The sequence below is a fragment of the Arachis ipaensis genome, chromosome B02 (assembly GCF_000816755.2).
Source record: "Arachis ipaensis cultivar K30076 chromosome B02, Araip1.1, whole genome shotgun sequence".
In the NCBI taxonomy this organism is placed as follows: domain Eukaryota; kingdom Viridiplantae; phylum Streptophyta; class Magnoliopsida; order Fabales; family Fabaceae; genus Arachis; species Arachis ipaensis.
Genome location: NC_029786.2, coordinates 57,171,500 through 57,222,933, shown reverse-complemented (window position 1 = coordinate 57,222,933; position 51,434 = coordinate 57,171,500). Strand labels below are relative to the sequence as shown.

Genomic DNA, 51,434 nt, shown 5'->3' with positions numbered 1-51,434 from the left:
GATGAATCCATCATCCTTGGCAGACCCTTCCTAGCCACAGCAAAAGCTGTGATTGATGTTGACAGAGGAGAATTGATCATTCAAGTGAATGGAGACTCCCATGTGTTTAAAGCTCAAGGATATCCCTCTGTCACCATGGAAAGGAAGCACGAAGAGCTTCTCTCAATACAGAGTCAAACAGAGCCCCACAGTCAAACTCTAAGTTTGGTGTTGGGAGGCCACAACCAAACTCTAAGTTTGGTGTTGAACCCCCACATTCAAACTCTAAGTTTGGTATTGGGAGGTTCCAACATTGCTCTGAACATCTGTGAGGCTCCATGAGAGCCACTGTCAAGCTATTGACATTAAAGAAGCGCTTGTTGGGAGGCAACCCAATCGTTACTATTCTATGATAATTTTCTATTGTTATTTTATGTTTTCTGTAGGTTGATGATCATGTGAAGTCACAAAAACCATTGAAAAAGCAAAAACAAAGTGAAAAACAGAATGAAAAATAGAACACCCTGGAGGAGACAGTTACTGGCGTTTAAACGCCAGTAAAGGTAGCAGAATGGGCGTTAACGCCCAGTCTGGCACCATTCTGGGCGTTTAACGCCAGAAAAGGGCACCAGACTGGCGTTTAACGCCAGGAATGGGCAAGAAGCTGGTGTTAAACGCCAGAAATGGGCAGTAGCCTGGCGTTTAATGCCAGGATTGGCAGAAAGGAGCATTTTGCACGCCACTTGGTGCAGGGATGAGATATCCTTGACACCTCAGGATCTGTGGACCCCACAGGATCCCCACCTACCCCACCACTCTCTCTCTTCTTCACCCATTCACCAATCACCTCAATACCTCTTCCCCAAAAACCCCTCACCTATCAAATCCCACCATTCTCTTCACCACTCACATCCATCCTTTATAAAACCCCACCTACCTCACCATTCAAATTCAAACCACTTTCCCTCCTAAACCCACCCTCTATAGCCGAACCATACACACCCTTCTCACCCCTATATAAACCCATCTTCACTCCTTCATTTTCACACAACCTAAACACCACTTCTCCCCCTTGGCCAAAACACAAGCCCACTCCATCTCCTCTATTTCTTCTTCTTCTACTCTCTTCTTTCTTTTTTTGCTCGAGGACGAGTAACCTTCTAAGTTTGGTGTGGTAAAAGCTAAAGCTTTTTGTTTTTCCATAACCATTTATGGCACTAAAGGCCGGAGAAACCTCTAGAAAGAGGAAAGGGAAGGCAAAAGCTTCCGCCTCCGAGTCATGGGAGATGGAGAGATTCCTCTCAAGGGTGCATCAAGACCACTTCTATGAAGTTGTGGCCAAGAAGAAAGTGATCCCCGAGGTCCCTTTTAAGCTCAAAAAGGGCAAATATCCGGAGATCCGACATGAGATCCGAAGAAGAGGTTGGGAAGTTCTCACCAACCCCATTCAACAAGTCGGAATCTTAATGGTTCAAGAGTTCTATGCCAATGTATGGATCACCAAGAACCATGATCAAAGTGTGAACCCGGACCCTAAGAATTGGCTTACAATGGTTTGGGGGAATTACTTAGATTTTAGTCTAGAAAATGTAAGGTTGGCATTCAACTTGCCTATGATGCAAGGAGATGCACACCCCTACACTAGAAGGGTCAACTTTGATCAAATGTTGGACCAAGTCCTCATGGACATATGTGAAGAGGGCGCTCAATGGAAGAGAGATTCAAGAGGGAAGCCGGTTCAACTAAGAAGGCATGACCTCAAGCCCGTGGCTAGGGGATGGTTGGAGTTCATCCAACGCTCAATCATTCCCACTAACAACCGGTCCGAAGCTACTATAGACCGGGCTATCATGATACATAGCATCATGATTGGAGAGGAAGTGGAAGTTCATGAGGTTATATCCTAAGAACTCTACAAGGTGGTGGACAAGTCCTCCACTGTGGCAAGGTTAGCCTTCCCTCATCTCATTTGTCACCTCTGCAATTCGGCTGGAATTGACATAGAGGAAGACATCCTCATTGATGAGGATAAGCCCATCACTAAGAAAAGGATGGAGCAAACAAGAGATCCCACTCATGTACAAGAGCATGAGGAATTTCCTCATCATGAAATCCCTGAGATACCTCAAGGGATGCATCATCCTCCACAAAACTATTGGGAGCAAATCAACACCTCCCTAGGTGAATTGAGTTCCAACATGGGACAACTAAGGGTGGAGCACCAAGAGCATTCCATCCTCCTCTATGAAATTAGAGAAGATCAAAGAACCATGAGAGAAGAGCAACAAAGGCAAGGAAGAGACATTGAGGAGCTCAAGCACTTCATAAGATCTTCAAGAGGAAGAACAAGCCGCCATCACTAAGGTGGACCCGTTCTTTAATTTCCATGTTCTTTATTTTCTGTTTTTCGAATTTTTATGCTTTATGTTTATCTATGTTTGTGTCTTTATTACATGATCATTAGTGTCTAAGTATCTATGCCTTAAAGCTATGAAAATGAATCCATCACCTTTCTTAAATGAAAAATATTTTTAATTGAAAAAGAAAAAGAAGTGCATGAATTTCAAATTTTAAAACAGTTTAATTATTTTGATGTGGCGGCAATACTATTGTCTTTCTGAATGAATGCTTGAACAGTGCATATTTTTGAATTTGATTGTTTATGAATGTTAAAATTGTTGGCTCTTGAAAGAATGAAAGGAAAAAGAGAAATGTTATCTGATGATCTGAAAAATCATAAGATTGATTCTTGAAGCAAGAAAAAGCAGTAAAAAGCTTACGGAAAAAAAAAAAGAAAGCAAACAGAAAAAGCCAATACCCATTTAAACCAAAAGGCAAGGGTGATAAAAAGGATCCAAGGCTTTGAGCATCAGTGGAAAGGAGGGCTCACAGGAACAAAATCCTGGCCTAAGCGGCTAAACCAAGCTGTCCCTAACCATGTGCTTGTGGCTTGAAGGTGTCAAGTGAAAACTTGAGACTGAGCAGTTAAAGTCGAGGTCCAAAGCAAAAATAAGAGTGTGCTTAAGAACCCTGGACACCTCTAATTGGGGTCTCTAGCAAAGCTGAGTCACAATCTGAAAAGGTTCACCCAGTTATGTGTCTGTGGCATTTATGTATCCGGTGGTAATACTGGAAAACAAAGTGTTTAGGGCCACGGCCAAGACTCATAAAGTAGCTGTGTTCAAGAATCAACATACTTAACTAGGAGAGTCAGTAACACTATCTGGATTTTGAGTTCCTATAGATGCCAATCATTCTGAACTTCAAGGGATAAAGTGAGATGCCAAAACTGTTCAGAGGCAAAAAGCTAAAAGCCCTGCTCATCTAATTAATACTGATCTTCATAGATGTTTTTTGGAATTCATTGTATATTCTCTTCTTTTATATCCTATTTGATTTTCAGTTGCTTGGGGACAAGCAACAATTTAAGTTTGGTGTTGTGATGAGCGGATAATTTATACGCTTTTTGGCATTATTTTTAGTATATTTTAGTTAGTTTTTATTATATTTTTATTAGTTTTTAAATAAAAATCACATTTCTGGACTTTACTATGAGTTTGTGTGTTTTTCTATGATTTCACGTATTTTCTGGCTGAAATTGAGGGACCTGAGCAAAAATCTGATTCAGAGGTTGAAAAAGGACTGCAAATGTTGTTGGATTCTGACCTCCCTGCACTCAAAGTAGATTTTCTGGAGCTACAGAAGCCCAATTGGCACGCTCTCAATTGCGTTGGAAAGTAGACATCCTGGGCTTTCCATCAATATATAATAGTTCATACTTTGCTCGATATTTGATGGCCCAAATAGGCGTTCCATGTCAGCTCAAGAATTCTGACGTTTAACTCCAAAACTGGCACAAAAGCTGGAGTTAAACGCCCAAACTGGCACAAAAGCTGGCGTTTAACTCCAAGAAAAGTCTCTACATATGAAACTATGAAAGCTTCAATGTTCAGCCCAAGCACACACCAAGTGGGCCCAGAAGAAGATTTCTGCATTAATTAATCTAAGATTGGAACCTTCGTGGTATAGGCTAGAATTATTGGCAGCCATTCCTGAGATCCGGAACGTCTAAACCTTGTCTGTGGTATTCTGAGTAGAATCTGGAAAGAGATGACTGTGACGAGCTTCAAACTCGTGATTGTGGGGCGTGTGACAAATGCAAAAGGATCAATGGATCCTATTCCGACATGATCGAGAACCGACAGCTGATTAGCCGATGTTGTGACAAAGCATCAGGACCATTTTCATTGAGAGGATGGGATGTAGCCATTGACAACGGTGATGCCCAACATAAAGCTTGCCATGAAAAGGAGTATGAATGATTGGAAGAAGGCAATAGGAAAGCAGAGGTTCAAGGGGAACAAAGCACCTTCATACGCTTATCTGAAATCCACCAATGAATTACATAAGTATCTTTATCTTTATTTTATGTTTATTTTCATCACCTTAAACTCCATAATCATTTGAATCTGCCTGACTGAGATTTACAAGATGACCATAGCTTGCTTCAAGCCGACAATCTCCGTGGGATCGACCCTTACCCACGTAAGGTTTATTACTTGGACGACCCAGTGCACTTGCTGGTTAGTTGTGCGAAATTGTGACAAAGTGTGATTCACGTTTAAGAGCTCCAAGTCCTTTGGCGCCATTGTTGATGATCACAATTTCGTGCACCACTGGCCTGTCTGTGTCTTTGTCCCAGCAGTAGGAGCATCACTTGAGGCTGGATTAGTCACTGATTTCCCTCCCCTTGCTAACTCAGTAGGTGTCGATGCAGCAACATTTGGTGGAGTAGGAATGCTCCCTACTTCAGATCCACTTGTATTGTTTGTAACTGCTTGTTTATCAGCCATTTCAAGCAACACAATCCTACAAGAAACATCTCACATAATTACATAAATCATATAAACATAGAATAGAACACCAGCATCTCACATAATTCATATAAACAATAACATGAGCAGAATTCTTTAAAAAACACAATAACAATAAGGGAAATTACAACAGGTTATTATTATGTATTGAAAATAAGTCAAAAAATTGAGTCCAAATACAGAACAGAGAAATAGAGCATTTCAATTCAACAGGTTACTCATGAAAATTACCTGAAATCCTGAACACGGTGAAGAGATTAGGGCCTAGGGGTGAGAGATTGGGGGTTTTCCACCAGAGAATCCAAGCAGCTGCTGCTAGTGTTGCTCTGGTTCTTGAGCATCAAGGTTTTCCACCAGAGCTCGCCGTCTTCGATTTTATCCAGATCCAGATCCAACTATCCAAGATTCAACACCATAACAGCCTGCTCAAGGATCTGAACATCTTCGTCAACATTGACGAGAAAACCGACCAGCGCAGGCAGGAACGGCGGGGGTGAACGGCGGGGTGAATGGCGGGGTGAACTACAGAATATTTGTGCGGATCTGCAGATCCGCGGATACAGCACAGAAATCCGCGATCCGATCCTTAACAGGTGCGGATCGGATCCTATCCAATCCGATCAGTCTGCGGATCGGATCATATCCGCAAATATCAGATCGGATGCGGTAAATACCGTGGATCTGCGGATATGATCTGATCCATGGATAGCCCTAAAAACTCCTAATTCAAAACCAAACTAATCACAACCTAAATAATACCAAAACAACATAGAAGTCCATACCCTTCTTCTCCCAACTCAACCATCCATAGTATCCCAATTACACCATTCAACACCATTAAAATCCTTAATCATCAACATCCAAAACCATCATAAACACTCATAATCATCATCAACCAACAACAACATCAACAACCACTACAAATCCTCATCAATTTCAATAACTATTACCAAACAATATCCAACATTAACCAAAACCATCATAATATTTATTCCTTAAATTATCCTCATAAAACTCACGTCCTTCACCAATTGTCATCAAAATCAATATTCATACTCCTCATCAATTAACCTCAATATTAGCAATCATTACCAATATTCATATTACCACAATCAACATACACACTCATCAACATCAACCAACATCACAATATATCATTAACACCAATAACTCTCATACCCCTTATCAACCTCCTACTCATCATCAATATCATCAAACCCTCATCAACAATAATAAATCACAACATTCATCACCCACCTCCATACAACTTATCATCAAACATCAAATTTATATACAATTAAACATACACCTAAACATTCAATCCTATCTTAAGGTCAACTAGCCTAAGTGTCCAGAAACATTACATATTACATAAAGAAAACCAAAACCATACCTTGGCCGACTCTCAATAAGCACAAACACCAAAAGCTTGGCTCCAACAAGCTTCCATCAAGCTTCAAACCACCAAAGCCAAACCAAAAGCCACAACCAACTCCAAAAACAAGTTTCAAACATACAACATAACCATGCATTAACAACTAAAGCTCACACTACACTAAACCACAAGGATATAGAGGTTTCTTACCTTATCCAATGGTAATTGGGGTAAAGCTCGACAATTACCCGCTACTAGAGATCACCTAAATAAGCAAAATCACAAAATCTACTCAAAAATCAAACCTAAAATGCACAAAAACTAGGGCAGGAAACGGGAACTTGAGATGAAATTTATTACCAGATTTTCTTAGATAGAAACGAAGAGCTTGACGAGAGCTTCGCGTGGCCGTAAATGGCTCGTCAATCGGAGCTCCGTAGCTCAAGTTATGGCTCTCGGAAGGTGATGATGAATATTAACATCACCTCTTCTCCTCTCTTCTCTCAAACCGCGCCCCTCTCTCTCTCTCTTTGTGATGGAAAATGAGCTCAAAGCTCATTAGTTAGGGCATATATATGTTGGACTTGGGCCCGGTCCAACCTGCTAAGTGTTTTTGGTCCGTTTGGCCTACTTTGGGCCAAAACCTTTAAGATTAGTGCCTGGTTTTCAATTCTAAATTATTTTTGTTCTTTCAAAACAACAAATCAATTTTCAAAATCTTATTTTACAAAATCTTATTTTCCAAAATATGCGGTACTGGACAGACTAGAGCCGGTACTGGCAGCTTAAGCGCCAATATGCATTTCTTTACAAAAACTTTTCGAAAAATATACATTTTTCAATTCAGAAAAATTCATTGAAATCAAATTTAACCTTTATTTTTTTAAATTAAAACTTCTAAATTTTGAATCTACTCCGGGCACTTAAAAATTATTATTTTTACTAAAGCGATTTTACGTGAAAACTCTGGTTCTTACAACAAGCAAAGCAAAGTACTCACCTCACTTAATCACACAATAAAAACGTGCTGAAAGCAACGAAAAATTTATTCATTAAAATTTATGTAAATGGTCCACCAAAGGTGTTTAAATAGGCCCCTAACAAACTAAAAAAGATGATATAAGATTTTGAAATTTAAATTAGATTTGATCTTTAATGAATTAAATCAGATTTGATTTAAATTTTTAATTTAAAAAAATACTACTAAACAAATCAGAACTAAACAAATCTTCTAACAAACTCTAACAGTAGAACAAACTAAAACAAAGGCCTAAATTTTCGAAATTTAATAATAAATTATGCTTCTCATTGAATTTGAAAAACATTATTAGGCTTCTTGTTGTCCTGTCTTAACCCAATGGGTCTTGCCCATTCTTCTTTGGTTAGAACTTGATGTAACTCCTTATGCGTAAGTGCTGCCAAGTTTCTAAAGCTCTCCTTGAGTTTTTTCGCACGTTCTCTAGTGATAGAGCCTTCTAAAAGTGTAAAATTCTTATTCTGCCCTTTTACTTTAGAATGTCCCAATTATTTTTCTGAGCATGTATCACAAAATCTTTAAAAATCATCACCTCTTGAGCTTGTTATGAAAAAATTATTTCTATCCACTCTTGAATTTACTATAGAAAGATTATCTTAATTCACTACTGAGTTTGTTCAACAAATCCAGAATTTCATATAAGAAACAAAAACAAACTTAAAAAAAAAATCTCCTTTAAAAATGACAAAAATCACAAATAAAAAAAATCATATAAATTTATTATTCTAATAAATTATTAAACTAATTTCATTAAATTTAGTTATTCAAATAATTTGATCACCCAATATTATTAAAAAAGAGAGAGATTAAATTAAAAAATGATCTTCTGGCAAAGCGGAGATTAACAACCAAAATAAACAGTTAACCTGGTATCAATATCAATATCAATATCAATATCCTAATGATTTCTCCAAAATCAATTTAAGATTCCAAATACAAAGGTATGGCTTTTTTGAATTGGTCCCCGATTGCCTTTTCTGCCCCCTTTCGAATTACCCCCACACACACCCGCCCATCCTCATCACCGTTATCAACAACAATTAAACAATTTTTGAATCCCAATTGACAATTGTAAAATAAATCCTAGTTTTAGAAAATAATTAAGGGTTTCTACTCCATCATGATTATCATGAACAACAAGTAACGATTTTTGAGCCCATCACCCTCCAAAATCCCAAAAATGTTCCTAAACAAATTGATTAGGGTTCCAATTTAGGAAAATTGGGGGAAAAAAAAAAGAATTAGGGTTTTTTCTGTTCTTAGCCCAAAACCACCTGAAATACCGTAACAACCACCAAGTGTCGATTTGGAGGCTGTGGAAATGGCGACGAGGGGCACGAGATCCGAGAAGGTTCGGAGAATTTTCCAGCAATTCGACGCGAACAGCGACGGTGGTCTCAATAGGGAGGAAATGGCTTCGCTTGTTGTGGCAGTGAACCCTAGGGTGAAGTTCAGCGACGAACAGATCAACGCCATTCTCGACGAGGTTTTCCGAACCTATGGCGATTTCATTGACGGCGATAAGGGGCTCACCTACGAGGGCCTCCTCCGAACCTACGACGACGGTGCCGGCGACGTGGACAGGGACTTCGACGCACTCGGCCTCGAGCTCAACCTCGAGGAGGCTGCGGCCGCCGCTAAGGGCTCCTCGGCGGCGGCTGCGTCCGAGGCCTCGTCTTCGTCCATTGTAGACGAGAGGATGGCGGTGGAGACGCAGAAGAAGCAACGGACGGCGGCTTGGGCCGTGTCGCCAAACCACGGGATTGTGTTCGACGACACTTGGAAGATTGTGGACGATTTGGAGATTCTAATTAAGAGGCTGAGGACGAAGCAGGCAAAAGATGGAAAATTGAAAGGGGAGAATTTTGATGCGTATTCAGATGCCGGTTGGTCCCGGGAATTGGGGCCTTCCGCAGAGATTTCGGAGAAAAGGGTGTTTTGGGAAGAATCAGGACATGATTATGCTGTGTTTTTGAAGGAATTAGGGGTTTTGAGGGGTAGGGCAGATGCTGCTAGGTCAAGGGAAGAGGCATTTGATGGACACATGGCGATTGGGCGAGTTTTGTATGAGCATCAGTTGTTCAAGGAGGCTTTGGTGAGTTTCAAGAGGGCTTGTGAGTTGCAGCCTGTGGATGTGAGGCCACATTTTAGGGCTGGGAATTGTTTGTATGTTCTTGGCAGGTACAGGGAGGCCAAGGAGGAGTACCTGTTGGCTTTGGAGGCAGCTGAGGCAGGCGGGAATCAGTGGGCCTATTTGCTACCGCAGATTTATGTCAACCTTGGGATTGCGCTGGAAGGTGAAGGTATGGTCTTGAGTGCCTGTGAATATTATAGGGAGGCTGCAATTCTTTGTCCCACTCATTTTAGAGCATTGAAGCTACTAGGTAGTGCACTTTTCGGTGTAGGGGAGTATAGGGCCGCAGTGAAGGCGTTGGAGGAAGCAATTTTCATGAAGCCTGATTATGCTGATGCGCATTGTGACTTGGCTTCGGCTTTGCATGCCATGAATGACGATGAGAGGGCAATTGAGGTGTTTCAGAAAGCTATTGATTTGAAGCCTGGTCATGTAGATGCTCTATACAATTTGGGTGGGCTTTATATGGATCTTGGTAGGTTCCAGAGGGCTTCAGAGATGTACACTCGGGTTTTAGCCGTTTGGCCAAATCATTGGCGAGCACAGCTGAATAAGGCTGTGTCATTGCTGGGAGCTGGGGAGAATGAAGAAGCCAAGAAATCTTTGAAGGAAGCGCTGAAAATGACGAATAGGGTTGAGTTGCACGATGCGATAGCACATCTGAAGCAGCTGCAGAAAAAGAAGACAAAAACTAATGGAGGTTCTTCTGGGGAGTCAACGTATCTTGAAGTTGAACCATCCAAATTCAAGGTTGTTGGAGACAAGACTACTGTGAGGCAGGAATTAGCAACTGCCTTGCAAATCAGAGCACTTCAGAGGGTTTCTAGGTTAAATCGTTGCAGTGTGGAGCTTTTGAAGAAGGAAATGAGTGAACATGATGTGCCAGTGTCGTATTCAGGCAGTGGTGTTCCAGAAAAGTCCATTCGGAAGCCAAACTTGGAAGAAATTCTTCACAGATTACTTAATTTTTTAAAGCCCGAGACTTTTCAAGGAGCAGTAAAAGCCATAAATGAGAGGATACTTTCTGTTTTGGATGAAAGTGGCTCAGGCAGAGTGGATCTGGGAATGTTTTTTGCCATTCTCGCTCCTATTTGTGGCGGTCCTCCGGAAAGACGCAAAAGGGTTGCCTTTGATGCTCTTGTTTGGCGTCCCATGAATGAAGACGGTGCTAGCGTTAGGAAAGTTGATGCTACAACATATATCAAGTTGTTAAGGGCTATTTATGTTCCTTCACAAGGGGTTAGTGAATTAATGGAAGTTCATGGAGAATCGGATACTTCAATGGTGTCTTTCTCCGAGTTTCTTGTTATGTTTGATGATCCAGATTGGGGGTTTGGCATCATGCCTACTCTGGTGAAGCTTGAAGCAGGGGATAGAAATCGACATGGCAACAGCGTGTGTGCTGTTTGTCGCTACCCAATTATCGGTTCCCGGTTCAAGGAGATAAAATCTCATTTTAGTTTGTGTAACCAATGCTACAGTCAGGGAAAGGTTCCTTCCACGTTTAAGCAGGAAGAATACAGATTCAAAGAGTATGCAAGTGAATCTGAAGCTATGAAAGATAAGTGTATGTGCTTTAATTTGCAACCTCGTACTGACCAGTAGATAGATGAATTCAATTTTTTGTCTCCTGATGTTTATTTTTTTCATGGTTCTGCCGCTGTGTATTATCCGTCTTGTTAATTCTAGCTTTTTCAGTGTGGAATATCTTAGCTCATGTGTATAATAATTGTTTCAGGTTGTGCTTTAGTAACTGTTTATATTGTAAAACATTTAACTGAACTTCGAAAATTTGCATTGATCATGTTTCTATGTTCATTATTATTGTTTGTGTATGATTCGGACTTGGTAATGTTACTGTGATTCAAATATTCAGTTATATGCTTATAGTTTGATGCTATATTGTGAAGAAACTAGTTTTGAGAGTTGTTCTTAATGGTGAGTCTCGTGTGGGTTTAAAAACGTGGGAGAAATTTTTTATAGATTAATTTCATATGTAATTTTATATATGGCCTAATCCATGAAACTTCCCTTTTTTGTTTTCACTCCACATCAAACTCTCCCTAAGGATATGTTTAGTTGGAGGGTAGAAGTGGAGGGTAAATTTTACCTGCTGCTAAAGTATACCGAACACAATACATTGTACATTTGTGGATCCCATGTTTTGTGTGTTACAGTGCTACCCATGGTTCTGAAAACCGGACTAGACCGGCTGGTCACCGGTCTGACCGGGAACCGGAAGTCTGCAGTTTGGTCCATCAGGAGATACTGCCATTTCGAAAACCGCATGAAAACTGTTGAACCGGCCAGTTGGACTGAACCGGGACCCGGCTGGTTTAATGAAATGTCGCCGTTTTATGTTTCGTTTAAAACCAAAAAGCAATCTGATCCCTTCCTTGTTCCAGCAGCCCAGTCCCTTTCTCCTTTTCTTTCCTTCACAATTCAGAACCTTGCACTGCCCTCAACCAAAAGAAACCCTAGCCATGTAGCCTCCACCACCACCGCCATCCGTTGCGCACTCAGGAGCTTCCCTCTTAGTGCTTTTGGCGTGCTCCAAGTCTTCGACCTTTGATCGCTCTCACTGATCGCAGCTTCTTCCTCGAGGTCAGCTCGGCGTTCGTCGTCTTCCGTCTGCTAAGCCGCGTTCTTCGTCTTCGTCTTCGTCCTTTTAATCTCTTTGATATGTTCTACCCTAATAGAGCCTTAATTTGACTAATTTGCTTGTGTATGATTAAACCTTGTTACTTTATGAAAGAATGAACTACTTGACATTCTGGAGCCTTAATTTTCTTGTACCAGAGACAATTTTTGATGTATACCCAATATAATTTGCTTTGCTTTTGTGATTTTGTTTTCTTCTATGAATCAATGTTTATTTGAAGGTAGCTTGTTAGGTTCTCTATTTTGTTTGATTGTGATGTATTTTACTTGGTGCTAGTATTTTGTGATGCTATTGAACAGAACAGAATGTGTCAGATTGAGCTGAAAGTAGGGTAATATTTGGAACATAATCATTCATGTTTGGATGTTTGTATTAGAGGCAGCCAAAAATTAATTTTGATTTATTGGTGCCACAGGTTTTGGAGTTATCATGTGCTCTAGCACTTGTGTAATTTGATGATTGCCTGTTATTGCTACATTGAAAGTTTATTTCAGCGTGTGATACTTTTATTTGGGTTTAGGGTTGACATTTGAGTTAGATTTTCTTTTCTTTTTTAAAAACTCAAATGTCACCTTAATATGGGTTCTACTTCTACCTATGATTGCTGGAAATTGTTGAAAATAACTGCTATTGAACTTTGTGTTGAAATGATTATATTATATTGTTTTAAGGTTATTTGTCAAGTGTGGCGATGGTTAACCTTTATGTTTGTGAATTTGAACTTGATGGATGATTATATAATGTACTTCTTGGTAGTAACACTTTTGTTTTATCTAAAGAAATGTCACTGTCTTTTGAACAAAGTTGAACTGATCAGTGATCACTGATTATCTATATTTCACTAATTTAGTATATATTAGTTGAATGAGTCAGTTCATTTGAGAATTTGAGGGAGCTGAAATTTGATAATGATATATCACAAAATAGAATTCATTTGAGAATTTGAGATATAACAATAGCAAAAATTTTGTAGCAGTATCTTTTCATGAGCTTCACAGAAAAATTATTGTTGTATATTGTGCTTTATAAGAATTGTTAGGTTTACTATATGAATACTCATGGAAATCATAGCTAGAGCCCAGAGATTTAGTAATTGTTTATTCGTCATTATCATCATCATATCATGTTCTAATTTTCCCTCCTATGTATGTGTTTATGGTTGCTTCCATAAAACGGGATCACAAAAGTCCCCAAATTTGATATATAAATTTTATTATAAAACGGTTTTTCGGTTAGACTACAGTTGAACCGGTTGGACTATTAAACTAATAAATCAATGACTAGAATAGTTTGATGACTAGTCCGATTTTCAGAACCTTGGTGCTACCATATATTTCTGTATCATTATTTTGGCAGTGTACTATGGCTCGGCGGTTATGTATTATTTTCATTTTGGGTTTCCTGTTGTCACTGTTATGCCATGATCAATACGACTGTTCTTGTAATTGTTTTAAATTATCTTAAAATTTTAATATGGGACGCTTTGTCTATTTAGATTTTAGAATACACAAAAGTTTCTAACAATACAGTTCTTTTCCAATTTGATTTGTTTAATTTGGAATTTTTAAATTTTTTTAGGGATTATTTTAAAATTTTTTAAAATTTGGGTGTTTTAAAATTTGTAGAAGTATTTGATTTTAAAAATTTTAAGGATTGATTTAGATAATTATTTAAAATATTTATACTCATAAAAGTTACCCGTAATAAAGAAATTATCTATGGAAATATCAAAACGCCTATGGATCTACTTATGACCGAAATTAATGGATGATATTTTTCTTGTATGGAGGTCATTCTTTGTTCTTCCAAAATTAACTTCTTTTATGGATAAATTTGTTAGTGTATTGAATTGTTATGGATAAAAATAATAGTTTATTTAAACAGATATATTTATATATGAATCGATAATTCAAATAATTGATTTCTGAAAAATGGTTTATCTTTTTTGTCTCTTGATTCTCTTAAACGTCCTCTAGTTCCTGCATGGGGAAAAAAATTAAATAAATGCTTTTTAAGACTTCAAAATAAACTCTTTTGAGAAGCATATTTAGGAATACTATTGAGATGTTATATTATTATACTTTAAGTTTTATGTATTATTAGTGTGCAAAACTTTGACATTTTTTCATATCTATTGTTCAAAAAGTAATTTAAGTGAATGAGTCTCACTAGTTGGCAGGGCAGTTATTAATATCAAAATTTCATTCATTGTTATACATTCTACATCTGCTGGTTTATGGTGGCCACAAATATGTTCATATATATAAATAGTATAATTTTTGTGAGGGAAATCCAGCTTGGATCCCCAATAATTACCTGAGAATTCGTAATTTCTTCTTTTCTGACCGAATCAAATCAATGACTCAAGATGAATTCTTCTCCCACACCAATATTTTTTCTTCTAAAAGTGTAATTAGTTTGTTTGAAATTTATAGTTGTTTATTTTTTTAAAAAAAGCATGTGAAGAGAAGCTTCTTAAGGGGAAAAAAATGGAATACCTTTACCCCGTAGATTATCAATACAACAAGAGTAATAAGACAAAATAGGTCCCAATGAATTAAGTGACGAATTCATTGGTTTTTTTTTTTTTTCAAATAAAAAGTGGGGTGTTTTCGGAGAAAATTTTTTTATGGGTATCTAGGTATTTAAGAGGAAAAAAAAAAAAAACTCAAATAAGTTTCTAAAGAATTTTAACTTTACGTCATACACTGAGTTAAACTTAGTATATTGAATTCATTTCCTGATTTCCCATTTATAATGTTCTCTTTAGATTCAGGGTGTGGTCCTCGTCGACGTGTGAAACAGCTTCGAATTGTAGATGAAGACTAGATTGAATTCTTACTGTGCAACAAAGTTTTCTAGCTACTGCTGTAAGTGCAAGAAACTCAAAATGGAGCAATAAGGCATTACTACACTCAGTTTCTGCATGCACATTATTGAACTTATTGATCCACCAGTTTATTCTGAGAAATGGGGCTAGAAAATGTAACCCATCAGCTAGTGCCAGCACTCGCAAGTTTTTATTCCACCATTTGTTTTTGGGTCTGAATTTTTATTCCACTTCAAAAAGGTTAAAAACTGTGTTATGTAAAGATTTTTGCTCATATGTATACGCTAACAGACAATATGGAATCGAGCCTAGTGCAGATCTATTTCGGAGGCCAGAGATCAGCCACTAGGCTATGCTTCGAAGTGTATTTTGGTTGAAATTATAGATATCGAACGTGAGTAATAAAATTTAGTTAGGAAGGAAAGTGTCTTAAAGAAATTTTTTGGAAATCTATTTGGCTATATAGTCTTTATTATATATGTTTGTTTTTACTGGTTAGAATATCGTAACAAATATATTTTAATAGATCCAGTAAAGTTTTTCGAAAAACAAAAACAAAATCTAATTATTAGAATTGTTTACAGTAATATTAAGTAATTGATAATAAATATTTTTTATAAAAATAGTCTTGTTTTTATAAAAAAAATCATAAGAAAATATAAATGTAGTAAAGACTTGTTGTCAAAAGCCTTTTCAATTTCTTAAAATTTATTTTATTATTCATTTATTAGAATAGACATTCATCAAGTGCAATGTTTGTTGTACTTGAGTAGGGATGTACATGGTTCGGTCCGACCCGAAGATCCGGCCTCCGAACATTTTAATGGCACCGGGTCTAGAGTTGGTAAGGACCTCAAAAATAGATCCGATCATTATTTATGGTCGGGTGGACAAATTTAAATTCAAATATGGATATCAACTTTTCGATAACAAGTTTCTTTTTTATAAATAAGTGCATCATAAATAAATTTTTTTATAAATAAGTTTCTTTATAAATTATTGTTAAAACTTTATAGGCTTGTTTTCACCCGATTTAGACCCGGTATAATTGTGGCCCAAAAATGTTTAGGTTTCATCGAATCTAGGATCAGGTTAGAGTCTAAAAAATAGACCTAGTGTTTAAGGGCGAGTCTGAGTTAGAAAAATTCGGTTTCACCCGACTAATATATACTCCTATATTTGAGTGCGTATAATTATTTAGGATTGCTTAAATGACTATTTATGTGCTATTTAAAATAAATGTGATCTTGTTGTGGTAGATGTATGCATTGTTTGTATTTGTTGGAGGTATGAAGGATTCAAAGGTAAGGAAAAACGTCAAATTTTAGTGGAAATCCTTGGCTATTAATCTAAGTTATGGCAAAAGCAAGTGTTTACGAAAATCCTCATTTTAGATCCCATTGATGAAGCTTAAACTCGCCACTACGTCTGTCAATCCATAATCCATTAATCTTGAGGCATGCATCATTAAAATGGTCTAATTACTTCCTCATGGATTTTTTTGGGTGCTGGTAACCCTTAGGAAGGTAATCAAGTGTTGTGCTTTGGTCATCCTAGTTTTGAAGTTTGTTAGGAAACGTTTTAAGATGTAGGCAAAACATGATATCGTCCTTTTAGAAAATGAGTTGAACCATTTGATTGCCTGGGCAGACAAGATTATTAGGAAAGTATGACATCAGACGACATCCACTGGAGTCTTGGAGTTTATCTTGGCCTCAAAAATGGTTAAGTGTTCTTGGGGTCTTTAGTCCTGTCATACTTCATATCGGTAAGTTTATCAAAGTGACGTGATAGATGTACTCAGAGAACCTCATCCACAGCTCCCATCACCACAGGTTCTTCCCGCAGACGCTTGATAGTTCCCATGCCTGCTATCCCCATGCCCCTTTTGTATTTATGACTCAGTAAGGATGGATCATCAATCCCTGTGATCCCAAGGAATCATGTTATCAACAAACTATTCTATTTGGAGTGATCCACCACTAATAGGGAAGATCCCTTCCTATTTCAAATGAATTTTATATCGTAATTGTTATCAAGGTTGGAACCTGCATGTATCATTATCAATGCTAGGATGTTAGGTAAAGTTGTGTAACCGGATTTATTTTATACAAAATAATTCATGAAAACCAGTGTAGTAACCCTCCTTTAAAAATTTACATCAAATCACACAATTGATGTAATCTTAAAAATTTGATACTATAACACTAGGCGCATCTAACTTTCACTACAATCTAGTCTCATATAATTCAAAGCTTTGTAGATTGAGTTATGACTCTTAGAAGTTGATTGCCTTGTATTTTAATATAGATTTAGAACCTATTTTATAATCTTTCTTTAAAAAATTTATAATTAAACCAAAAGAGCTTGAAACCTCCTCATTTTTTATGACATTATACTAGACTCAACGTAAGATCCCAAATTTTAGAAATTAAATAATAAATTATTTATTATTTATTTTATTTATTTAAGAATATATTTTTAGAGAATTTTATATTAATTGATTATTTTTTTATTATTGATTTAAAGCTTTAGTGATTGAAAATAATGAGTATTTTATATGCTTCAATTTGAATAATTAGATTTTGAACTTTATTTTATAATTTAAAAAAAATTAATTTGATTACTCTCAAATTATTGAATTAGAGTATTTATTTAAAAATAATTTATAAATTGATAACTTAAATAGTATTTTTATAAATGTTAATGTTGGATTTAGATTGATTTTCAATTACTCTATAACCCCTACTTTTATTAAAATGACCAAAATTACCCTTATACCTAATTTTACCCAAAACAAACCCTAATCCTAATATTACAAACACTCACACTCTCACATCTTTCAACCCCTACACACGCAGCCGCACCCCTTCCCTAACCTTACTTACCCCCGTTCTATTCCTCTATTACTTTCTAAATGCAATAAATAATTTCTTTCCAGAACCCTTGAGATATCAGTTTCTGTTATATTATGCTTATGTTTTGTGATGTTATTGTGATAGGGTTGAGTTTCGGTTATTACGTGTCACGTTTGAAGTTGTAGTTGTTGTTACAGAAGCGGTATGGAGCTGTGGTTACGGCTACAACTGTTGCGGGCCGGGAGAAAAACTAGTTTTTGACACATTTTAGAGTTTCCGAGCTTTGACAATCGAGGTAAGGACGCTTTCCTTAAACTCATTTTATTGTCAAGAATTGTTATAAGTCGATATTGATGCAAAAATATATTTTTAGTGATTATGTGAGTCTTATGGATTGATTGAGTTATTTTGAAAGAATGTAATTGTTTACTTGATTGAATTCTTGATTGATTGAGTTGGCATTGTGATGGTTAATGAAAGCTTGATTTGGAAATCTGATTGGTTTATTTATATTGAGAAATGAGTTGCGTTGAAAATCTAATTTATATACATTTATATTAAGGAATGGTTTGGTTTTGAAACTGTTTGAGAAGGATGAGAATTCTGAGTTATGAATTGATTTTGTTGAAGTTAGTTTGTATTGTGATTGATGAGATTGGTTGCTTGAGTTCTAGACTTTGTTGATCCCTTGAGTTGAGTTGTTATTGTTGTGATAATGGTTTATTGGAAGTGATTTGAATGACTGAGAGATGTTTGGTTGGTTGTTGGGACCTTTGAAGGGTGGCAAAATTCGAATTTTAGAGGATGCTACCGAAGTTTTTATAAAACTCTAAGACTTTGTTTGAAGTGTTATTTAAAAGAAAATCTTATTTAAGAATTATATTATTTGATTTCGATTTATTACGAAAAGAGTCATGTTTTCAGTTCGATTTATTGAGAAAAGAATTATATTTTTATTTTTATTTATTAAGAAAGGAATTATGTTTTGAGTTTGATTTATTGAGAAAAGAGTTATAATTTGAGTTCGACTTATTACGAAAAGGGTTTTGTTTTGAGTTTGACTTATTAAGAAAATAATTATACTATTTTGAGTTTGATTTACTAAGAAAAAAATTATGTTTTGAGTTCGATTTAATATGAAAAGACTTATGTTTTGAGTTTGATTAAAGAATTACATTTTGAGGAGTTTTAGTGAATTTACAAAATTTGAATTTGATCGGTGAAAAGGAATGATTTTTGGATCTTTTAAGAAGTTATTAAACTTGAAAATGAAGTTGAAAGTGAGTTTTACGCAATCGATTCAAATATAAGAGTTATGCTTTTGAAAATTTCAAATGGAATTAAAGAATGGATTAATGAAGTTAATTTGAGACTTTTGATTTAGTGAAAAGGAGTTTTATGAAAGAGGAATGGATTTAACTTACTTTTTAAAAGATATTTTTGAAATTTGAGCTTCCGGGGTAGATACAAAGATTGTGGTTTCGTCCTGCTTGCTCCCGGTCGGTATTTGAGTTTTCGGGATAGATGCAAGGATTGTGATTTTGTCCCACTTGCTCTCGGTTGGTATTTGAGCTTCCTGAGTAGATGCAAGGATTGTGGTTTTGTCCTGCTTGCTCCAGAATGGAATTGAGACTTTGTTGACCCTCCGTCGCAAGATGTGGCCAGGCTCTTATACCTTCTCGGATGATTCCCCAATGGATATTGATCAATGAATATGAATACGAGCTTTGGGGATGCACGCATCGAGGGATTGTCCAGGGTTAGCTACCGGACATGTCGGGTTTGGCTGTATAGCCGACAGATGAGCTCATTGGCCATAGGGCAGGTATGCATCATTCGCATTTGTGTATATTTGTTTGGGTATGCATCTTGTATTTGGCTTGCCTATTTGAATAATTGTATATACATGCTAATTGAATTAATTGCTGTAACTGTTCTCTCTATTTGTATTTTTCTTGTATTGTTTTGTCTATGCTTGAACAACTGAGAGATCTCTTATGCTGGCAGTGGTGACACTGAGGGTTGTTCCTGATGTGGTATTGACTGTAATTGTTCTCTAATTGTATTTGCCTTGTACCATTTGATGCTGGTAATTGATTCTATTTTGAGACTGAGTTTTAATGGTGATTTAATTTGAGTTAGGCCGGAGGCCATGTTTTAACTTGATTTGGGCCAGAGACAGAGTTGATTTGATTTTGGCCGGAGGCCGTAACGAGATTTAATTATATGTTGAGTCGAAGGTTGAAATTGATTATGTTATGAGATATTAATTGAGTTTTGAAATTCTTTTAACTAAAGAAGTGAATTTTGAATTGTTGGATAATTAATTATTAATGTTTTGAATGGATTCGTAAGACGAACGATAATCACTGCAGTTGAAATCAATTCTTTTCTTATATGTATCCTCTTATGACAATTCTTGGAAATTGTCTACTTCGAACCAGTGAGGACGATGTTTTCATCGCATACAGATTTCCCTTTTCAGGACAGACGAAGAGTTTTAAAGGGGTTCCTTCTACGCATTTGGATGTGTTGTTTAGCATTGTATATATATTATAGATTTTTCTCGTCTTTATCTTTATAATCTTTCAAGAGGGATAGGAAGCATGACTTGTAATGATATATATGTATATATATTTGTAAGTTACTTCTATACGAAGTCTGGTACGTGTGAGGATTGTGATTGAATTTGGTTATATGTGCATATATGATTAAGAAAAAGTATTTCCGATTTTTCAAAGAAAATAGTTGTAAAACCCGGTCACACCGTAGGTTAATTAAGAAATAAATTAAAAATGGGCGAGAATGGTTATAAAATATAATAATCATAATTTGTTAGTTTTGATATGATATTTGGACTCAATGGATTTTTCTAAGTCGGAAAACATAGTTTTCTGAGTAAAAACGCGAACCGAAAATTTGATCGGCAGTACCGTCCGAGATTTGTCTGGTACTGTAGCTGAGAAAACTAATTTTTAGTAAGAAAGATTAGAAAGTTAGAATTTATGATTTAAAAAGTAAAAATATCTAAAGTGCGATTTAAAATGCTAATCTTAAAGGTTTTGTCCCAAAATTAGGCCAACGGGTCATATACGTGAACCGGACCCAAGTGGGACCCAAGCCCAAGGTATATAAGTACCATTTATGAGCATTGAAGCTCATTTAACCCTAAAAATGAGAGGGAGGGGTGGATATAGAGAAGAGAGAAACAAAACTTAGCTTCCCAAACTTCAAATCACTATAACTTTCTCTCTGGAGCTCCGATCGACGAGTCGTTTGCGGCCATGCGTCACTCTTGACGAGCTCTTCAAGTTTATCTAGGTATTGTGGTAAGAAATTTCGAAACTCATGCCCAGTTTTCGTTTCTCTCTCTATTTCGTGTTTTTGGGTTGAGTTTTGAGAAAATCTTGTGATTTTGGTTGTTTAGGAGTGCTCCAGTATGAGTCATTAGTGATATTCATCACAAAATTTAGTGGATTGAGGTAAGAAATCACTAACCCTTGTGATTTACTAGATTTTATAAATCTTAGGTTGATGTATGTTTGATATTGGTTGTTTTCGAGTTGTTGGGTGAGATTTTGGTACTCTTGGAAACTTGAAATTGGCTTGTGAAACTCTTGGTGGAGCTTGGAGCTAGTGCTTAGTGAAAAATTTACAAGGAAGGATCAAATTGTTGTGACTACAAGAGGTACGATTTTAGTTTCATTTAAATACCGTATAATGTGGTATGAAATCCTAGGCTAGATGCCCCTAGGATTAGGTTTGAATTGAGTATTTGGATGGATTTGGTACGTGTAGAAGATATGATATAATAATTGATGTTTTGGGTGATGCATTATTGTTGGATTGATTGGAATTGGTGTTGGATAGTGAATTATATGAATATGAGTTCATGTGTATTAATTTGATGAATATTGGGCCGGAAGCCGGAAAAAGGTAAGGATAGTAAGTGATGATTGAATGGTGTGATAATGTATGAGATTGAATGAATTGGTATGTAATGTATGAGAATTTAATTGATTGAGATAGTAAAAAATGAGGTTTTTGAAATGTCGAATGGATGTATTTGAGTTGGAATATGTAAAAGGAGTAGGTTTGGAATTAGTTGTGTGTAAATATGTAACTTGAGTTAGTCTGGGTTCATTTTATTGGTTGAAAATAATTGAGGCTAGTGAATCATTGGAAAATTAGTAAATGTGTGTTTTTGGTAAAAACAGATTTTAAGCCAACTTTGACGGGCCGTAACTTGGTTTTCGGAGTTGAAAAACTTTCAAAATTAGATTTTTATGAAAATTTATTTATCGATCTTTCCAATGGTTCAAGAATGGTTGAAAACAGAATTTTGTGGAAAAAGTTATGAGGTTTTAAAAATTAGACTGAAAAATTGATTTTTGCAACATATCAGATTTTGCCTTTGTCATGCGTACGCGGGCATTGGCCTCTGCCAAGTGCCTCTGCGTATGCGTCATGGTCTGAAATTGGGGTCATGCGTACGCGACTTACAAATTTTTTACCTTATCCGTACGCAGACCTTTGCATGCGTACGCGGACACCCAAGTTTTCAGCCTGTGCGTACGCACACCACATGTATGCATACGCACACCTCCCAGAATTTGGAAAAATGTGTTTTTATGACTTTTAACCATTCTTTTAGCCTCTTAAACCTTTATAAACTTCGATATGGGTCTAGAGCCGGTGGAATTGAGGATGGAAGAGTTAGGGATAAATCTCAATGGGTTGAGTTAGTAAAATTGAAAGAAATGAACAAGATGTTAAGTGAGAATGATGATGATTGTGAGATTGATAATGAGATTGATGATGATCATGGTATTGATAATGATCATGATGATGATTATGAGATTGACGATGAGAATGATAATGATTATAAGATTGTTATATGAGCTTGATTCTGAATTTAATATACCTACCTGGGTAGATGCAGTGGCATTGATCCACTTGCTTTGGGTTTGGTTTAAGCCTCCTGGAGTAGATATAGTGGTTGGCCCCCACTTGCTCCCAGTTGATAATGATTTGAGATTTGTGAAATTATTTGAGTTTCGGATTTTCTTGAGTAGATGTAGCGGGTCGGCTCCACTTGCTCCAAGTTAAGATCCGAGATTCTGTTGACCTTGCGTCGTAAGTGTGACCGGACACTTATACCTTTTCGAATGAGCTCTCCCCCATGGATATATGTATAATGAATAATTGAGATTTTGATCTTGGGGATGCGCACTTGTAGGGACTGTCCAATGGTTAGCTACTAGGACATGTCGGGTTGGCTATCTAACCAACAGATGATATCATCAGCCATTAGACAGGCATACATCATTTGCATATGTTTGACTTATATGGGTTTGCTTACTTGTTTTGAACTGTCTAATCGTATATGTTATGTTACTTGATTATATAATACTTGCTTTACTTGTACCTACTTGTGTATTACTTATTTGTATTGCTTGTGTTTGTACAATTGAGAGGTCCCTCATGCTGGTGTTGGTTGATGCTGAGGGCTATACTTGCTTTCTCTTATTTCTCTTTCGTTAACAGGTTCTTCTTCCTAGTATGCATGGGGATCTCTTGTGAGTAGCCCCAACACACACTATTGAATTTCTTCTTTCAAGAGGGCATTACTTCTTTGAGCCTCTATCGAGGACAAGTTGGAAGGGTGACTAGTTTCCGGCTGAACCGTAGACTTTGTTTGATGGGGTATTCAACTCTTTTCTAACCGAGCAGAACCCGAATGGAACAGTGTTTTACTACAGGTGAGAAAACCTCATTAAAATCTACACCTGGTACCTGACTGTATCCTTTTGCAACTAAGCGAGCCTTATACTTGACTCCTTCATCTCCCGGAGAGGACTCCTTCCTTTGTACTATCTCTAATTATGGCTCTGTTGGAGAATTGAGAAGGTTTGAGAATTGTTGACTTAGACTTAGAATTCCCCTTATGTTAGTGATGCGTGAGCATCTTTTCTATTGAATTTGCATTTGAATTGTTAAGTTTAATCAAGATTTAAATAATTTTTTGCTACTATGAATGCTACTTTGAGTTGTGTGCAATTCTGTTTATTTCAGGTATCATTTGGATGGATTTGACGGAGTTTTATAGAAGAAGAGAAAGAAAGTGGATGATGCTGTCAATCCTGACCTTCTTGTACTCTAACAGACATAACTTGAGGTATATAGGTCCAATTGACGTGATTTCAACGGTATTGGAAAGCTAACTTTCAGAGCTTTCCAACGATATATAATAGTATACCCTTTTTCTCCATTTTTTTGGCCACATTGGCGCCTAACTTGGGATTCCCAAGTTAGGCGCCGGATGAAGACTTACACGCATAATCAATTCAGGAATGGTGGCGCCTAACTTGGAATTTCCCAAGTTAGGTGCCAATTGAAGCCAAATCACACCAAAGCATACTGCCATACTGGAGCCTAACTTGGCTCAGCCCAAGTTAGGCGCCAGCCTTGAAGAAAGCAATGGTCCCCACGCCAATTGAAGCCAACAACGAAGATTTTATTTTGTTTTGATTAAAACTTTATTTTATTTACAAATAGGAAAAAATATTATTTAGTTTTAGAAAATAGATTTTACATTAATTAGAATTAGATATAAAAGAAAAAAGATTCAGTCCTTCGGGCTCGTCTCTTCTCTCTTACCTCATTCCGCACTTTACAGTTTTACAGAATCCCTGTTTTCTCTCTAAACCATGAGCAACTAAACCTCCACTGTTAACATTTGGAGCTCTGTTTATTCTATTAATTAATATTATTACTGTTCTATTTTAATTCATATATTGATTTCAATTTCAAGAATTTTTTTCGTTCTTTATCTTATGAATCTGGGTGGAACGGAAGTATGACCCTTGTTCTAATTGAGTTCTTGTAAACATTGGAAAAGCTCTTTGCTTGAACAACAGCTTGAAAATAATTTCTCCTAAATCTCAAATTATCTGGACTTAACGTGATACGTGACATATAATCCTCTTATATTTGGGTAATTAGGATTTTTGTGGCATATAAACTAGAATTGAACTTAAATCCTCTAATTGGAATCAAGTGACCAAGGAATTGGCAGTTGATGAAGGTTAGAGGAGACTAAAAAGGTCTAAGGAATTAGGGTTTAGTCACATATAGTTTGCCATGAATTGAATCTTGCATGATTAAAATAGTTGATAAGAAAAGTTAATCCAGAAAATAAATATCACTGAAACCTTAATTGTTTTCTCATATATATTTCACAATCCATTTATTGCTTGCTTTCTGATTTCCTGAATTTGCTGTTGATGCTTTTGAACTCTCAAAACACCATTTTCTGTTTGTCTAACTAAGTAAATCACGCAATCATTGTTGCTTAGTTCATCAATCCTCGTGGGATCGACCCTCACTCACCTGAGGTATTACTTGGTACGACCCGGTGCACTTGCCGGTTAGTTTGTGGACTTTAAATTTCGCACCAAGTTTTTGGCGCCGTTGCCGGGGATTGACTGTGATTGACAACTACTGGTTGTTTGATTTCTTAGATTAGGCGTTTTTGCTTTAATTTCATTTAACTTATTTCTTTAAAATTAAAAAAATATTTTGCTTTATTTTATTTAAATTTTTTCGCTTAATTTCTGAAATTAAGCTTTTTGCTTATTAGTTATTTTATTTTCTTAATTATTCAAATTATTTTTTTTATTTTATTTTTCTTTTATTTTTGTTTTCTTCTATATTTTATTTTATTTTTCTTTATGTTCTTTCTTCTTTACTTGCCTGTTTACCATATGATGCATTTAATTCTGTTTGGTGCTTTGTGCTAAGGAAAAATAATGGAGAGAGATCACATGGGTTACTACTCACACCCAAGGGATGATTCTTATTATTGTGGATGGAGGAACTACCCGAATTTTGGTTGGCAAATTCAAAACCAACTTCAATGCTCCATGTTCCAACTATCAAGAACCACCATCTCCATATTCATACCAAGAACCACCACCTCTCTATCTATATCAAGAACCATAACCTTTCTACCCATATCAAGAGCCACCATCTCCCTATTCATACCAAGAACCATACTCTTTTTACTCTTATCAAGAACCATCATCTCCTTCTTATTTATATCAAGAACCATCAGCTCTTTAGCTTCTCATGAAAGAATGTATACATGATATGAGAATGAGTATAAAAAATATAGAGAAATATGTGGAGTTGATTATCAACCCCCAGGAAGAGGAACAAGCAAATTCCTTTCCAAGAGATACAATGCAAGATCCTATGAAAGAAAGTGAGGAAATCAATCAAAGGAGTTCATACTCCAGTGAATTAGAGAACTCTCCACCCTCACACATGGAAGAAGAGAAAGATGCAAAAATAAAGGAGGAAGATGCACAAACAAAGGAGGAAGATACACAAACGAAGAAGGAAGCCATGCACACTCTATTCTTGCACATTCCAATCATTCTGGAGGAAGCCATACAAGTCCCTTTAATTCTATGTATGCAAGCTCCTGAGAAGAAAAATCTAAATGCATTGCCCACATTTGAATTGAAGTCTTCTCCCCAACACTAGAATATGCTTTCCTTGGTCCTAGTGAATCAAAGAGTTGTATGGGAGTTATTTTTTGGTGGGTATAATTTTTCTCCTCATGTCCATTAAAGTCATTTCTTTTAACTAACTGGAAGAAGAGGAAGAAAAAGCAACAATCAACCACCAAGCTAGTGACGTTAAAGAAGCACTTGTTGTAAGGCAACCCAACTATTAGTACCCTTGGTTTTGTAGTTACTTTGGTTTTAATTTTATAGTTATTTTGATTTTAGCATTATAGTTATTTTAGTTCTGGTTTTAAATTACTTTATCTCAATTTTTTTAGAATTTTTCTTATTTTACATGTGTTTTGGTCATGCAGAATGATTAGATTAGGAACAGGAGCAATTAAAAGAAACTTTTGGCACTCTAGAGTTTTTCTTTGCTTGGGGACAAGCAAACTTTTAAGTTTGGTGTTGTAGAGTGTGCTCTCTATTTACCTTATCATCAGTGACACCATGGGGAGATGAATGTTCTTCATGGAGGAGCACAACTAGAAGAATGAGACGACCACCAGCATAACTGAGGTGATTGAGTTCCTTTCATTTTATTTCCCCTTCCATTCTTATTTTGTTGTCTTCTATTTTCTATTGCTTCGATTGCCTGCATGATCTTTAGTACTTTCAGTTCTTATATTTAGTTTCATTCTGTTATTTGCTTTTAGTTTAAAAAAAATTTATCTCATGTACCGCTCACTGAGATTGAATCTAAAAAGAAAAGAAAAGAAGTAATGTACTGCATGAGAAATTGAGTTTATATTTAAGAGTAGTCTTATTTACTTAAATGTGGTTGTATGATTTGTGATTCTGAATGCATGATATGAACAGTGCATAGTTGAATTTAAATCAAAGGATGTTGGTGCATAAGGAAAAGGAATTTAGAGAACTATTATGAATTCTCTGAATTAAACAAAAGCTTAATCGTTGAAGCAAAATAAACAGCAAATAAAAAAAGCAAGGCCCAAGACTCTGAGCATCAATGACTAGGGAGGTCAAACATGATTAAAAGCTCAAAGAGTTGTTTCCCTAGTCATATGCTTGTGGTGTAAATATGTCAAGTAATCCTTGAGACAGATCACTAAGAGTTGAGATCAAGTGCTTTGAGCACCATTGTCTGGGAGTAACTAAGAGAAAAATTAGAACTAAAAGAGAGTTCCCCAGTTAAGTGCTTGTGGTGTTTTTGTGTCAAGTAAAGCTTGAGATAAAGCATTTAAAGTCACGACCAGGCTCAAAGTGCAAAGCACCAAAGAAAAGAGATTGAAAGAAAGTTTGCTGTATTCAAGGATTAAACCAAAGTATAAAGGCCAGAGAATTCATAATATTATCCGGATTCTAATCCCAAATGACAGTGACATTCCTCAGATTCAAAGGAGAGTGAGATGTCAAAACTATTCAGAACTACAGTGTATAAACCCCACTTTGAGACAGACAGGAGCTTAATTGAGTACTCACTTCTCACGCAAATTCACATCCTAAGTTTATATTAGTTTTGGTTGCTTGAGGACAAGCAACCATTCAAGTTTGTTGTTGAGATGCGTAAGCATCTTTCCTATCTTTTCCTAGTGAATTTGCATTTGAATTGTTAATTTTAATCAAGATTTAAATACTTTTTTGTCACTATGAATGCTACTTTGAGTTGTGTACAATTCTGTTTATTTCAGGTAGCATTCGGATGGATTTGACGGAGTTTTATAGAAGAAGAGGAAGAAAGTGGATGATGTTGTCAATTCTGACCTCCTTGCACTCTAACAGACATAACTTGAGCTATAAAGGTCCAATTGATGTGATTTCAGCGACATTGGAAAAGCTAACTTCTAGAGCTTTCCAAGGATATATAATTGTATACCCTTTTTCTCCATTTTGTTCGGCCAAATTGGCGCCTAACTTGGGATTTCCCAAGTTAGGCGCCGGATGAAGACTTACACGCATAATCAATTCGGGAATGGTGGTGCCTAACTTGGAATTTCCCAAGTTAGGCACCAATTGAAGCCAAATCACGCCAAAGCATACTGCCATACTGGAGCCTAACTTGGCTCAGCCCAAGTTAGGCGTCAGCCTTGAAGAAAGCAATGGTCCTCACGCCAATTGAAGCCAGCAACGAAGATTTTATTTTATTTTGATTAAAAATTTATTTTATTTACAAATAGAAAAATATATTATTTTGTTTTAGAAAATAGATTTACATTAATTAGGATTAGATATAAAAGAGAAAAGATTCAGCCCTTCGGGCTCATCTCTTCTCTCTTACCTCATTCCGCACTTTACAATTTTACAGAATCCTTGTTTTCTCTCTGAACTATGAGCAACTAAACCTCCACTGTTAAGGTTAGGAACTTTGTTTATTCTGTGGATTAATACTTTACTGTTCTATTTTAATTCATGTATTTATTTCAATTTCAAGAATTGTTTTCGTTCTTTATCTTATGAATTTGTGTGGAACGGAAGTATGACCATTGTTCTAATTGAGTTCTTGTAAACCTTGGAAAAGCTCTTTGCTTGAACAACAGCTTGAAAACAATTTCTCCTAAATTTCTAATTATCTGGACTTAACAGAATATGTGACATATAATCCTCTTATATTTGGGTAATTAGTATTTCTCTGGCATATAAACTAGAATTGAACTTAACCCTCTAATTGGAATCAAGTGACCAAGGAATTGGCAGTTGATGAAGGTTAGAGGAGACTAAAAAGGTCTAAGGAATTAGGGTTTAGTCACATATAGTTTGCCTTGAATTGAATCTTGCATAATTAAAATAGTTGGTAAGAAAAGTTATTCCAGAAAATAAATATCTCTGAAACCTTAATTGTTTTCTCATATATATTCCATATATATCTGTTGTTTTCAGATGTAGGTCCAGGAGCTCAGCAGTGAACTGTGCTTTATCTGAGAGATGGTGAAGATTATTATATTTCTGCTTTACTTTGTTTAGAATCTCTCCACTTTTGTTTAGAAAATCTTCTGTTATGTATTTAATCCTTTTGAAAACTTGCCTATAGAGGCCTTTATGTATCTTTTGGGAGAGATAGGAGGTATTGTTGTTAAACTATTTTTATTCTATACCCTAGCTGGCCTAAACTTCGCGGGTCGCGACTAGTACTTAATTACTTATGTTATATATCTATATTCTGACTTTATCTTATTCTTCTTTGCAGTTTTAACTTTATACCGCTTTTAATTCAGCCTTTATCTTCTGTTTTATCGATGCCTGAGTGTTACGACTTTGCTATTTTATTTTGTTCCCCTTCAGGCTTCTAGTTTAATATTTTCTTTCAATATATATATATATATTATAATCCACCTGAGAGTCGTACTACCTTAGTATCATTGACTTATGACTCGAGCATAAGGATTTGAATATTAGGGTGTTACATTATGGTATCAGAGTAGTTCGTCCTTGTGAGCCTAATGGTTGGACTGCTTATGCTTTAATGTATACTCTGAATTATGCCTGTGCTATTTAGGATATCTGATTGATATGTTTCGCATGAAGTTCATGAGTATACTTTTGGAAAATTGAAGTACTTAACTTGAGATATTGAGACTGATCACCTTGATATCACTTGTTTTGTGTGGATAGGACCTGAGATGGTAACTCGTGGACGGGGTCGCGGACGGAGAGGAAATGACGAACCCGCTTCTGCTGGAAATCAAGCCAAATTTCTGGCGGCAATGACCCAACTTGTCAATACTATGCAAGCTAATGTGGCGGCTGCCAACCAAGTGATGGAAAGGATGAACATAAATGGGAATGGTAACAGAGCCGGAGGGAGCTCAGCTACAAGTCCGATGACATTGGCAACTTTTCTGAAGGTTAATCCTCCAACCTTTAAAAGATCAACTAATCCGATAGAAGCTGACAACTAGTTTAGGCCAATGGAGAGATCATTGGAAGCGCAGCAAGTACTCGAAGGTCATATGGTAGAACTTGCTGCTTACCAGCTGACTAGAGAAGCTCAACACTGGTGGCAAAGAACCTACCATCTTCTGCAGCAAGGAATTGGGGCTGAGGTGATCACTTGGGAGGTCTTTAAAGAAGAGTTATATAAGTATTTCTCGAATTCTGTGAGACAAGCCAAGGAGTTGGAGCTACTTCAACTAAGACAAGGAACAATGACTGTGACTACTTACACAAGCAAGTTTGAGGAGCTGTGTCATTTCTCAAGAGTTTGTTAGGGTGCTCCTAAAGGATATGAGGAGTGGAAGTGCATGAAATACCAGCATGGCTTGAGAGAGGACATTATGCAGGCTGTGGCGCCTCTTGAGATTAAGAGCTTTGCTGAGTTAGTGAACAAAAGGCGTGTGGTGGAAGATTGCTCTAGGAGGAATGTGAATGTGGGTTCTAGCCGTGGTGGTCATCATAACCGAGGAGGAGGTGCAAGGTCCTTTGCTCCAAAGGGCCAAAACTTCAAGAGGGGAGGTTATGCTCAACAACCTCAATGTGGCCGAGCTACTTACCGAGTGAACGACAACCATTAAGGAAGGAGATACAGATGGCAACCTCAAAATAAAATAACTTGTAGGCGGTGTGGAAGCTATCACCCGGGAACTCCTTGTAGGGCTGGTTTGTGACTTTGCTATAGTTGTGTAGGAGCTGGTCACATGTCATGGAACTGTCCTGAGAAGATCGATCCGAATGCTGGTAGAGCTCAACAGCAAGGCCGTGTGTATGCTATCACGGCGGATGATGCGGCTAAGTCGGGTACTTTGATAAGAGGTAAATGTAAAATTGGTGGTAAAATGTTAACTGCATTGTATGACACTGGAGCATCTCATTCATTCATAGCCTTTGACAAAGCTGTTGAATTAGGGTTAAAAATGTCGGCATTGTCATTTGATTTGCATGTGCATACTCCCGTTTCTAAGACTGTGGTGACTAGATTAGGATGTCAAGAGGTACCTTTTAGGGTAGAGAACCGAGACTTCGTGCATGACTTTATTTGTCTGCCAATGCCTGAGTTAGACTTTATTTTGGGTTTGGATTGATTGTTAAAAAATCGGGTGTTGTTGGATTATTTTGAGCGTTCTATCCGGTTTATGCCTGAGGAATCAGAAGGACCGGTGGTGGCACGAAGTTATTACCTAAATACGGTGAAAGTAAATTGTAGTGGGGCTAAATGCCAAGGATTTATCCTTTTGGCTGCAAATTCTGTAGGAAATGAGCAAGACTTAGACCGAATACCAGTTGTGAGAGAATTTCCTAAAGTTTTTCCTAAAGATATACCCAAGTTTTCACCTCAAAGAGAGATTGAATTCGCTATAGATCTAGTGCCAGGAGCTGGACCGGTATTGATTGTACCATATTGGATGGCACCGTTGGAATTAGCGGAGTTAAAAAAGCAACTAGAAGAGTTGTTAAAGAAGAACTTCCTTTGACCAAGTGTTTTCCCGTGGGGAGCGCCTGCGTTGTTGGTAAAGAAGAAAGATGGAGGTATGAGATTATGTGTTGATTACCGGCAGTTGAATAAGGTGACGGTGAAGAACAGATACCCTTTCCTCGGATTGATGATCTGATGGACCAGTTACAAGGAGCTGGCGTGTTCTCAAAAATTGACCTTAGGTCGGGTTACCATCAGATTAGAGTGAGAGAAGCTGATATTCCTAAAATTGCATTCCAAACTCGCTATGGTCACTATGAATATGCAGTTATGTCCTTTGGGCTAACGAACGCCCCTGCTGTGTTCATGGATTACATGAACAGAGTGTTCTAACCCTTTTTTGGATAAGTTTGTGGTGGTATTCATAGATGACATACTGGTGTATTTCAGAACCGAAAAAGATCATGAGGAACACTTGAGAATTATGTCGCAAATCTTGAAGGAGAAGAAATTGTATGCGAAGCTTTCGAAGTGAGAATTTTAGAAGAAGAAAGTGAAGTTTCTAGGTCATGTGGTGAGTAAGGATGGGATTGCAGTGGACCTGTCTAAGATTGAGGCTATGACTCAGTGGAAGAGACCGACATCCGTAAATGAGATTAAGAGTTTCTTAGACTTGGATGGATACTATAGATGGTTCATCAAGGGATTCTCAGAGATTGCCCTACCAATGACGAAGTTGACGCATAAGGAAGTTCTATTTGTGTGGACGCCCGGAGTGCAAAGAAAGTTTTCAAACCTTGAAAGAGAGGTTGACTTCTGCACCAGTGCTTATTCTACCTGAGCCAAATGAACCATTTAAAGTGTTTTGCGATGCATCACTTAAAGGTTTAGGTTGCGTGTTGATGCAACATCGAAATGTGGTGGCTTATGCCTCACGAAAATTGAGACCGCACGAGGTGAATTGTCCGCCGCATGATTTGGAGTTGGCGACGGTGGTGTTTTCTTTGAATTATCCACTCGGATCTGTTCCACGTTTACTTCGCTGACACTCGAGCTAGCTGCTAATAGAACGAACCCCTCACATTCACTCCCGTTATAGGTAACACTCATAGAATCTAGGTATAAAGCATGAGAAACTACTGATCCAGTATGCATATTATCAGAAGGAAAGATAATAATTTTATCAAAACAGTCAAAAAGAATATGATTCTTAGATAACCAATCAAGCTCTAACATAATGTCTAAACCAAATAAAGGTAAACAGATTAGATCATGCAAGAAAGATCTACCTTCAATACTGAAGGCTACCTGTCGACAAACAAGGTTGGTCAATGCTTTATGTGAGGTGGGTGTATTGATAACTAGGTCAAAACTTAGTTTAGAGAAAGCTAATCCCAACTCACGTGCAATAATTAATGAAATAAAAGAATGCCACACGCCAGAATCATACAATACAGTTAAAGAACGAGTCTCAACACAACACTGAGCTTGGAGCAAGGAGCCAGAACCAGTAGCATTATCGGCCGACATAGCGAACACTCACCCTTGTTGTAATGCTCTAGCAGGATCTCGATTAGGCTTCTTTGGACAATTCTTTATAACACCCCGTTACCTTAAGCCTTACCTCTAGCCGTAAAGCAGAGGATAACAATGTGCCACGACAGTTCTAAAGATTATAATATATAATATATATCTAAGAATTTATATAACTGGATGCTCGATGAAGGAGTAAAGCTCAAAGTCGCATAAAGCGGAATTACAAAACGCGAAGTGTTCACACACGATAACTAAATGCGTAGGCATGGAAAGAACAAGACATAATATATATAAAACCTGGGAGATAGCTCCAGGATATACAAGGTAATAATTAAATTAAGCAAGGTATATATAAGTATGATATACAAAAAGAGGACTAGTCACAGCTTACGGAGTTTAGGCCGGCTATTCAAACTGAATACAACAGAGTTTTGAAGTTCTAAAACAGCAACAACCTATCTCTCAAAGTTTTCAGAAATAAAGCCTCTAAGGCAACAAAGTTATATAAATACAAAGGATGAGAGAGTAACTACATCGAACATATCAAACTACAAAAGGTGATAAAAGATCCTCCTCTCCGTTACCATCTCGCAACTCACCGAGGTGGGTTACGACCTGCATCTGAAAAATAACAACAACATATGGTATGAGGATCGGAGGTTCTCAGTATGGTAACAGTGTCCAATATATAAGATGTAAGGTTCCGAGAGGCCAAAGGCAATCCGAGAAATTCATACCAAACAGATATTCAAGCTTAACGAAATAAATAACTTAAATTATAAACTATAAACAGGGTTATCTAAATTTAGGGGATTTCTAACTAATACCAATTACACCGCTGTATCCCATAGCCTTCGCCAACCTACCCTCTATCCGATCCCATCGCCATCGCCTACCTAACCTCCTCAGCACCAGACAATCACAGATAATGCAAACAAGTAAAACACAAGTAATATACATATATAGTAGGTAATTCAACTAGCATTGAGGCATGTTATTCAAATAGGCATAACTCAAGTAATCAAAGAAAGCAAGCATATAGAAGATGCATATGATGAATGTTTATCCTATTTGGCTCGTGATATCACTTGTCAGTTAAAAATGCCAACCTGACACGTCTCTGGGATGTCGCCTTTCTGCCACGACCAGGGTTATAGTGCTTTGCTCACTCTCTCTAGACCCCAGCACTTTATCATGCGTCCCGTGAGTTATAGTGCCCGGCACACTGTTTCGGGTTATAGTGCCCGAGTTCACTCTGGCAGCAGAAAGGTTATGTGAGCGGGAGATTGCCATAGTCCTCACATCTCAACGTAGGCGGGAGACTGCCTCGGCCCCTACGCCGACACCGCTACCTTAGACAAGCAGGAGACTGCCACAACCCTTGCCCGAGGCACATAGCAACTTGCCAATCATGACAATTCAGTAATATAGCACAGTTCAAGGCACAAATCCGTTTATACTCATTCCATTAACCATAATCCTTCATCAATATTTCAAGTTCATCATCAACCCGGCTCCCCATTAACTCACAAGATAAAACTACCCAACTGACATACCGAGCCTAAGTCACCGTCTTCTAAAACCCATATATAAATCCATTAATCTCAAACATAAAACTATCTATACTAGTTTTAGGGCCTAATTACTAGCCACAAGTCTTAAGGAGAAGCTAAAGAAGTTTAGAAAGCTAGAGAACCCTTAAAAGTGAAGAAAAAACACATTTTCACCAAAACAGGGGTTGTGCGTACACACACCCTATCGTGCGTACGCACACGTTGAAGAAAGTGCGTCCGCATACGCGTGCCAGTATGCCGCGTACGCACCCATCTGCCACGTACATGGGAGTGCTGGACAGAGACCATCACCTGCGTATGGTGCATGGGGCCGCGTACGCATATGCCTTAGATTTCAGAAAAATGTCAAGTTGCAGAAATTTCAGTTTTAGATCCCAAACAAACTTTAAACATTCGTAACTTCTTCTACAAAACTCCATTTCTCTCAAACTTTATATCAATTTAAATCTCTTTAAATCATATTTAATTTAACATAAATTTCAACCAATTTCAAAAACTGAGGCTCAAGTTATGATCCACAAAATTCACCAAAAACAGATTTTTTACCAAAAGTGACAATTCTTTAGTTTTCCAAAACCAAAACAACTAAAAACATACCCAAACATCATAAAATACTACCTCCTACATCAATTTACCATTTCATAGTATTTTTCTCAATTGAACACCTATTTCATTCATTCTCTTCTATCTCTTACCATCATAATTCAACAAAATATACAATTTACAATCAATAGCTCAACCTCAACAATTTTCACACAATATAACTCTTCATATACATCATTCACCACCATTCAATATCAACATCAACTACAATAATCAAAACCCAATGTCATCATCAATATTTATTACCACTCATCATAATGTTATTCAAAATCAATATTCATCATAATTCATATATCACACATTCCAACACTCCATATCATCCTCTTCATCATCAAACATAAATTCACATATAATTAATCATACATCAACATCATTCAATCCTATCTTAAGCTCAACTAGCCTAAGTATCAAAAAATATTACATATTACATAAAGAAAATAGAAACTATACCTTGGCCGATTTCTAATATGCACAAACACCCAAAGCTTGATTCCAACAAGACCAACAAGCCTCAAGCACCAACACCACTTCCAAGACTCACCAACTATCAAGGTATTGGTGCGCAGAAATCGTGACGGTTCATTTCTTGGTAACGGCGCTAAAAACTTAATACGCACGTTCATAATTTTAGTTCTTTGTCACAACTTCGCACAAATAACTAGCAAGTGCACTGGGTCGTCCAAGTAATAAACCTTACGTGAGTAAGGGTCGATCCCACGGAGATTGTCGGCTTGAAGCAAGCTATGGTCATCTTACAAATCTCAGTCAGGCAGATTCATATGGTTATGGATATTTGATAATTAAAATATAATTAAAATATAAATAAAACGTAAATTAAAAATAGAGATACTTATAATTCATTGGTGAGAGTTTCAGGTAAGCATATGAAGATGCTTGTTCCTCCTGAACCTCTGCTTTCCTATTGTCTTCATCCAATCATTCATACTCCTTTCTATGGCAAGCTGTATGTTAGGCGTCACCGTTGTCAATGGCTACATCCTGTCCTCTCAGTGAAAATGGTCCAATGCGCTGTCACTGCATGGCTAATCATCTGTCGGTTCTCGATCTTACTGGAATAGGATCCATTGATCCTTTTGCGTTTGTCACTACGCCCAGCACTCGTGAGTTTGAAGCTCGTCGCAGCCATCCTTTCCCAGATCCTACTCGGAATACCACAGAAAAGGTTTAGACTTTCCGGATCTCAAGAATGGCCGTCCATGGATTCTAACTTATACCACGAAGACTCTGATTAAGGAATCCCAGAGATATTCATTCAATCTAAGGTAGAACGGAAGTGGTTGTCAAGCACGCGTTCATAGGTTGGGAATGATGATGACTGTCACGATCATCACATTCATATTGAAGTGCGAATGAATATCTTAGAATCAGAATAAGCTTGAATTGAATAGAGTTGAAAATACATAAGAGCAAGGTCCAGGCATGGCCGAGTGGCCAGCCCCCATAAAGGTCTAAGATAGCATAAAACTGATCAAAGATGTCTAATACAATAGTAAAAGGTCCTATTTATATCAGACTAGTTACAAGGGTTTAAAGAAATGAGTAAATGATCCAGAAATCCACTTCTTGGGCCCACTTGGTGTGTACTTGGGCTGAGCATTGAGCTTTACACGTGTAGAGGCTTCTCTTGGAATTGAACGCCAGTTTGTAACTTGTTTCTGGCATTTAACTCCAGAATGCAACATGGAACTGGCGTTGAATGCCAGTTTGCATCATTTAAACTCGGGCAAAGTATGGACTATTATATATTGCTGGAAATCTCTGGATGTCTACTTTCCAACGCAATTGAGAGCGCACCATTTGGAGTTCTATAGCTCCAGAAATTCCACTTTGAGTGCAGGGAGGTCAGAATCCAGCAGCATCTGCAGTCCTTCTTCAGCCTCTAAATCTGATTTTTGCTTAAGTCCCTCAATTTCAGCCAGAAAATACCTGAAATCACAGAAAAACACACAAACTCATAGTAAAGTCCAGAAATATGATTTTTTATTAAAAACTAATAAAAATATACTAAAAACTAACTAGATTATACTAAAAACTATGTAAAAATATTGCCAAAAAGCGTATAAATTATTCGCTCATCACAACACCAAACTTAAATTGTTGCTTGTCCCTAAGCAACTGAAAATCAAATAGGATAAAAAGAAGAGAATATACTATGAATTCCAAAATATCAATGAAACTTAGCTCCAATCAGATGAGCGGGACTTGTAGCTTTTTGCCTCTTGAATAGTTTTGGCATTTCACTTTATCCATTGAAGTTCAGAATGATTGGCATCTATAGGAACTTAGAATTCAGATAGTGTTATTGATTCTTCTAGTTCAGTATGTTGATTCTTGAACACAGCTACTTTATGAGTCTTGGTCGTGGCCCTAAGCACTTTGTTTTCCAGTATTACTACCGGATACATAAATACCACAGACACATAACTGGGTGAACCTTTTCAGATTGTGACTCAGCTTTGCTAGAGTCCCCAATTAGAGGTGTCCAGGGTTCTTAAGCACACTCTTCTTTTTGCTTTGGACCTCAATTTTTCATTTAAGAAAGGTGATGGATTCATAGGACATTCATAGCTTTAAGACATAGACACTTAAACACTAGTGATCATGTAATAAGACACAAACATAAATAAATATAAAGCATAATAAACAAAAAATAGTAAAATAAATAGACAAGGAGATTAAGGAATGAGTCCACCTTAGTGAAGGTGGCGTCTTTCTCTTCTTGAAGAATCAATGGTGCTTTTGAGCTCCTCTATGTCTCTTCTTTGCCTTTGTTGCTCCTCCCTCATAGCTCTTTGATCTTCTCTAATCTCATGAAGGATGATGGAGTGCTCTTGATGCTCCACCCTTAGTTGTCCCATGTTGGAACTTAATTCTCCTAGGGAGGTGTTGATTTGCTCCCAATAGTTTTGTGGAGGAAGGTGCATCCCTTGAGGCATCTCAGGGATTTCATGGTGGGGAATTTCCTCATGCTCTTGTTGAGGTCCATGATCTCTTATTTGCTCCATCCTTTTCTTAGTGATGGGCTTGTCCTCTTCAATAAGGATGTCTCCCTCTATGTCAACTCCAGCCGAATTGCAGAGGTGGCATATGAGGTGAGGAATGGCTAACCTTGCCCAAGTGGAGGACTTGTCAGCCACCTTGTAAAGTTCTTGAGGTATAATCTCATGAACTTCCACCTCCTCTCCAATCATGATACTATGGATCATGATGGCCCGGTCTATAGTAACTTCAGACCGGTTACTAGTAAGAATGATTGAGCGTTGAATAAACTCTAGCCATCCCCTAGTCACTGGTTTGAGGTCATGCCTTCTTAATTGAACCGGCTTGCCTCTTGAGTCAAATTTCCATTGAGCTCCTTGATCACATATGTCTATGAGGACTTGGTCCAACCTTTGATCAAAGTTGACCCTTCTTGTGTAGGGGCGTACGTTCTCTTCCATCATTGGCAAGTTGAACGCTAGCCTTACATTTTCCGGACTGAAGTCTAAGTATTTTCCCCGAACCATGGTGAGCCAATGCTTTGGATTCGGGTTCACACTTTGATCATGGTTCCTAGTGATCCATGCGTTTACATAGAACTCTTGGACCATTAAGATCCCGACTTGTTGAATGGGGTTGGTGAGAACTTCCCAACCTCTTCTTCGGATCTCATGTCGGATCTCCGGATACTCATTCTTTTGAGCTTGAAAGGAACCTCAAGGATCACTTTCTTCTTAGCCACAACTTCATAGAAGTGGTCTTGATGGACCTTTGAGATGAATCTCTCCATCTCCCATGACTCAGAGGTGGAAGCAATTGCCTTCCCTTTCCTCTTTCTAAAGGTTTCTCTGGCCTTAGGTGCCATAAATGGTTATGGAAAAATAAAAAGCTATGCTTTTACCACACCAAACTTAAAATGTTTGCTCATCCCCGAGCAAAAGAAGAAAGAAAGAAGGAGAAGAAGAAAAAGAATGGAGGAGATGGAGGGAGAAGGTGTATTCGGCCAAGGGTAAGAAGAGAGGGTTGTGTTGTGTGAAAATAAAGAAGGAAAGAGGGGTTTATATAGGGGTGGGATGGGATTTAGGGTTCGGCCATTAGGGTTCAGTTTGGAAGGGAAAAGAGTTTGAATTTTGGAGGTAGGTGGGATTTATGGGGAAGAGAGGATGGATGTAAGTGGTGAAGAGGTGATGGGAGAGAGTGATTGAAGTGATTGGTGAAGGGTATTTGGGGAAGAGAGTTATGAAAAGGTGTGAAGAGGAGAGAAGAAGATGTGGGGATCCTGTGGGATCCACAGATCAAATGGGGTCAAGGACTTAACATCCCTGCTCCAATTAGGCGTGTAAAATGCCCTTGCTGTGCAATCCTGGCGTTAAACGCCCAAATGTAGCCTGTTTCTGGCATTTAACGCCAAGAAGATGCTTGTTTCTGGCGTTAAACGCCAGCTTGGTGCTTGTTTCTGGCGTTAAACGCCAGACAGATGCTTGTTTCTGGCGTTTAAATGCCAGACTGCTCTCCTCCAAGGTGTGCTATTTTTAATGTTGTTTTTCATTCTGTTTTTGATTTTTTAGTAGTTTTTGTGACTCCACATGATCATCAACCTAATAAAACACGAAATAACACAAGGAAAATAAAATAGATATAATTAAATAACATTGGGTTGCCTCCCAACAAGCACTTCTTTAACGTCAATAGCTTGACAGTGAGCTCTCATGGAGCCTCACAGATGTTCAGAGCATTATTGGGACCTCCCAACACCAAACTTAGAGTTTGACTATGGGGGTTCAATACCAAACTTAGAGTTTGGTTGTGGCCTCCCAACACCAAACTTAGAGTTTGACTGTGGGGCTTTGGTTGACTCTGCAGTGAGAGAAGCTTTTCAGGCTTTCTCTCCATGGTGCCTATCCAATGCATTCAGTTCATTAGTGAGCAAGGGAGGTTCATCTTCCCAAGTCTCATTACCAAATAATTTGGCATTCAACTTCATGATTGCACCAAGGTACTTAGCAACTTGCTCTTCAGTAATTTCTTCATCCTCTTCAGAGGACGAATACTCATCAGAGCTCATGAAGGGCAGAAGGAGGTTCAATGGAATCTCTATGGTCTCTAATTGAGCCTCAGATTCCTTTGGTTCCTCGAAGGGAAATTCCTTATTGGTCACTGGACGTCCCAGGAGGACTTCCTCACTAGGATTCACGTCCTCCGCCTCCCTTCTTGGTTTGGCCATGATGGTTAAATCAATGGCTTTGCACTCTCTCTTTGGATTTTCTTCTGTATTGCTTGGGACTGTACTAGGAGGAGTTTCAGTGACTCTTTTACTCAGCTGGCCCACTTGTGCCTCCAAATTTCTAATGGAGGACCTTGTTTCATTCATGAAACTTACAGTGGCCTTAGATAGATCAGAGACTAAATTTGCTAAGCTAAATGGATTCTGCTCAGAATTCTCTGTTTGTTGCTGAGTGGATGATGAAAAAGGCTTGCTATTGCTAAACCTGTTTCTTCCACCATTATTAAAGCCTTGTTGAGGCTTTTATTGATCCTTCCATGAGAAATTTGGATGATTTCTCCATGAGATATTATAGATGTTTCCATAGGGTTCACCCATGTAATTCACCTCTGCTATTGCAGGGTTCTCAGGATCATAAGCTTCTTCTTCAGAAGATGCCTCTTTAGTACTGTTGGATGATTCCTTCAATCCATTCAGACTCTGAGAGATCATATTGACTTGCTGAGTTAATATTTTATTCTGAGCCAATATGGCATTCAGAGTATCAATTTCAAGAACTCGCTTCCTCTGAGGCATCCCATTACTCACAGGATTTCTTTCAGAAGTGTACATGAACTGGTTATTTGCAATCATGTCAATGAGTTCTTGAGCTTCTGCAGGCGTTTTCTTTAGGTGAATGGATCCACCTGTAGAATGGTCCAATGACATCTTTGATAATTCAGACAGACCATCATAGAATATATCCAAGATGGTCCATTCTGAAAGCATGTCAGAAGGACATTTTTTGGTCAGTTCCTTGTATCTCTCCCAAGCTTCATAGAGGAATTCACCTTCCTTTTGTCTGAAGGTTTGAACATCCACTCTAAGCTTGCTAAGCTTTTGAGGAGGAAATAACTTGGCTAAGAAAGTCGTGACCAGCTTATCCCAAGAGTTCAGGCTGTCTTTAGGTTGAGATTCCAACCATATTCTAGCTTTGTCTCTTATAGCAAATGGGAAAAGCATAAGCCTGTAGACCTCGGGATCAACTCCATTGGTCTTAACAGTATCACAGATCTGCAAGAATTCAGTTAAGAACTAAAAGGGATCTTCGGATGGAAGTCCATAAAACTTGCAATTCTGTTGCATCAGAGAAACTAATTGAGGTTTCAGCTCAAAATTGTTTGCTCCAATGGCAGGGATTGAGATGCTTCTTCCATGTAAATTGGAATTAGGTGCAGTAAAGTCACCAAGCATCTTCCTTGCATTGTTATTATTTTCGGCAATATCTCCTTCTTTTTCGAAAATTTCTGTCAGATTTTCTCCAAAGAGTTGTGCTTTAGCTTCCCTTAGCTTCCTCTTCAAAGTCCTTTCAGGTTCAGGGTCAGCTTCAACAAGAATGTTCTTATCCTTGTTCCTGCTCATATGAAAAAGAAGAAAACAGAAAAGAAGAGGAATCCTCTATGTCACAGTATAGAGATTCCTTATGTAAGTATAAGAAGAGAATAATGGAGGAAGGAAAAGATAAGAATCCAAACACAATGGAGAGGAATGAGTTCGAATTCTTGGGTAAAAGAGGGGTGTTGGTAGATGAATAAATAATTAGAAAGAGATGAGAAGAAGAGAAATTCGAAAATTAAATAAATTAAAATAAAAGTATTTTTGTTTTTAAATTAAATTTAAAATAAAAAATAAAAATTAAAGTTCGAAAATTAAAAAAGGAAAATTGAATCAAATTAAATTAAATTTAAAACAATTAGTTAATTTAAAAAGGAATTTTGAAAAGGAGGGAAGGGATTTTCGAAAATCAGAAAGAGAGAGTTAGTTAGGTAGTTTTGAAAAAGCTAAGAATCAAACAAAAAGTTAAGTGGTTAATTGAAAAAGATTTGAAAATCAAATTTTGAAAAGATAAGAAGTTAGAAAATATTTTGAAATTAATTTTGAAAAAGATGTGATTGAAATTTATTTTGAAAAAGATTTGAAAAAGAAATTTAAAAGGATTTGATTTTGAAAATTAAAGTTGATTACTTGACTAACAAGAAACAAAAAGATAGGATTTTAAAATTTAAAGATTGAACCTTTCTTATTAGGCAAGTAACAAACTTAAAAATTTTTTGAATCAATCACATTAATTGTTAGCATTAATTTTGAAAATATGAAATAAAAATAAGAAAAAGATTTTGAAAATCAATTTGAAATTTTCGAAAATCATAAAAGAAAAATGAAAAAGATTTGATTTTTGAAAAAGATTTGAAAAAGATTTGAAAAAGATAGAATTTTTAAATTGAAAATTTGATTTGACTCATAAGAAACAACTAGATTTTAAAAATTTTTGAAAAAGTCAACTCAAATTTTCGAATTTTATGAGAAGAAAAAGGGAAAGATATTTTTTTGATTTTTTGAATTTTAATAATGAGAGAGAAAAACATCAAAAAGACTCAATGCATGAAAATTTTGGATCAAAACACATAATGCATGCAAGAACAATATGAATGTCAAGATGAACACCAAGAACTTATTTTGAAAATTTTTAAGAAAAGAAAAATATGCAAGACACCAAACTTAGAAATTTTCAATAATTAGACACTAACAAATTAAAATTGCATATGGAAAACAAGAAAAGATGCAAAACAAGAAAAGATGAAGATCAAACAAGAGGATTCATCAAGAACAACTTGAAGATCATGAAGAATTCCAGACTCAAACAAGAAACACAAAATTATTTTTGGTTTTATGATTTTATTAAATTTTTTTTTGTAATTTTTCGAAAATTAATTGGAAAAAGAAAAATAAGGATTTCAAAATTTTTAATAGGAATTCCAGGAATCTTGCAATATTAATCTAAAGCTCCAGTCCAGGAATTAGACATGGTTTAGTAGCCAGCCAAGCTTTCATCGAAAGCTCCGGTCCAAAACACTAGACATGGCCAATGGCCAGCCAAGCTTTAGCAGATACAACTCAAACATACAAAAGCTGATACTTCATCCAACTTCATTCTATGCTGATAAGTGGAAGCCCTAGTCCAAATGAATTAGTCATGGCTTTACAGCCAGCCAGGCTTCAACATGCTTCATGAAACTCTAGAATTCATTCTTAAAAATTCTAAAGAACATAGAATAAAATTTTTTTAAAAATATTTATAGGGCCCACTTGGTGTGTGCTTGGGCTGAGCATTGAGCTTTACACGTGTAGAGGCTTCTCTTGGAGTTGAACACCAGTTTGTAACATGTTTTTAGCATTTAACTCCACTTTGCAACCTGTTTCTGGCGTTTAACTCCAGAATGCAACATGGAACTGGCGTTGAATGCCAGTTTGTGTCATCTAAACTCGGGCAAAGTATGAACTATTATATATTTCTGAAAAGCCCTGGATGTCTACTTTCCAACGCAATTAAGAGTGCACCATTTGGAGTTCTGTAGCTCTAGAAAATCCACTTTGAGTACAGGGAGGTCAGAATCCAGCAGCATCTGCAGTCCTTCTTCAGCCTCTGAATCTGATTTTTGCTCAAGTCCCTCAATTTCAGCCAGAAAATATCTGAAATCACAGAAAAACACACAAACTCATAGTAAAGTCCAGAAATATGATTTTTTTATTAAAAAATAATAAAAATATACTAAAAACTAACTAGATCATACTAAAAACTATGTAAAAATAATGCCAAAAAGCGTATAAATTATCCGCTCATCAGCTATACACATATAACATAGCGAAAATCAACACTATGGCTAACCAAAATATCAAACAACAAGAGTTTAAAGAGACTTATCTTACCCAACGATATTAGGGGAAAAACCCAAAAATATTCCAATTCTAGATCACCCCTAAATAAACAAAATCACAAAATCTACTCAAGAACTAAAACCAAAATTGCTAAATTGTTAGGGCTGAGAATTGGAGCATGGATTTCAAAAATATTATCACTTTGTTAGATAGAAACGAAGAGCTCAAAGAGAGCTTTGCATGACCACAAACGGATCGTCAATCGGAGGACCATAGCTCAAGTTATGCCTCCCGGAAGATGGTGATGAATAGTAACATTACCCTCTTCTCCTCTCTTCGTTTTAGATCGTTTGGCCCACTTTGGGCCAAAGCCTTTAAAATTAGTGCCTGGTTTTCGATTCTAAATTATTTTTGACCTTTCAAAGAAATAAATTCAATTTTTTCAAAATCTTATTTTTCTCAATACGCGGTACCGGTCAGACTAGAGCCGGTACTGCTGGCTTAAGTGTCGGTAGGCATTTTTACAAAATTTTTTTCCAAAAGATACATTTTTCCACTCAGAAAAATTCATTGAATTCAAATTTCACCTTTATATTTTAAAAAGAACACTTCTATATTTTTGAACCTATTTTGAACAATTAAATTATTATTTTATTAAAGCGTTTACTCCGGTTCTTACATTATTCGCAATGTGCTCCATTTCTCTGCAAACAAAACAAGTGTGTGCTCTGAACTGGCATGGCCTGCCGAGGTGATCCTTTTCACACTGCCTACATAACTAATCCATGCGGCCTTGCTGAGGTTTCTTGCCAAGGTTCTGCCTCCGTCGACCACTGTTCCCAAAATTAGATCTACCAGAGGCATTCCCAACTCATTGATTACCGCGTTGAGGTACTCTAAGATTCTTGAATGGCACCCTCTGTTGAAACATAGGTCGATGAAAGTTGTTAGCATTCCTTTGTGGCAAGTACTGAAAACCCATCCTCGTTGCCGCCATCTTTTTCTCACAGTCTTCCATAAGCTGGCTCTTGTTAATGAGCTCTGTGAAATTTCGAAGCTCCAAAGGCTTTAAAGAGTGCATCAACTCATCGCGGAGTCCTCCTTCATACTTCAGACATTTTCATTCTTCAAAGCTATCAGGATCTCCTTGGCAGATCTTCAAAAAATAACACAGATCTTCAAACTTCCTAGTATATTCAGCTACTGACATGTTTCCTTGACTCAGTTGCATCAACTCCATCTCCTTAACTTCACGAACAGACTTTGAAAATTATTTCTTATAAAATTATTCCTTGAAATCTTCCCAAAGAATCTCCCTCGTGTCTTGCTGCCACAACCTCTGCACTCCATGCCACCAGAGCTCAGCCTCTCCTTCCAACATATATGTTGCGAACACAACGAACTGTACTTTGGGTACTTGTTGCGCCCTCAACGACTTCTCTATTCCTCAAAACTAGTTGTCTGCCTCGGTTGCCACAAGTGTCCCCTTGAACTCGAGCGGGTTCACCTTCAGGAAAGTCACCAGAGTCATCAGCTTGTCATTGTTCTCAATACTTCAAGTGTTGTTACCATCCTCTTCACATACCCCACTGCCAGACATGTTACGCTCGCTGTTCTTATCTCCTAAACGGTCAATTGCTCGAACAGTAGCAGTCGCCACTTCACGCATAGCCTCAGCCATGGTGTTCATTACCGCCGTAAAGGCATCGGGATCGTGCGTTGGAATCTCTCTCGAAATCTCATGTCGTCTACTGCGACCTTGTTCCCGCTTAGTCATCTAGACCCTGTTCACACCTAACAATCAACATTAAGGTGATCAGTCTCAACATCTCAAGTTAGAGTATGAATAGTTCTTAAAATGGATATAGCGATTGTCATGCAATCTATATCACAAGGATATCCTATAAGCATGAGACACAACACAAAGTATGCAATGAAGTATGATTCAATCAATTCCTCAGGCTCTAACAGGAACGAGTTGCTTGATAAACCCCATTTCATCATGAATTCTCACTTTGGCTATGAGTTTGGTTCTAATTATGTTGTAGGAAATGAGAGCTTCAATGAGGATGTGTATCAAGGATAGAATAACCAAAGGGGGGAGGAGCCATATGCATATGATCAATCTTCATGGCAACAACCTCCACCAATGCACTATGAAGAAGAGCCATTCTATGATGCATACCAATCCAATGGCTATGGTGAATCTCCTTGTGACTTTTAAGAACCACCACCATATGCCCATGAGTCATATCCTCAACATGAACCTCAACCACACTCACAAGCCTACTTTCACCAAACACTTCCATACGACCTTGATCCATATCCACCATACCAACCACCTTTTGAACCACATGAGCCATACATGGAACCACCATCCCAAGATCACTACTCCCAAGAACCATCTCAATACACACTACCACATCCTTACCAAGAAGAACCACCTTCCTATTATAAACCCTTTCTCCAAGACAATGAACCCTTTTATCCATCCCAATCCTCAATAGATGAAACCCTTAGCCTTATACTTCAAGGGCAAGGAGAAATGCAAATGGAGATACTAGAATTTGTGGCTACCTTGACCAAGGTAGTAAGCATTTTAGTCTCCCAATATTTGAGCACTCAAAGCACTTCCATGGTCACATGTGGAGAATCAATTGAAAAGCATAGCATGAAGGAGAGATTGGAAACTCCGGTGGAAAATGAGGGATGTTATTTTGTATTAGAGCAATTGGAGGAGCCTATGATCATTGAAGAAGAGGAAGAAGTGGTTGAAGACTTAGGAGATGTGGAACCTCCTTGGAAACCTAGAGTTGAAGAGAACCTCTCCAAGAAGAGTGAATTTAATGTTGAGGAGGAATGTGCACAACCTCCAAGGCATATTCCATATGAAGACTTGGAAGAAATGGAGCAAAAATTGAGTTCCCTTAGAGATGAAGGCCATGCATCCAATCTTCTTGGTGGTGAATCCTTTGAATTTGAAGAACCCTCTCCCAATGAGATAGAAAGCAATGTGGAGGTAGATTTCTCTCAACCTCCTATTTATGATTTGAGTGATGGGGAAGAGTTAGATGAAATTGATGAACAAAGGATTGGAAGTGAAGAAGCTTATGAAGAGGTGGAGATTAACAAGGAAGAACACAAGGGAGTAAAGCTTGCTAGCACATTGGAGATACCTCTCTCCAAGCCACCACCATCCATTCTTTCATTCAAGTGGATAAATTCCTTATACTTGAGCTTTATTATTCCCCTTGAATATGGTTTGCTAGAGATGGATGGTCAACTTAGATATATTTGTGGCTTTAAGAGCAAAAGGGAGATGGCTAGTGGTTGGAAATATCATTCTAGGTGCATAATGGCTACACATTCAAAGCTTAATTGCAACGGTTGGTGTAAAACTAGATTGCTTGGGTCTAGGATGTTGTTTAGTTGCTTAAATGAGAATTCCAAAACTATGGCACCCACATGGATCAATGAGAATCAACTTCAAGACGGGTGTGAAAATAAAGTGTGGGATCCCGGATTACAAGATGAGGATCAACTTTGGGAGCCCCAAGCTTGTGAAGAACTCCATCAACACTTGGTGCAACAAATAAGAAATCTTGGGGCACAATGGAGAACCAAGCATTGGTGGGAATTCCAAGATGAATTCAAGCACAAGCCACCTTGAGAGGAGCTCCCCATTAGTCCAACTTAAGGATAATAAACAAAAGTGCTAGGTGGGAGACACCCCACCATGGTAACTTCTTTTCATTTTTTTTGTACATATTGGTAATTAGTTTAAATTCCTGTTTTCGGTTGATTTATTGAGTATAATTGGTAGTTTAGTATGTTAAATAAGGTTTTATGGTGTTTTGGTAGCTGTTTGGAGGTTTGGAATGCTTGGATTGGTGCAAAAACATAGAAAAATTTTGAAAAAAAAAATAGAGCACCATCCACGCGTATGCACACTGTACGCGTACGCGTGCATCAAGCATTTTCACCTATCCACGTGCACGTGCCATGTACGCGTACGCGTGGATACCAAATTTTCACTCCTTCATATATTGACCCGAGAGTTGTGCGAGTGTTGAGCGCGCATTGTGCCTTTCGCACAAACCAACTCGCGCGTACGTGTACATGACGCGTACGCGTCACTCTCAAAATAAGCTATCCACGCGGACGCGCGATGTACGCGTACGCGTCGCATCCATTACACCACCATCCACACGCGCGCGCCATATGCGCGTGCGCGTGGATGTCCTTCCTTCGTTACATTTATCTCATGAAAGCCGGGAATCAAGGAATTGAGCATCGAACCCTCACCGGAAGTGTTTGCACTCTAGTCGCTCGGTGTTTGGGGTTAATTCTCTCAATTCTCCCCTAATCATGCTTTCCAAGATTTGTTTTTCTTCTAACAATCAACAATTATTCAATGCATGCATACATGTATCATGAGGTCTTTTCTTTAGGTTGTAATGGGGTTAGGGTCAAGGTAGGATCATATATGGCTAGTGGACTTAGGATTTGAATCTTTGATTAACTTAAACTTTCCCACCTAACCTATATAATGACCTATACAATTAAGTACTAACCTAACTACCCATTCCTCACTTTTCCACATACTCATGCATTTTCTTTTCATTTCACAACACTTATGCATTGATTCTTATTGAGCTTCACTTTGGGACATTTTGTCCCCTTTATTGCTCTTCTTTTTTTCTTTCTTTTTCTATATACATTTTTTTCTTTTCTTTTCTCTTTTTTTTATTTTTTCACTTTTATTTCTTTTTCTTTTCATTTTTTTCTTTTTCTTTCAAACTATACACAAGAACATCAATGCATAAGGTCTATACATTTAATCAATACATGAGTATGTACCAATTCTCCAATATAAAAATACAAAACACAAACACCCTTTTATCCCAACCAATGTCCCAAAGTTTTCCCACTCTTGGATGACACTCACACTCACTAGCCTAAGCCAATCAAAGATCTAAATAAAGGACATTCATTGTTTTCCGCTTTAAGGCTTGTAATGTGCTAAAATAAGAACAAGTGGGTTAAGCGTAGGCTCAAAATCGGCTAACAAAGGAGAGTAAAAGGTAAGGCTATTTGGATAAGTGAGCTAATGAAATGATGGCCTCAATCATATAAATGCATGAATACAAGGAATAATGGGACATATAGATTCAAACAAATCAAAGATTACAATCATAGAAAGAGAACAACTACACGTAAGAAGGAAAATGAGTGGTTATAAGATGTAACCACGCAATTAGGTACAAATCTCACTTGCTTATGTTCTTAGTTCAAAAACCATGTTCCAAAATACATTCTTTCAAGCAAGTTCAACAAAAAGTTTTCAAATTAGTAGGTTGCCCTAAAACGGTTTCTTGGAAAGAAAATCATCACCCTAACCAAGTAGTCCTAATAACAAAGAAGTGGTAAAAATATGTACAAATTCTAACTAACATGCAACCTATCATGCAATGCAATAGCTAATCTAATCAAAGAAAATAAAAAATTTGGTGTTGAAAAGGAAATTTCTACCCATGGAGATCGGTCAGACGACTTCCCCACACTTGAAGATGGCACCGTCCTCGGTGCATGCAAAGAAGAGCAAGGTGGACGGGTTGCTACAATTGATGAGCTTCTTCACAAGGCTGCGCGGAGGACTTGTTTGGTGCCCCATTTAAAAGCTTTTCATTTCTCCCTTCTTGGTGGCCAACCTAAAAGGAAAGAAAAGGAAAGAAAATTAAGCCTATAACAAAGATATCAAGGCAATTAGAACATAGGCGGGGCTAATGCCAAATAAGAGTATGATTTCCTACTACATGTTAGCTAAGCATGTGAGTGAGAAAACAATGTAAGCTAAGGCATATCATTAAGCTCGATGCAAGAGTAAAGTTAAAGTATGAAGAGTGTGTTGTGCATCAAGTTCAAATGAGAAGAAGTGGGTCATGAAAGACAATATGAGGTCATATCAATGCACAAAGACACAAAAGTCATACAAGATGAAGCATTGATTTAAAAATTTCATCCCGCACAACTCTCTGGTTTTTGTACCAGAAGTTGCGGAAGTGCAATGTGCGCGCGCGCGCACAGCGTGCTAACGCGCCGATGGCCTTTTTTTTTTTTTTAATGTTTTTGCACCAATCTCAGCATTCTAAACCTTCAAGCATCTACCAAAACACCCTAAAACCTTATTTAACATACTAAACTACCAATTAAACTCAACTATCTAAACAAAACATGAAATTAAACTAATTCTATCAATATGTACAAAAGAGAAGATGAAAGGATTTTACCATGGTGGGTTGTCTCCCACCTAGCACTTTTGTTTATTGTCCTTAAGTTGGACTTATGGGGAGCTCCTCATCAAGGTGGCTTGTGCTTGTATTCATCTTGGAACTCCCACCAATGCTTGGTTCTCCATTGTGCCCCAAGATTCTTCATGGATTGAGCCAAGTCTTGATGGAGTTCTTCACAAGCTTGGGGCTCCCAAAGTTGATCCTCTTCTTGTAATCCGGGATCCCACACTTTATTTTCACACCCGTCTTGAAGTTGATCATCATTATTAATCCATCCGGGTGGTGAACAAGATGAATTCTCCATGAAATGCCCAACAATCCTCCTAGACCCATCTATTTGAGCACTATTCCCACCTTTGTATTCAACTCTTGAAGTGTCAACTAAAATGAGCCTTGATTTACAACGCCAACCACGAAACATCTTTCGCTTACACTTCATCCCACAAAGCATCCTAAGTTGACCATCCGTTTCGAGCAAGCCATACTCAAGTGGGATAATGAAGCTAATAGAAATGAATTTTACCCACTTAAGTGAAGGGTTAGATGACAACCTAGGCAAAGATGCTCCCAAAGATCTTGACAAAGCGTATTCCACTCCCATCCTTCTATTTCTAAGGACTTCCACCTCTTCACAAGATCTCTCTAATTCAATCCTTTGTTCATTAATACTATCTAAGCATTTTCCCTTAATCAAACTATAATTGGGAGGGTGAAAGGAGTTTACCTCCGCAACATTTTCAAATGCACCGGGAAAAGGTTCTTCAAGTTCAAAGGATTCTCCACCACTAGGACTTGATGCTTGCTCTTCATTGCCATGGGAACTCAATTCTTGCTCTATCCCATCCAAGTCTTCATATGGAATATGCCTTGGAAGGTGTG

The 51,434-nt window shown here is 37.4% G+C and overlaps 2 protein-coding genes across 6 annotated transcripts; both read left to right on the top strand.

Moving 5' to 3' along the window:
• Window positions 8,181-15,208, top strand: LOC107625320 (uncharacterized TPR repeat-containing protein At1g05150). 5 transcript variants are annotated; one of them, XM_021115837.1, is made up of 2 exons: window positions 8,181-10,965; window positions 11,576-12,247. In XM_021115837.1, the coding sequence occupies exons 1-2, from the start codon at window positions 8,586-8,588 to the stop codon at window positions 11,968-11,970; spliced, it is 2,775 nt and encodes a 924-aa protein (XP_020971496.1). In that variant the 5' UTR covers window positions 8,181-8,585; the 3' UTR covers window positions 11,971-12,247. The 5 variants fall into 5 exon arrangements, with proteins under 5 accessions (XP_020971496.1, XP_020971498.1, XP_020971497.1 ...); XM_021115839.1 differs by lacking the exon at window positions 11,576-12,247 and adding an exon at window positions 14,837-15,208 and having other exon boundaries at window positions 8,183-10,965; XM_021115838.1 differs by lacking the exon at window positions 11,576-12,247 and adding an exon at window positions 14,831-15,208 and having other exon boundaries at window positions 8,183-10,965.
• On the top strand, window positions 30,188-31,297 carry LOC107627274. Its single transcript, XM_016330124.1, has 3 exons — window positions 30,188-30,478; window positions 30,560-30,731; window positions 30,903-31,297. The coding sequence occupies exons 1-3, from the start codon at window positions 30,188-30,190 to the stop codon at window positions 31,295-31,297; spliced, it is 858 nt and encodes a 285-aa protein (XP_016185610.1).

What these genes read in the sequence shown, in the direction of transcription:
- LOC107627274 (XM_016330124.1), top strand. Translation starts at nt 30,188, where the DNA reads ATGGAGAGATCATTGGAAGCGCAGCAAGTACTCGAAGGTCATATGGTA. An exon ending in AGCTGTGTCATTTCTCAAGA is followed by an intron (nt 30,479 to 30,559) that starts GTTTGTTAGGGT and finishes GACATTATGCAG; the next exon opens with GCTGTGGCGCCTCTTGAGAT. An exon ending in CCAAAACTTCAAGAGGGGAG is followed by an intron (nt 30,732 to 30,902) that starts GTTATGCTCAAC and finishes ATAGTTGTGTAG; the next exon opens with GAGCTGGTCACATGTCATGG.
- LOC107625320 (XM_021115837.1), top strand. Translation starts at nt 8,586, where the DNA reads ATGGCGACGAGGGGCACGAGATCCGAGAAGGTTCGGAGAATTTTCCAG. An exon ending in TGAAGCTATGAAAGATAAGT is followed by an intron (nt 10,966 to 11,575) that starts GTATGTGCTTTA and finishes TGTGTGTTACAG; the next exon opens with TGCTACCCATGGTTCTGAAA.